Consider the following 72,089-nt stretch of genomic DNA (forward strand, 5'->3'; position numbering starts at 1 on the left):
AAAACTCAAGTAACTGACCAAGTCAGTATAAAAATCAAGTAAAGTCATTGGCCAAGAAACTTTAAAACTCTAAGTCACTAGAGAAGTCACCGCCAAAATGATATTTCTATTTCTATTTTAGTTTGCAGCGTGCCGCTACGTTCTGCTGCCAATGACCAAATCAATATGTAGCCATCCTACTACAAGTCATTGAACAAGTCACTACCAATATGACTAAAAACTAATGTCAATAAACAAGTCAGTGTAAATCTAAAGAAAATGGTTATGTTACTATACATATAACTATTAAAAACCTGTAGACATAAAGAATAATGAATGATTTATAAAAAAAGGAAGCAGATACACTATCTCATAGTCAAAAAAAAAAAAAAAAAAAAAACCCAATGAGTAAGCAGCTTACAAATACCTCTTATCTTTATTGAAAAAAAAATGAAAAAAAAAACAAAATTTCAAACTATATTGGAGTTACTTGCTATGTCATTGTCTATGTCACTTGACATGTCACTGTTAAAGGCATGTGGGTAGATTTTAACCTATATCGGAGCTATACAACTCTTTCTGTTGTGACCATCACATTTTCCGCACCTACAGGATAAATATCTCGTTATTTCTCCACCTTGTACAGCTCATTGACATACGAATAGGGGAAGAACCATGTTGTTGCATCACTACAAGGGTATGGGAACATGGGAAGCCATATAGCTGCCATTCTCCTCACGAACAAAAGTGAGTTTCCAAATTTACCAAGCTATTGTACTTTTGGCAGTGAACTTCATACACATAGGTATCAGACCTGCTCACTCTCCAATGTCTTCCCACTTCTGAATTCTCCTTCAACTTCTTTTCAATTGCCGGACATAACTTAGAGAACCATTCCTACCCATCCTCCTTCTGAGCAGAAATTGATGCCATGGACTTCACTCTAATCCCATCATTAATATCAAGAATAGGAAGACTCTTCAAAGGCAACACCCAATTGTTGAAAGACTCAGCCAAATTATTTGTCATTTCAATAAATCGTTCGCCATCAAAGTAAGCCATACACTAGTTCTTCTTAGGGAGATCCTGTAGAAATTGAACAACTATGTCACCGCCTTCGCTCTTCAAAATTTCCATGTTGAACTCATACATCTACGGTGTGCGAGAATAAGCACAACACATAAACAAGTAAGGAATCCGATCCTTGAGGTAAGAACTAGCTGGAAATTTGTCAAAAATGTTAGACATCAAGTGTCTAAAACAAAACCCATGTGGATTATTAGGAAACACTCTAGGGAAAGCACTAACAAGCCCAACATGACGATCAGAAATGAACATCACCCTCCACATAGGGTGTTTCGCCAACTCTTCAGCCAAAACCTCAAGAAAAAAATCTCCAATTATTCTCATTTTCAGAATCCACAGTAGCATAAGCAACTGGATACAAACCTGAATAGAAAAACAATATGATGTCAGTGTCATGTCATTGTAAATGTCACTAACCATGTGGCTGACATAACTGGACATTACTTGACAGTGACATAGCCAGGGACATATCATTCAAGTCACAAGACATTTAAGTCACTGGACATGTCGCTGTTAATGAACATGTAACTGACCATGTCAGTAGCTATGGAACTGACCATGTCACTTAGATTACAAAAAACAGAACATGGCAGGAAATAGAGAAACAAGAAAAATACAAAACTAGAAATAATGAAGGGGATTCAACCTTGATTGGAGTCATTTGCCGATGTAGCAATAATCTGCCCCTTGTACTTGTTAGTAATGAATGTAGCATCAATGAAAAGAATAGGTCTACAAGATTAAAAACCCTTCATCCATGCACCATAGGTCACAAACATACGCTGAAACCTGTGTGTTTCTCGATGAAACTCAATCACTATTCTAGAGTCAGGGTTTGACTTCATAACACACTCACTGAACCAAAATAGGTAAGCATAAGACTCAGCTTCATCACCATGTAGGGTTGTTTTTGCCAACTCCGTACCATACCAAACTATACGATAAGCAACATCCAAACCATAATCACTCTTGATCTCATCAGCTATATCAATTGCCTTTTTGTTTGGATTGTCACGAATCTTATCAAGCACAATAGACTTGACAATCTTGGATCCCATCATCTTACTCTTCTGCAAACGAATCACACCATGACATGTGTGAACATTAACCAACCTTTTAATGATAAATAAACTATTAGCCCTGCATACATGAGCCTTCACAATCCAATTGCAGCCTTGAGAATGTTAATTAGAACACTGAGCAAGAACACGAACCTTGTCGTTTCTAACAAACTCATTGCGAAAGCCAATTTCTATGGCATACTTACGAAGCTTATCCCTAAACTCAACAGCCCCATCCTAAAACTTTTAGCCTTTAGAATGAATATAATTCTCCCAACCTTTCGTCATATAACTCTTCGGTTCTTCTGCCCTATAACACCCCAAATAATCATTCTCCTAAACATGGTATTAGAATCCTCACACACTGTATTGCTCACCACACTTTCACTACTCAAAAACAAATTAGTCACAAACACTTCAACAAAATCAGAATTGTAACGAACCAAATTCCTAAAAATCATTCACATATCAACTTCACTCTCTAGAAAGCATGAAGTAGAATCCGGAGGAATAATGTACCTCAACATGAACTTGCCTTGAATCAAATCCAGAAAATGAGAGAGTATGGAATTGCATAGGTCAAGAAACGACCAATTATGCAACAATGGAACTGTTGCTACTTCACCAGAAAAAATAAACTTGACAACATAGCTAGTATCCATAATACCTGCACACAAAAAAAAAACAAATCACTAGCCATGTCACTACTAAGGAAATCAACAGAATCAACACAAACAGGTCACTGCCAAAGTAACTGTTAATGCCTGAACAGAAGAACAATATTAAACGTGTTACTATCGAAGTCACTGATAATTCCTGAACAAAAGAACAATATTATAAATGTAACTGACCATGTCACTACTAAGGAATCAACAGAATAACATAAACAGGTCATTGCCGAAGTCATTGTTAATACCTAAACAAAAGAACAATATTAAACATGTTACTAGCAAAATCAATGATAATTCCTGAACAAAAGAGCAATATTAAAAATGTAATAACTGGCCATGTCACTGATAAAAGAATCACAGTATAGAGCACTTCACATATAGTACCGCAATAGCACAAAACATCATCAACATAGAAGTTAACACAAACAACAACACACTGCAAAATCCAAAATGAAAAATTCACATAAAGAAGGCTAACCGATCAAATCAAAGAAAACCAGAGCGAGGGAGCAAGAGAGAGACTGTAACTAAGGATTGAGTTGACGACGAAGAAGAAGAAGTAACGTGATCAAGATAAAGAGTGATGAAGCCAGAGATTGAGAAAAAGATAAGAGAGCTGCGAAAGCTCCAAAACCACTCAAAAGTGAGATTTCAGATCGTCGCAGGGCCACCAAGTGAAATCAGAAGTTGGCGACAGAGAGGGTAACGAAGAGAGAAACTCAGAGAGAGAATCTCCGATTAAATCGAATTTGAAGCTTTCTTATCAAGAGAGAGAGAGAGAGAGAGAGAGAGAGAGAGAGAGAGAGAATTTGAGCTCACAGATTTTGAAATGGAAGGTTATAAACATTTATTACCTTTAGGGGTAGAATCGGAATCAAAAAATAAAAAACTGACATTTTTTAACATCACCTCATTATTCATAGAGAGTTTCTATTGGGACCTCCAAATCTGCTCACTTGACCTCACTCTATTATGAATTATTAAATGACATATATAACCTACTATAAAATGACTATTAAGGACAATAATTATACCAAAAAAATGTTATATTTATTTTCTCTAGACTTTCCAATTCAATAATATTAGATTGCATTCTTTATTATTTTCCCTATCTATTTTCATTTTCCAATTTTACTACATGCTCATTAAAGCATATATATATATATATATATATAATAAGAAATAAAACTATGATTAAGATAAAGGGCCAATGATAAAAGAGGTCATTTTGAAGTGTCTTAGTATAATACAGATAACGCAAATATCTCCATGATAATTAAGGTCACCTCTTTATAACCTACCACTACAGTTAAGCTTAATTACAAAAATTGCCACCGGCATCTCTCTCTCAATCAATTTCATAATATAATCCCTCTCATCTTAACTGACCTCACCGCTATGGCTCGACGATCAGTAGTGATCCTCCGACCTCCACCACCTCCTAACAAATCCCCGATAGGTCACCTGCATGCCTTGACCCAGCGATAGAGCTCCACGTGTAGTATGATCTCTGGTGACGGAATCGAACCGCTTGTCACGAACGCCGTCGCGCCTCTTGAAATCTTGCTCCGACGACGCAAAGGCAATCTTCACTGCTATGATTGTCAGAGGCGAGCTCGGGGAGCATAAATGGCTATAGATCGGGCGAGCTCGGGGCTCCAATACCCTGAGCGGTTCTACGTGGCGGCCTCCTACGCCGGTTTCGACGGATCTCCTCGCTCCTCCTCTAAAGCTGTTCGCGCCAAGTTCAACTCTGAGTCTGCCGCTCTCATCCTCTACGCTCTCTATAAGCAGGTACTGCTCGATCACAATTGCATTAGAAATGTCAATGTGGACTGTAATGTGATCCTAATTCTGTTAATTTTGGCTTCAAAAATTGGTTTTGTGGTGGTTTTGACTTGTGTTGTGGATTACTTGTGAATTTTGATGCTCAATTATGATTTTTTTTTTCGTGCTTGCTCTGTGTAATTGCTTATTGTGTGTGATTTTAGGTAGATCTGGAAAATATTTACATTGTACTTAGGCATTGCACTATCTGAAATGTATATATAAAGTGAAGTTGCTCATTGGTTGCTTTTGGGTCTTTGACAGAGGATTCATGTCTTGAAGTAGTCTAGCAAATGTATTGGGTTTGCCACCACATTCATACTTATCAGAAAACCCAAGTAGCTTCGCAAAATCTGATTATATATTTCTCCGATTCATAATTAAGAGGGCAATAGTGTCCCCTGCAGTTAGTCTTGTTTTTAATCAATTTGTGTCCTTAGACTTCTTATTCATATTTGTAAAAGTATGGATTTTGAATTTGTTTTTGAGATTGTGAACTTTTGGAGCCGAAGTAAAGCTCCTATATTTTAACATCATTGCAGATATTAGATGTTTCAGGAATGGAAAAGTCTACATTTTGAGTCATAATCAAAATAATAATCATGATGTTTTCAGTGAGAGTGTTTTGGCAACCATGGTGAAAAGCAAATTGATGGATCCATTTTACGGCTTGGTAAATGAATATCAATCATAGATATTGTTGATTTAGGGAGGCAATGGGTGCACATTCTGGTACTTTTAAGACCTTTCTATGTAAGCTGGTACGTGATACATATAAATGATAAAATGCACTTCGAGGTTGTCTTGAAATTATTTCTCAGTAGATTGAAAGATTACTGTCGATGTTAATCTTTAGTTTCCTTGGTATTGTGGTTAGGAATAATATTGTCTAAACACTTGGCCCTTTTGGGTCAGGTACTCAGCACCTAGATCTGAATTTCAGTGGAATCAATTACTATGCAGAGGTATATTTAAATGGGCACAAAAAGGTCCTTCCAAGAGGGATGTTTCGAAGGCATTCTCTAGATGTCACTGATACAGTACATGACAGTGAAAATATGCTTGCTGTTGTTGTTTACCCCAGATCATTGTGGTTATGTTTTATTTTGTTTAATGCGCTTATGGGAGGTTCTCCTAATTGAAAAAGTGTTGTGGTTGTACTTGGACTAAAGTCACAATAAAATCTTCTTACTAATGATTGAGCATATATTTTTGTCTTATGCTTGAATTCATTGTCAAAAAAATACGTGGGAAGTTTAAGTGCCTTAAGTTACTAACCATGTCATTGGCCAAATTACTGGCTATGTCACAGTCATAACCATGTCACTGATCATGTAACTTTCAGAGTCACTATCAATCCCATGTCATTTGCTAAGTTTGCTAAGGCAGTGGCCAAGTTACTGGTCACGTAACTTGCAAACTCAATGCTAACCTTCTTATTTTAAAAATGGAACAAGAACATGTCAAGTCATTGGCTAATCATTGTTATATTCATGTCATTGACCATGTTACATTGCAAATCCTTAACCATGTCACTGTTATACAAGTCACTGACATATTTTGGAATTTTCAAGTCATAGTTATATCTAGGTCACTGGCCAGGTAATTGTTAACTTCAAGTCACTGGCCATGCCACATTGTCATTGGCCAGGTCATTGGTCTTGTCACTGACCAAGTCACTGTCAACAACATGTCACTTGTTGAGCAAGAAAAAAAATTGCATGAGAAGTAATTCCTTAAAAGCGAATATGTTTGAGGAGAAATCCTCTTAAGACCAATATGAGTGATGAGTAATCTCCTCTTAGTTAGTGACATGTTCATGATTGTGACGTGGCTATTAACTTGTGATTTGGCTACTGACAGTTACTTGGTTAGTGACATGTGATTAATTAACAGTGACTTGGCTATTAACTTGTGACTTGGCTACCGATAGTTACTTGGTTAGTGACATGGTCAGTTACTTGGTTAGTGACATGTGATTAATAGTGACTTGGCTATTAACTTGTGACTTGGCTACTGACAGTTACTTAGTTAGTGACATGGTCAGTTACTTGGTTAGTGACATGGTCAGTTACTTGGTTAGTGACATAGTCAGTTACTTAATTAGTGACATGGTCAGTTACTTGGTTAGTGACATGTGATTAACAGTGACTTGGCTATTAACTTGTGACTTGGCTACTGATAGTTACTTGGTTAGTGACATGGTCAGTTACTTAGTTAGTGACATGTGATTAACAGTGACTTAGCTATTAACTTGTGACTTGGCTACTGACAGTTACTTGGTTAGTGACATGGTCAGTTACTTGGTTAGTGACATGGTCAGTTAGTTATGTTCGTATCACTGATCATGTCACTGTCAATCACATGTCACTTGCCAAGTCTCTATTATATCCAAGTCACTGGCCAAGTAACATTGCATATCACCGTTATACACGTCATTTGCTAAATCTCTGGCTAAGTGACATTACATGTCCACTAGTCAGTGACATGGTCAGGTCATTATTAACATCAAGTCACTAGCTATGTCACTGGCCAAGTTACTTGTCATGTCACATGCATGAGCAAATCACTGATCATGCAACTGTCAAAGTCACTGATCAAGTCACTCTCAATCACATCAGTTGCCAAGTCACATGCTATGTCACTTGTCAAAAATGTAAAAGTGGTGTGTAGCCAAGAAGCTCTCATTTACATTGTAATCTTTTTCCGGCCACAAATATTAATTAGCATTTATATCAAGTCACTTTTCATAAACATAAAATAAATAAGATTAAGGTTGGTAAAGAAAAAAAAGTATAAATGAAGAATATCATAGAACATAACGTACTTTTGATATCAGTTTAAAAGAGGAATTTAATTCCCAGTATCTTCTACCACAAAGATCATAAATAACTCTATAGATACCATCACATTGCTTTAAGCATCAAGCTGCAAGTCTTTCTCTGTTCCCATCTCTAATGACAGCTTGGAACCTCTTGCCTTGTGAAAGAACATTCCAAGTTTGAAAATCTACCGTTGTTGCAAACAAATTACAAATCAAGGAAGACATCTGGAATGCAATATATTGTCATTTGTTCCCTAATCGCCATGGTGACATATCAACACGAAATTTATGCCAACAATTCTTTCCTAATTCTTCAATCAAAATTATGATCTCACCCTGCACCAAAATAAAAAGAAACAGTACATTTACTAAAAGTAAATATGAGTTGTTTGATTAATTAGAAAACACTTGTGCATGCCTTACCAACTACATGAGCAACATCAAGACAACAAAAAACAAAAGAAAAAAAGTACTTCCTTACTTTGCTAAACACGTTAGTTACTCAACCACTACTAAGTACTAACTTCTCAGACCCAAATCTAGGAACTGACATGGTGTTACTTAGCCTATTAGTTTGTCATGAACTGTATATACAACTTTGTAGCTTGCATGATATTTTTGATTCTTCTAGTAGTCTTTTAATCACTTTGGGTCAAAGAACTTCTACTTAAATGTGACTCATCATATCAGAAGAATGAAAGCACATATACCTACAGTGTGAAGACCAATTTTACTAAGGAAAAATTTCATCCAACCAATATTGTATAAGCATGTTGCAGAGACAAGAAGCGCATTAATTGCTCCTGGTCCAACAAGTATTTATCAAAAACTGTACCTGGCCATCAACAAGAAAAATAATGACAGATGACTCTTTAACAGTTGCCTCTTTGGAGGCAAGTGAAATTCCATCCATTCCAATGGTCGTTGAAATGACCATTTCTTCCATGACATGGGCCTGTGAATTTGAAATTGTAAGAACACCACCAATATCGACCACCATAAATTCAAAGTCCCCCAAAGGATCTACCATACAGACGATCCCTATTAACCAATGGTTCATCAACTACAATTGCCTTGTTCCCCTGCAATACCTGATACCTGAGAAGGCCCTTAGGCTCGTTTCACAACTAGCATAACAAAAATGAAAAACAAAGGATTACAATGCATCTCTCCTCAAATTCAATTCTCCCTACTTTCTACATTCCATTATTGTTTTGATTGTATCTCAGACCAATTCTTTTCCAACCTCCAATAGCAACTAAATCAAAATAATCAAGGAACTATATCTATCGTCTAATTTCAACAGAATTTATATCAATCAAAAGAATAACAACAATTTCTATGAAAGCACATCAATTGAAGAAAAGAAAAACTAACCTGTTTCATAATTCCTAAACTTCTATCAAATTCACCATCAAAATTAAACACAAATCAAAATAGATAAACCTACAATTTATACTTGAGAAATCATGATAGTTCTAGATCGAAATCACGAGTTTGATAATTCTGGTTTTGGATCAAATCCAGAATAAACGAAAATAACTTAAACAATCCTATAATCGTTTCATCCAAAACTCAATTCCAAAATCGAAGTCACTATGAACAATCGCCCAATTTCTAATTCGATAAGCCAAATCTCTACTCTGATACAGCAAATTACCTTCGAAACCCAAACCGCACTGCTTCTGGAATCGAAACTGTGCCGTTTTGAAGCCTCGAAGTCCGCGACATCGACGACGAGGCTCTGAGAGAGGATGTAGAAGAAGAACTTGGAGAGAGCGGCGGTGATCGGCAGCTGTTCGATTTGGAAGGAGACTTGGAGGACATCAGAGGCGTAGGTTTTGGACGACATCTCCGTTGGGGACACTAAAGTTATAAACGTGCATTAGGCTTTAAGGGTAGAATGGGAATTAGAAAAATTAAAAACTAACCTTTTTTAACATCACCTCATTATTCATAAGGACTAAATGGACCTTTTTATCAAGTGGGAAACTAGATGACATTTTTATCATTTCGCTCTCTAATGTGACCTTTTCCATCATTTCCTTTAAGATAAAAATGTATGATATGCATATTGAACGCATAATGGTCAGGGAGAACAAATGAAATTGTATTATGACCTAAATCTAAATCTATCCATTATATTTGCAAAAAGAAAAAAAAACAGTGCTAGCAAATAAAATTAAATAAAAAAATATTTAAATAATTAATCATGAGGTACAGAAAATAGAGAAACATTAAGAAAAAATGATTAATTTTTTTTGTTGCACAGCTAAAAAAGAAAAATTAAATTACAAAAATCACATCATAGTTCATGTTATTTTATTTTTATTAATTTTTAAAACTCAATACCTTGTGTTTGATTTTTTTTTATTGGATAAGAGATTTATATTATCTGATTAAGGAATGGAGATGTAATTAAGATTTATATAGTAATTAAAGGGTCTTTCTATTTGTACCCAGCATATTTCTAAGTAGACCCAGCAATAATATTTTATGTCAAATTGTTCCAACTTTGTCCCTGTACGGTGAAAAAAAATGACTACGCGTGCTGTTCCTCAACTAACCGTCGCCGATGGCTCTTTCCCCTCACCTCCAGCAGCATTTTCTTCCTCCCTCTGTGAACTCTCCAATACCCAATCATAACTGCAAAATTCAACCGTATGGAGAATTTCAAGCGAGAGATCAATTCAACCACTGAACTCTCTAGTACCCAATCAGAACTGCAAAACAAAGTAGTCAAACCAAAACAGGGACGTTACAATTCTAAGGCGCAAACCAGCATTCACCTCTGGTTTTAGTCTAGGCTGTTATACACTGACTTTTGGATAAAGCTGTTATACACTTACACATATATTCCTTTATTCAACTTTCCTTTGTCTTGGCTTTGAACCTTCCATTTTCCCCTGTTCTGTATTCCCATAGTTTCCTAAAGCCACATTAACCCAGAGCTTTGATCACTCTCTATAATTTTTTTTTGAGAAGATTGATCACTCTCTATATATACATACACACTATCAAAACCTCCCTAAGAACCCAGAACCATAAATCAGCAACACTCACTCTTTGATATCACTTTTAAATATGGAACCATCTACACACATCGGTGCAACTCCTCGGCCCACCTCTGCTCCACTATCGGTGGTCCCCGCCGCCTACAACGGCAAGCTGGGCCGACATCTGGCTCTGCGGCTAGTCGAGATCGGCGTTCAGGACGTGTTCTTCGTCCCACTTGGACCACCTGATCGGCGCGTGTCATCACTTTCACGGTGCGTGGGCTCATCGTCTTGAACGCTATCGCCGGTGCTTGCAGTGAGAATTTGCCGGTGATTTGTATTGTCAGTGGGAGAGATCAATTCTTAGTCTTGTCGACGTCTTTCGAATCTGGTTGCTGGGTTTATAACTCAAAGCAAGGGTGGTTGCTGGGTTTGTAACTCAAAGCAAGGGTAAAGTTGGAAAGTACATAACAATATTTTAAGTGCTGGGTGTATTTAGATATTTGCTGGGTACATTTAGAAAGACCCTAATTAAATCATTAAAATGATTAAGTTTTTTTATTATAAAGATCTTAGTTTGTTTGTAAATTATATGAGTGAGGTTATTTAAGGAACTTTAGTGAGGTTTAATGAGTAAATTTAGTATTTGAAAATTTGATAGGAGGTGTAAAAAACATAGAGGTTAAGTGAGTAAATTTGGAAGTTCCAATAGAAAAACTCTTATTCATAAGGACTAAATTAATATTACTAACAATTCACAATGGACCTTTTATCAAGTGAGAAATTAGGTAACATTTTTATCATTTCACTTTCTAAAGTGACATTTTCCATCATCTCCTTTGTTATATATTGCATTTATTAAAAAATAACTATATATCTCAGCCGCTAATACATAATGTAGAAAGACTGGCAAATGAATAAAAAAATGAGGTTTTCCAAAAACTAAAAAAGAAAAAGAAAAAAGAGGGGAAGATCACATTTTTGAAAACTATATTCAAACGTATTAAGGTTTGTTCAAGCTAAAGAAACCTAAAAGCAGAAAATTCTTATACAGAAAAAGAATAGTTCTAGCCACCATCACAACATGAAAGGAGGGAACTTCTCTTCTTTTCGTTTTGTTAAACTTTCTTTTTGTTTGAGTCTCTTGTGGTGAATATGGATGACTTCACTATGAAAAAGATAAGAAGGTTATTGATAAAGTAAATGAATATCAATAAATGTTTATAACTTTTGTCAATATCATAGTTAGTTAATTTGTGAATTATTTGAGTATATGTACAATTTTTTGAAAAAAAAAAAATTCCATACACAACTCAAAGATTCATAATTTTTTACCCACATGGTCCAGTTCAGTTGGCAAGTTGACTGTGCTCCTTAAGCAAGTTGAGGGACTTGAGACAGAGGTCTCAAGTTCGAGCCTTGTGTATGGAAAAGACTATGCGGGGAGGGCAAGCCCACCTATTTGGTGTACTCGATGCCCGGAGGGGGGGGTGTCACTGTGTCTTTGACGCGGCATTGTGCTGGACTTCGGGTAAAAAAGGCCATTGCGTGCCTCCTTGTGGTCCTTCCCAGTACCTCCTTTTAAAAATAAAAAAAGATTCATAATTTTTTTTGTTAGTCAAATTATAAAAAAATAAATGATTAATTTTAGTTTATCGAAGTTTGGGAGTGTCATGATGCCTCTTATTTTAAATTTTTATCCTTTATATTTTTCAATTTTAGTCTTTCGTGTCCAATCTCATTCTCTATCCAATTAGATATATGGATTCACTTTGAGAGTTAAAATTATCATTTCAAGACAAAAAAACCAAAAAAAAAAACCCTAATTCGATGTCGTTTTGGCCTCTGCTCTGCCTATACCCATTATCCATCCTCGTCTCATGGTGGCGAAGGACGAGTAGAAGGTTTTGATGATGGTGGCGAGGGACGAGTGGACGAGGGCGGCGATGACCGAAGGTGTCCTCGTCGTGGAGCTACTGCTGCGACTGAAGGAGTCGCGAGCGGGCAGCATTGGCGATGACTGACAGCGTTCTCGTCCTTGTTCTCTAAAACCCATTTCGATTTCGGCCTCATTTCTCAACTCCGGCAAAGGGGTTTCAGAGCGCTGCTTCGTCGTCTCGGTCGGTCATGCGACACATCTCGTTTCGAACTTCGCCGGCGAGTCCAATTTCTTGCCTGACCTCAAACTCTTCGTCGGAAACCTTCCCTTCATTGTCGACAGAGATCAGCTAGCTGAGCTCTTCGAAGGTGCTGGAAATGTTGAGATGGTTGAGGTATGGTTTTGTTATTCGATCGAAATTTCGCATCTTTTTGTGAATTGAATGGAGATAAATTGTGGGTTCAATGTCTTTTGTTTTGGATTAATGGAGGCTTTTTGATGGATTTTGCTGGGAGAAGTATTGGGATTCGGGTTTGTGACCATGTCGAGTGCTTAGGAAGTAGAAGCAGCTGCTTGACAGTTCAATGGCTATCTAAGTCACCATTTTGTGTCTATGATTTGTGTGTGTCTATGCGAGAATGTGAAACAAATTGTTTGAGATTTGAGAAAGTTGCATTGGTGTTTGAGACTTGTTCAAGATTTGTTAACCACAAAATTTGGTGTTGAAGCTTAGTGAGAGCTTATCTTCAGGTTACTGTGGTAGCTCTGGTATTGACCCACAGTTTGATGTATTTTTGGCATGGTTGTTGTTTGTATGTTATTAGATATTTTGGAGCGAAGATGAGTTGGAGGTGATGGTAATGGTCGTGGGATCAGATTTTGGGTGGTGATTTTTGTCAGGACAACTGGACAAGTGATGGGTTTCGTGGTATCAGCTATGGCATGGATGAACGCCAGTCAAATTTGGCTGGTGATTTTTGTCAGAACAGGTGATGGGTTTGTGCTGTGAAACACTTATGAGGTGGGTTTTGCCTGGGTGGTAATGCGTTTTATATGATTGGGCAAGGTTGATGGAGCTTTGGGGATGGGAGGAAGAAAAAAAAATTTTGGTTTTTTTGTCTTGAAATGACAGTTTTAGCCCTCAAAGTTGGCTCTTTATCTAACTTTGGACGGAGAATGAGACATTGGACACGGAAGACTAAAATTAAAATTAAAAAGTATAGGGGGTAAAAATTTAAAATTGAAAATGGAGGGAGTGACATGATGGCACTTCTAAACTTAGGGGAGTAAACTAGGGCTGAGAGTTTTTTGAACCGGGAACCGGTTGGAACCGGCCAGCACCGCACCGAAATTGCTAGTTCGGCTCAGTTTCTTACGTAGAAAGATGTCAATTTTGGAAGAACCGAACCGTTTTATGTCTGTCGGTTCAGTTTCAATTCTAAATTTGTGTTTGATGCAGGAACCGAAATATAGACCCAGACCTATATAAATAGTTAAATACACACTAGAAGTTTGCTAGAAGTTTACCTAAAAACAATAAAACAATACCCACTATCATGCCTTTTCACCTCGGAGACTCAACCAATTAAAGCAAAGCCACTAGACCACCGACCAGCAATGCCTCTTTATCCCAAAAATAATAAAACAATACCCACTAGCCCATACTTTTTACCCAAAAACAATAAACAAATACCAAGGACGTTGATTTGATTGATTTCTTCTCTCTGTCTATCAAACAAGACTCAGCCCCACTTCAATACTTGTTCTTCCCAAGGTTTCAAATTTCGGTTTCGGTTTCGATTTCGGTACTTCAAATTTAAGGAAATTTCGGAGAAAGTTTCGATTTCGGTGGAAATTTCGGTTAAAAATAAAGAAATCACATTAATTGCATGTATAAAATGATATTTTTGATTGAAACTTTTACATAGACTAACTAACCTATAATAAACCTATTTACAATGTAAACTCTCTAAAATTATACATAAATAATAGAATTGTGATATTTAATATGGACGAGACGACGAGTAATTAACTAAAACTGTAGTAAGTTGCTATACACTATCTATAATTCTATATGTAATTATAAATGTTATGTATATTGATAATGTGAATGTGATTTACTTTTTTTTTGATGGCTGGAACCCAGTGGGAGGCTTGGCCATCACGCCTTTTTCACTAATAAATATTAGAAAAATACAACGGGGGGGGACGTAATACCAAAACCCCGTGAATCAAAATAAACAAGAGTACAACAAAAGCAATATAAAGTATTAGTAATAAGAGCTACTACGATGTGGTTCGATCCATGTGGTTGAACTGCTTCCATTTAGTATCATACAATACTGCTCCCAAGTACATGAATTTTGAAAATGATTTTGGTACTTCATCACATGGGTAATGTATGTGTGTTGATCTCTTCCCACATGCAATCCATATATCGGAAATTGTGGAATTACCCAATATGGTGTTTCATTGTATGAAGCATGCGACATTTGGGACGAAGAATGATCAAAAAGGCCATATGTGCTTCCACCTTGTGAGCTTGATCCAATTCCGTAAGTACTTTCTGAGGGAGAACTCATTTCATGATGAGGATAATGAGAATGGAATGGGTTAGGGTTATCACTATATTGAGTTCCTATGTCCATTGAGCCAAGACTGGAAGAAAGTGATTCAAACTCATTTAGAGACAAATGGCTATCGCGTCTTCCTTGTGTATCCCTAGCTCTAGAATTGTATTCACGATTTGCATCAGGATAAGTAGTATGATGATCACTACTATATTGGTTGTAGTGCCATGATTTGCCACTCCCCCTGTCATTTCCATAATTCGCCTCACGATTAGTGTCGTCATAACTACTATTGTCACACGAGTTATCACGTGTACTACCACCATAGGCATGATATTTGCTACCACCACCAGTATTACCACCATCACCATCATCATCATCATCATCAATTGATTTTTCACTAGTGCCTCTTGATAATTTATAACCACTTCCATCACTTTCATCAGAATGATCTGTTACTTCTTTCTTCATTACCTTATCCACATCAATTCCCATTCCACGAGCATGAGTTGCTATATTTGGATCTGGATTTCCTGTTGCATCATCTAAATGTAAAGGTCGAACCCAATGGTATATTGGATCAGCAGTTTCCTCCGCACCTATATCTGCAACTATATTGAATAGGTCTAAATAACTGGTCTCCGCAACTCTATCTGCAACTGCTTTTGCATCTCGCAATTGTAGCTTCATGTTGTAATAACAATACACAATTTGCTCAAGTTTGTTATGTGCCAGACGATTTCTTTGCTTCGTATGGATAAGAGCAAATGTGCTCCAATTTCGCTCGCAAGCAGAAGATGATGTGGTTTGAGATAGGATCTTCATTGCCAATTTACGAAGTGTAGGTGCATCACCCCCATACATGTTCCACCATTCATATGAAGTCATTGTTTTCCTTGCAGCAATGGCAGCTGGTCTTCCAAATCCGTATGATGAGTCTCTAAAGCTTATAATCTGCATGAGAAAGAATTATGAATGTTCGTAAATGAAAATAACAATTAATCAAATATAGAAAATTTACCTCATTTCCGAATTGTGCGATGCCTATGGAGTTTGGGTCTAACTTTGCAAAAACTGAGTGAAGGGCGTCTAGTAGCTCTGGATCATCACCAATTCCTTCACTATACTGGAACATTGGATTCAAATAATAAGCTGCTGCATGTAATGGATGACACAATTGCTTAAACCATCTATCGTCGATGATTTTTCTGACCCAAACTGTATTCCTGACTTCTTCCAGCTTTGTTCTCACCTTCTTAAATAAATCATACAACATTGGCATTGTCGGTTAACCTCTGTGTCAACTATTCGAAGAACACCGTATAATGGCTCGTAAATAGAAATCACTGCTTGCACATTGTCCCAAAACATGTTTTCAAGAACGAGTTCCTCTATACGTCTTCCCTCCTTGCTTCGACTATATTTGCTAGTAACCCAGTCATCACAAGTAAACAATTGTTTAAGTCCAGCCTTCTTTTGGAAAAGGCTTTGAAGAGAAATGTAATTAGTGGCAAACCGTGTTGGTCCTGGTCAAATCAAATCACCATTACATATTTTTCTCATAAGAGCAAGCACCCATCCGTGATTGTAGATATATACAGTCACGAGTCTAGCAATAGTAATCACATCACTTACCTTTTTCTTTTTACCAATATCTTCAAACATTAAGTCGATGCAGTGTGCAGTACATGGAGTCCAATAGAAGTTATAACGTTCCGATAATGTTTTACCAGCCTTCACAAATGCTGAGCCATTATCGGTACATATTTGAACCACATTCTCCTTCCCCACTTCATCAATGACATCTTTAAATAGCTTGGCAAGGTATTTGTGCTCCCTTATATCACTTGATGCATTGACAGACTTCAAAAACACAGTCTTACCCTTACAGTAAACCATGAAGTTGATAACTTGCATTCTTGTTGGACCGGACCACCCATCAGCCATTATGGTGCAGCCATATGTTTTCCACATTTTTCTTTGGCTATTTATATATTCAGTTATTTCCTGATGTTCCATGGCCAAATATTTGTTCATTATCTGAAACGAACTTGGCGGAGGAACATTTGGACACTCTTGTGCTCCAATTATCATGTTTTTGTACTCATGAGATTCCGCTTTGTACGCAGGGACATTGGTATATATGAAAAACTTCCCACATACTCGACCAAGCTTCTCCTTGAGGCTTCCCATTGACATGGAGTCAATGATACTCTTTTGTTTTGCAGCATTGGATTTATAGAGTGACTGTGGGAATGAAGCTTGAGGTTGGTCTCTATGCTCTTGTCGTACACTTTTTGTTCTATCAAATTTTGGTTGGCTTCGACTTGTCCCTCCAGGCCCTGAAACACCTCTACTTATACCTTGCTCCCTTTCCCATTCTGATTGTCTTGATGCTCTCATAGCAGCTTTATAATCACGGGGATCTACATCATGCTGCCCTACAAAACCTTCATCTTCATCTTCAGAGTTCAATTGTTGTGATAACCCTGATCGCAATTCTTCTCGAGTATCACGGATTATTGAATCCTTTTGATATTTTGCAGTACATTTTCTCCTCATCCATTCTTTTACTAATTTTTGAACTTCTGGTGGCACCTTATCACAAACTCGTGTATTCTTGGCAGGATCTAATCCAGTTAAGTGGAACTTAAATCGAGTGATACCACCACTCTTTATGACCGTATTACAAAACTTGCATACTGTACCTTTAGTTTGGCCTTGATATGGAAAAGCATAATTCCAAGTTGGGTCTTTTTTGCTCCCCACAGGGTCAGAACTTGCCATTATGTAAAAAACTATACAACTACAAAAAACAAACTAAAATTTATGAACAAATTATTTCTACTAAAGTGTTCTCATTATGTTTAAAATTATTATCTTAATTTGTATTCATATTATAGTTACCTATTGAAACTAATTGAAGAACACATCTTGACAATTTATGTATGGAATATAGGTAGGCACTAAATAAGATTAATATATTTGATTGTTTCTAACTTCCTACATCCATTAAATTATCTACTGAGTGCTGACTACAATATTTTACCTACTGAGTGATACTAAATAGTTTCATAAATTACAAAAACATGATTACTAGACATTTTCATAAATAATAAATCTCATAACAAGCGAACAATTTAAAATATAATTAACTAATTGAAGAACACATCTTGACAATTTATGTATGGAATATAGGTAGGCACTAAATAAGATTAATATCTTTGATTGTTTCTAACTTCCTACATCCATTAAATTATCTACTGAGTGCTGACTACAATATTTTACCTACTAAGTGATACTAAATAGTTTCATAAATTACAAAAACATGATTACTAAAATCAACCAATAATAAATCTCATAACAAGGAAACAATTTAAAATATAATTACCTTTTCGTATATATAAATCATGCAACCAACAATATATATAAATTTCAACATACCTTGTAGAGCTTAAAATCAACCAACCTTGTTATTGTATTGAGTCTTCAACTCTTTTTCTCTGCTCCAGCTCGCATCTCTTCCAATTCTTCACAGTCTTTGCTTTCTCTATTTTGTTTATGGCTTGCTTTGTGAATTTAGTGATCAGAAGTTATAGGAGAGATGAGAGAGTGATAGATATAGCTATATAGGTAGATTTAGAATTATTGTGAAGTACTGTGTGAAGTGTGAACAAACATGACTTGATGGGTTTTTGGGTGTATCCAGCCATGATTGCAAATAGAATCATGATATGGTTGGAGACTTGGAGCATGAGTGCTTTGGTAGCAGATAAAAGCAAAGAGGTACTATGGCCTCATTCAAACTTTGTTGTGAGAAAACTGAACTCCAAGCCTACGAAAAAGTTAAAAGACATCATTATGGTCATGGTGGTCAAAAAGCCATAGAAACCAAGATACTTCCTCCATCCTCCCACGCACTAAGAAAATACTAGTAAACAGAACAGTAAAGCCTTCAACATACCTTGTTAATTAATAATTATATGGTGGATGATAGAAAGAGAGCTTTTGTGTTATGAAGGAGGATTGAAAAAAAAAAAAAATCAAAATTTCATATTTTGTCAGCTAAAAGTCGAAAACTGTAAAATACGAATTTAACAGAAATTTCAGAGAAATTTCGGACAAAATTTCGGTTTGAATTTTTAAATATATTTTCTGTGTGTAGATATTTCAGAAATTTAGAATTTCGCGGAAATGTACGGAAAATTTCGGTAAATTTCGGGAAACTTCTGACGGAAATAATATAGCATATGAATTTCGTTTCGGTACTTCAAATTTACGGAAATTTTGACTGAAATTTCGGCAATTTCGGAGAAACTTAAAACCTTGGTTCTTCCTCAATTTCAGACCTTTAATACTTGTTCTTCCCCAGTTTCGAAAACGCAGCTCTAGCCCCCAAGTCAATCGGCCATATTAGTTTCAATTTCTTCCCCAGGTTCTTCCTCAATTTCTTAGAGTCAGCACATTAACTGACTGAAAAGTCACTTTCATAGTTTCATACCGAATCGGAATTTCCAGTCCATCTTCATCACTTCCCCAATTCCTAATTCGAATCCTTCGATTCCCAGCTCTGTATAGGAACCGGTTACAGGCTATAACCAAACCGAAAAATACGGTTCCGGCAAAAAAAAAAAAGCGATCACTCCGAACCGGAAAAAACATTTCGGTTTCGGTTTTGGCAAAAAATGTCAAAAACACAACCGATCCCAGCCCTAGGATAAACTGAAATTAATCCAAAAAAGAAAATATATTTTAATTTTCTATGAAAATTTTAAAGATTAGTGCCCCAACATAGACCGATTATGAATTTCAATACCTCATCTATCAAAACTATCACATAGGTACTTGATGTTACTATGCCAACCCACTACAGATACATGTCATTAATGACATCATTGCTTTCTATACCATCTGGTATACTTTAAAAGGTAAATTAGTCTCATCAAGTTTTCCCGTCCATAAACCATTGTGTTGATCTAGAGAAAACGAAATGAAATGAAATGGAAAAAAAAAAGTACAACTGAAACTGATCTAAAAACTAGGACGAAGAACTAGATCATTCGTAATAACAACTATTATGTAAATATTTTCCTTTATGTTTTGACAATCTGAATAATTCATAACCACCAAGAAGTAAGCAAATACTATATACTTCCTAACAATTTTGTGATTTTAGAGCGTCAAATAGACAATATGTGAGGGTTTTTTTTTTATAAATTGAGCAAAGACTGGGCCAAAATCAACTTAATTATTTGATTAATGGGAGAATTTTGTACATGACTTAGATGATTCCTATAGTAAACAAAATAAAGGCTTGACAGCATGTAGCATGGTGTGGGAGTTAGAAACACATTGCGGTAAAAGAATCAAAGGGATTTTTGGATGAGGTTTATGAGAAATCTAACATTTGGAAGAATTTGGGAATTGGATAAGAATTGGGTTTATGCACGATGGTTTAAGTGTTTATGGGTATTGTTAAATATCGTTTTTATTGTAGGACTTTCTCTTTTATAAGCTCCATTGGAGGGGCTCTTGATGATCCAAAACATATGAAATTTTGAGTAAAACAGGGTAGTCTTCTCAATCTATACATAATCTATGCCCTAAATTTAAGGAAAGATATGCTTTCTTGGGATATGAGGATTCGAGAGAATGCAACGGTTGCTACAACGGTCGACACTCCATGTTGCATAAGCATCTGCAGTGATGGGAAATAAGGAACAAGGTGGATTAGGTGGGCGAGGAGAATTGAAAACTGCACTCATCGTTGAAGGAAGAAAGACACTTCCCTTAAATGGTCACAAGGTTTCTCTTTCAATGACTAGTAAGGGAATCACTCGTACTTGGGGATTTTGCCTAACTCTGTATTAGGTTGTTGGGGGGAGAAATGTGAGACTAGAATGAAGAAGAAGAAGAAAAGGAAAGTTGGACTATCTAATATGGGCTTTGGATATTAAAGAAGAGGTTGGCTCAATTCTCATGTTCACAATTTCATCTTTCATTTAAATTATTGGGCTTGAATTTGGGCCTAAGACCAAAATCGCCAATGACGTTAAATAAAAACAAGCATTATGTACTTATGTTATGTTTCACACCACACCTATTTCTGTAAACCCCATGAGCATAATGTATTTATGTTACCTTTCACACCACACTTATTTCTGTAAACTCTATGAGCGTGATTGTGGCTTGGATTGACGTAAGTGGATAACAATTTGACATTTTAATTTAGTTAATAGTTTGCTTGTGTATTTCCTCATTGTGCTTCGAATGTGTGTCATGCTTTTTTTTGGGTATCAAGTTATCAACACAATCTAAATAGCATTTCATAGAGGTCTGAATCTAAACTTTTCAGCACCCAATACTCCGAGATGTTTTTTACATGCATGCATAACAATAGTCGACTCTCAAATCATTAGCTACATTTGTGGGGAAGATATATACATAACTATTTATAAGTATATAGATAAACATAGCGAAAATACGAGATATTCACAAAGAATGTAAATGTTTAACCCTCTGAATTGCCTGCTTAACCTTCATTGATGGCTCTTCATACAACATGGCAGGGTTGTCAAACGTAGGCGCCAAACTTGGCTCTTTAAGAAAAGCACGAAATGAATCTGCAACGGAATATGAAAGAGAGTCGAGATTATATCCTCCTTCTAAGAAAAACACGCATCGACCACCACAAATATCCTTGGCAAGTTGTTGAATGCTAGATGCTAGCATGTAATATGTTCCAGTTGTAAATTGCAAACTTGCAAGTGGATCCAATGCATGCGCATCATACCTGAAATTTTTAGTTAAATGAATGTATATTAAAGATTGGCTATGTACAAGCTCTGAAATATAAAATTCACATAATCCAAAGAATAGGTTCTCCATAGTTTACGAGAGTGATATAAATAAATTAAATCGTGAAGGTGATCGACTATATTGGTGTTTCATGGAATGAAATACTCACCCAGCAGAGACGAGAATAATATCTGGCTTAAACCTTTGAGCACATGGCACAATTACTTCATCAAACACAGTTCTCATGGCAGTATCACCCGAGCCACCTGGTAGAGGAAGATTTAGTGTCGTTCCTTCGCCATCTCCGCGACCTATCTCATCAAATTTTCCAGTACCAGGGTAACTCCCGTCCTAAATCAAAAATTTGGTGCAGTAATACATCAATATTTTCCAATAAACATCAATAATGTATTCAAATGTATCTATAAACAACGAAAAAAAATGAGATATGTTAGAGATAACTCAATCATTACTTCTGAATTAGTTAATTAGTTACAACTCGGTACTGTTTTTGTTTTCATGTTTGGCCAATTCCCTGATAACCTATATCGATGAAAAACGCATTGTTTTGAGGAGACTATTTGATTCATCTCTTAATGCTACTCTTCCTCCAGAGGGCTCTTACAGTCTTATTAAGCTATGCATTTGTGCTATGAATCCTTGCAGCCAATTGTTAAGCCTGGTGGATTATCAAATCCTACTAGGTAAATGTGGCGGATCTGATATGTGCTTTTCTAAATGTATTAATGATAAACTTGATGAAGGATTTCACAATCCTTGATGACAATTATCAAATCATACTAGACATTTAGGAAAAAGCTTACTGACTTCTGAGTTGAACCCTAGGTACACAAACTTAGGATACAATTGAAGGCATTTAAGCAGCTTAATGAACCAGAAATTTTGCTAATTTGGGAACAGGTGGAGGAAAAGATTGTGAAGAGGCTCATATTCAGACTGATTCACCTGGAACGAGTACTGCTGGCTGAATTATCGAGGTCAACCTGAAAAGATAGAAAGTCCTATGAAGAAGCCCTTGCATGATAAGATGATAAGACAAAGTCATCTGAGACCATCATTTCAAGGAACACCACCCCTAGCTCACTACTACATATCAACTGAGGAAGAATAAAAGCTCCACTTCCAGAGCAATAATTTTAAGCCCCAGTTCAGCACCCTCAGTTCCTTGATCAATAGTGTTAATCCTCCCAGCTTCCTCTTCTATTTTGAATCCTTCTGCTGGTTTTGGCCATTGCCTCCTGAGGAAAGTACTCATTCTTGTCATAATGTGCGGTTAAAGGAGATCTTTAAGCATTGATCAGGTTCCTTCTAAACATACTGAATCTGCTACTTTGCAGCAATCAATTGGTAGTAATGCAAATGAACAAAAACAAAACTTGTCCTCAACTAGGAGGATACGGTTGACGGCTAATCATTAGGACTCTCCTAACCCCTCCTCAATGTTTTATCAATGACTAAAATCGTTTTTTGGAATGTGTGAGAAGCAGGTGGTAAGAAGTTCAGAAATGCGGTTTTTTGATCTAGTTAAAATGCCTTCAATTGTATCCTTACTCTTTGTGTACGTAGGGTTCAACTCAGAAGTCACTAAGCTTTCTTTTAAATTTCAATTCTTCAAATACAAAATTGTTGAGGCTAATGGCTTTTCAGGGGGAATCTACAGGAATTAAAACAAAAAAAAATCAACATTGATATTGTGGTTACAAACAAACTCTCAATAAATCACTGCCAAGGGTTCTCATGGTACTTGGCTTTTCTCTCAATCAGAAGTTCTCTGTAGAATTACTGATGCACAGCGGATGGCGACCCAATTTGAGGAACAGTTAGATCGTGCTAAAGGAGGAAAACGAAAAGTGACTAGTAGACAGGAAATGGCAGTTCGGTGTCTGATTGGGACGCACCTTACCTTTCCGGAAAGGGAATCGCGCCAGAAACAAGAATCATTGCTTAGCCATGAGCTGTAGCATTTTTTGGGCTTTTGGGATCGTTTAGGGCCTCAAAATGGCATTTTTCTATTTTACCCGTTTTTGGTTTTCTTAGTTATTTTTGGGTTGTTTTCGTTTTTATCCATGGGCCTTAGGGTTTCGTTGTTAGTCGCCCTAGGGTACTTTTCTCTTATTTATGCAAAATCTTTGCTTAGGTTTATTGCTGGTAAACCTAGTTATCAATCCGACTGCGTCAATTACCTTGATGGTGCTGATATTCCTTGGATGCTCATTGGTGATTTCAATGACCTGGTTTCAGTCTTGAGAAAAGCAGTGGATATTTGGCAACAAGGCTGAAGGTTTAAGAGATTTGATTGAAAGAGATGCCATGATTAATTGACCTTTGGATACCAAGGCATTACTTTTACATGGACTAATAAGAGGATTAAAGACAGACTTGACAGAGGTTTGTGTAATAGTGAGGGCTTTCATTAGACACCTCCTGGGGATGAAGTATGATCCCTGTACGTCCTCTACTGCTCCAAATGCTTTCTAATATCCTAAAAGTCGTGCTTCTCCATTCATATTTCAAGCATGTGGTTAGGTGATGATCTGTTTTCCAAACTCATAAGTAATACTTGGACTGTTGCTACAGGGATTTTAATGATAAGTCTACCCAGCTTTCCAGAGCTCTTTCTAAGTGGTTTCAAGATGTTTATGGAAAGATTTTCAGTAAAGAAAGAAGATTTCTGGCAAGACTTGGTATTCAGAAAAGGTTTGAAGAATCTTGAAGAAACCTGAACCAAGGAGTATGATCTTCTTTGTAATCAAGAAGCAATTTTGTGGCAACAAAAGTCAAGGGATAAATGGCTTAAGAATGCTGATCAAAACACTATTGTTTCACTTAACTACCATGATGAGGTGGAAAGAAGAACAAGATTGAAGGGATATATGATTGTAATCAAAAGCGGTGCACTAATCTTAATGACATGAAGGAAATTGCTGTTAGATTCTTTGGTCAGCTGTTCTCTGATGAGTGTAATTGACATATGAAATTCCAGATACTCATCCTTTTCCCATCCTCAATCCTTTGGATGTGCAAAATCTGCAAAAGGAGGTAAGCCAACTTGCAGTTATGATGGCTATATCTAACACTGGAGGGCTCAAGTCTCCAGGACTTGATAGCTTTCCTGCCTTTCTTTACCAAAAGCATTGGAATTTGTATGAAACTGAGATCGCTGAGATTGTAAAGTCTGCATTCAAATCAGGGATTTTTCATTCTGGTCTGAACTCTGAACCATACCATCATCACGCTGATTCCCGAAACTCAGAATCCTTATAATGTTACCCAATTTAGACCTATACGTCTTCAAACTACTTTCTAATCAGTCCTAATCAGGTTAGCTATGTTCCTGGTAGGCATGTTTCAGGTAATATAACGGTTGGGAAAGAGCGCGCTTCTCCAAAAATACAGTAATTTTTATGGTGGCTAAAGGTTAGTTTGCCTGAAGATTGATCTTTCCAAAGCCTATGGTAGGCTGTAATGGTTCTTTATTAAGATGGTCATGAAGCCCAATTACCTCTCTCCATTAGAAAGCTTACCATGCACTTATCCCCTCCTCAAGTTCTCACATATGCTTATATGGTGATCTCTCTTAGGTCTTTTAAAGATCAAAGTCGTAATGGACAAGGGACAACCTTTCACCTTACATATTTGTTTTGTGTAAGAAGATTTCTCAAAGTTCACAGCAAGCCTGTTATAGCTTCCCAATCTGGTCCAAAACTTCTCACTTGTTATTTTTTATATTAATGTGTTTATGTGTTCCAAGGTTTATCCAGCCAGGCTGTGAACTTTGATAAATCTCATCTTCTGTTCAACCGCCACCATATGAAGTATACCTGTTAGTATGTGGCTCTCAATTGACTATAATCCTGGTAACTAGCTTGAAATGTCTATCATTCACTCAAGAATCACCAAGCACACTCATTCTGGAATTTAGACAAAGTCCATCATAGGTTGGCCAGTTGGCTTCTCCCTTTTATGCCCTGCAAACTGCTAAATTGCACTGGCATAATAATCTAGATAAATAAATCGAAGTTTCCTTTGGTGTAAAAAGGAAATAGAAAGAAAGTCCACTTGGTCTAATGGGACATTGTCGCCAACCTAAAGAGGCTGGTGGCTTAGGAATCAACAGAACTGGTGGTATCATGGTATGAATCAAGTGATGGTGGCTAAAGCTAGTTGGAGGCTTCAACATAATAATCAGGGATTATGGCGTGCTATCATCAAAGAAAATTATCAACTAACCACAATATAATTTTATTAGTGAATTCAATTATAAAGCCTTTGTTAACGGTTCAAGTACCTTGGCTTAAATCTGGACAACTGGTGATGATGAACTGTCAGATTTTGGGTTGACAATTGGCTCAATATTGGGGCTTTAATTAAGATTGTAATTTATTACTTGAAGGGATATATTCACACTACCATCAGCAATCTTTAACCATGAAGAAAACTTCAAATCTAGACTAGCATAACAAGAACTTATGAATAAACTCGAACAAACAATGTACTGAAAATTGTTACTTACTTGGTGAGTTGAAAGGAAGAATATATCTGGATCCTCATAGAAAGCATCATTTGTCCCATTCCCGTGGTGAACATCAAAATCAATTATAAAGACACGCTTCAAGCCATGTGCACGCTGAGCATAACGAGCTGCAATAGCAATATTTCCAAACACACAAAACCCCATCGGACCCTTTGGAATTGCATGGTGTCCTGGAGGTCTTATTAAAGCAAAACCTGTAGGTGGATCCCTGCTGTTCTTTGACTCTGCTACCTGAGATAAGTAAAAGAAGGTATTGGAAGAGACGAGATTTACACCATACAAAATTTTGATCTTTTTGAAGAAGAGTCTCACAATCAATTTAACTTCAATGCAAACGTATCACCCAAACAGTTCAGGACACATAATTAGCCTAGATTATCAGCTAGACACTGATTGAGAAATCACCACTGAATCAATTAAGGCAATTCCTGCTCCAGCTGCAATCAGTGACTCCTGGAATGTCTACATTATTAACACCGCTGTTAGTAGAAGTGGAACTGAAAACGAACTTTTTGATTTTTATGAAAGAATAGCTATCCAGTTTGCTTATACAATTAAACTTGGAAAAGAAAGCTGAAATGTCTAATATGTGAGACGTACCTCAACAGTTGCATATGTTGGTCCAGAGCCTTCTATAAAAATAAGGCCGTCTTTTGAGGCTTGATCCATAGCCTAGAAATGGAATGAGGGGGCAAATAAGATGACTAAAAACATATAATAAATCTAAAGGAGCAAAGGGTGACTCAAAATTGATGGTTTTAAAAATACATTCCCATACAACATATAAAATCATTACCATAAAAAGAAAAGAAAAACATATATATATATATATATATATATATATCCCTTTATAGTACTACCATTATGAGAAAAAACATATATTTCCAGTACCAATAGATGTCCGCTGACAACGTCAGTAGGAAAAATGAGGAGAAATAAACACCATATGCAAGGAAAGAGTGGAGATGGTACAAAGACTTGAACTAAGTGATGTAGTCCAGCCTATAGCCAATTAAATTCTCAAGCTATACGAAATTTAATATTTCCAGTGTCCCCAGTATTGAAGACAAAAAAAAAAAAAATAGCAGCTGTGAAGAAAAGCTTCTTTGAGCCTTATATCTGCCAGTTCCCCAGCACATCATACAATCCTAATTTGTTGGTTAATTTAGAAGCTACCTTTTCAAGGCCTGATACATATGATTGGGTATGAACACTTGTGATGTCATCCACTGATGCTGGCCTAAAGTTTTGAAGTTCAATAACCTTCGAGCCACGGAACTGGGTTACAAAGAAAAGATGATTAAACAAACTGGAGTATATTTTACTACAAAGATATCTTTACAGAGAAATATAGTACAAAAGAATGAACCAGATGCCCAATTAAACAAATAGGAAGGTCTTACGGCAACAACACCCTTATCTACCACATAGCCGAATACAGAACAATACCCTAATGCTCCTATTTAACAGATGGAACATAGAAATATAAAACCATTTCATTTTCAATCAACATACAGAACTTCAATTGCTGAGGAATGTATTACTACACATACGAATGTGGCCCAAGTGATTGCATGCCGTTGATATCTATCCATAGTGGTAGTCAAGCAACTATATCAAGAGCATAGTTCTAAAGTGTACATGGTCAGTCGGACCATATTGGCCTCAACATGCCTATGTGAGGATTATTGTCAAGGATTTTGAGGTCCTGTACTTGGGAGATCTGTTAACTAAAAGACTAGCAATGAATCTGGTGTGGAAGAAAACAAGGTTAAGTGGGCTAAAGTCCATTGCAATGAGAACAAATAATTGAACTCAACTCAGTACTTGAAACTTTTTTTTTTTTTTTTTCTGAGGAAAAGATGAAACTATCACTGATTAAGATTGGTAACAATCATGATAATCGCATCCTGGAAAAGATCATGAGCTGAAAGAGAAACATTATACCATATATTCCTTGATTTGCCTTGTTAAATTGGAAAGACAAGTAAAAAATGTATTATAGATTGAGATATTTCCATTTCATGAGATATATCTCACAGCGTGAGCGATACCTTTGGTGTGAGTTCCAATTTGTCAAGAGCCTGCACTATAGCAGGAACTCTAAAGTGAGATTCTGGATGAGCCTCCTGTTGGCAATAATAAGTTGAAACTAAAATTAGAGGCATATAGAAATATCACAGTTAACGACACAACCATTAAATGAAGAGAAACAGACTACTAAGTACTAAGCACGATGGCTAGTGACTCAACAGATTGATTGTGGATCATAGAACTTGTCATGAGATAATCTACTTCAAGGATACTTTGACAATTTTTTTAGTACTGTTAAGGCAAAACAACATTATTTGAAGAGTTTCCCACCAACTGACACCATTCTGATGGGAATATGTAGGACTATTTTTGACATGCTTAAATCTCAGATAAAAGTCATAAAACATCCCTTCAAATGCCTCTATCTACAAGGCTTATATATGGATTGACTCTACATGAAGTATGATTAACCGAATAGTACAGCAATGATAATGGATACTACACTGATTTGTTTGTCTGGGTAAGTACTCAAGAGCGAAGGCCTAAGATCTTGAATGGGGAATGTTAAAGCTCTCAGCAATAGAATCAGCCGATAAGCCAGCACAAAAGCGGTTTAAAACAGGCTAAGCAGGAGAACAGACTGGTTGGTACTATTCAAGGCATTGCACAGCAAGTCCAATTCATCATACATGCCTAGCTCATTCTAACCATGGCCCAGAAAGGACTTACATTTGAAAGAATACGTAAACATTTCCAGCAGAGCAAGCCCAAAAGCTAAGGAAAAGGAAAGGTTCCCAACTAAAAAGATGAGTATACCTGGTTATGACCCATGGCAGGAGCTACGGCATAAATTATACGTGCATCACTTGGTTTTGTATTAACGAGTATGTATGGACTTTCTCCAGTACCATTTGAAAAAGAACTAGAAGCTTCTGTTGTTTTGGAGAAACATCCCCTTCCTCTTCGCAAATTCTTATACAAAATTCCATCTGTTGCAAATATTGCATCCAAGTGAAGTCTTTCAGGACTCCTCCAGTTGCAAAAACGCTGCCGTGCCAAAAACAACACATTCCCTAAAACCAGAACAGTTATCTTCAGAATATATCAAACAGACTAGGAACACCAAATGGCATACCATACATCTGAAACAGGACATTATTTGTATAATAATTATGATTAAAAAAAGAAAAGAAAAAAATATCTCAAGCAAGTGAGCAACATACATTAATGAGAAACCAAATTTGAGGAAGAACATCATTGTGACTAATAAATAGACAAAGCCTTGAAACCAATGAATTTCATGCTTGTGATTCAGAGGAGGCATGTTGATTGATATTAAGATCTGTTCATAATTTAGCTTGTTATTAACTAGCTAGCCAGGCACAAACTGAATTCCATGCCAACCGTTTGCAGGCTAAACATGACCAATAACTTGATTACGGGTTCTAAACCTGTGTCAACGTGGCTCAGTTCCTATTTTATTGCAACTTAACTGCAAAACTAGAACTACAGACTATAATTCTAAATTAAACATGCTCACTGATAGGCACTTGAACTAAACCTACTTAGTAAGGAATGCATGAATTTCTTAGCTGTGGCAGTCTCCAAAACATTCTGGCAGCTTTCTTTGAGAAATGACTTTTCAAGACAATTTCAAATGTTAAAGCCATTGTTTTGTATACCAATTGAAGTTCCAAGCCAAATAATTCAAATGTTTGTATTATGTATTTCCCTGTTTAGCTAGATTGGGAAAGATGTTCCATTTACTGGAGTTCCTTTTCCATCAATTACGCCTTTGATGAAGAGATATTTCATCTTGGGACCTTTTGCTAGCCCTAAGAAGATGAAGACTCGTGTTAAGAGGATCAAGATCTTAAGTTAATAATCAAGGGTCAAACATACAGACTTGCAGATGCGTGATCACAATCTAGTGAAATATGGAAGAAGAAAATCTACTAGCTAGTAGCTTGTCTCATGAGTCATGATATGTGGCATTGCAAGCTTGCAAACAGCAAAACTGTTCCCCATCTATAACTTCAATTAGAGACCAATGACCATAACCCATTATATCAAGTTACTATGTAAATACTACTCTACTTGAATGTGGAAGCAAAATGAGAGTAGCCAAACCACGAAGAATCTTGACATCAATTTGCAAAGCCTTGTATACTATTTCCAGACTCTGATGGGAAAAGCTCACAAATTCGATATAATTGATGAAGCATATAGACCAGATGAGCGGAAAAGTTATGATTCAGAGAGAGAGGTTTACCAGCCAAAGATGGGGAAGAAGGAACTGAAAGGAGGTCCATGAACACAGAGTACTGGCCGGAGTGCAACACGTACACCAAGTCAGTAGCAGAGGTGTAGAGGCTACGAGGACGTTAAACGGCAGATGGCGGCAATATGAAACTTATGGCAAAGTCGAATTAAACCATTAGGATAGATATGATAGGCCTCAATTCAGTGGCATCTGTGGCTTTACCATTGTTTGGCATGTTCGATGACTGTGATGGTACAACATTAGAAATCTCACCACGTGTCTATAATAGTTACTACCCAAGAAGAGAAGAGTATGGGCATCGAGTGGAGGAGGTTATCCACGGAGAAAACAAGCGTTTGCATATTTACATTGTTCACCAGCTCGATAATTAAGTCCAGAAATAAAATAGGGCTAAATACAAATTACTACTCTGTGGTTTAGGTCTAAAATTAATTCAGTCTCTGAACTTCTAATTTCATCAAAAACACTCCTGCACTTTCAATTTTGATATAATAGGTCCAATTTGTTAGTTTTCCGACAATTGAGTTATTTAACTTGTTAATGTGGCTCATATATGACCTATGTTTTATGATGTGGTGTCGAGGTGGTATGCATAGTCAATTTAGGAGTGAGTCCTAATATTAAAAATAAATACTTTTTCAACAAATAATCCAACTATAACTTGAACCCATAACAGAATATTAACGAATTTGACCTATTAGATCAAAATTGAAGGTGCTGGGGTATTTTTGATGAAATTAGAAGTCCATGGACAGAATTGATTTTGGACCTAAACTACAGGGTACTAACTAATATTTAGCCCAATAAAATATTTGAAATTTAAAATTAATTCATTTCATTATTGGATCTAGATTTATGGGTAATTGAGCATAATACTCTTGCTCAATTACTGAATAAGTGAACATTATAAAAAATGTTCAATATATGGTGTCACGTGTTTAGTAACTGAGTAGGGAAGTTCTACTCAATCACTCTTTGATTTAGATCTAATAGTGAAAAAATATATTTTTAAGTTTGAGTTGTTTTATTTTCCACCTTTAGATCTTGATCGAATGGTACCATGGTAGTTGAGCATAATTTCCTTATTCAGTATCAAGAAAGTGAACGTTATTGGTAATTAAAGATGATTGTGGGGGTACTCAACAAATTTGACTCGCAATCATGACGAATTAGACCTCGCCATGAATATACGAGTAAATATGACCATGAATACGGTGATAATTACGATTTCTAAATGCTTCAGTGATAACGGCTATTAAGCACGACAATGATGACGGCTATTAAGCGCAGCAATGATGATGATCATAAAGCTCGGAAAAAAGTACAGCTATAAAGGCGGTAATAAATCACGACTTATGACTCAAGTCGCCTCACACCTATAAGTAGGGGGCAAGACAACCATGTATGATATCTCATTCTGGCTTGTTTTACTCCACTCGACTAAGAAATGTACTAACTTAGGCATCGGAGGGTTTTCTGCAGGTATCCCCTTCCTCTTCAACTCGACTGTCAAACTCAAAGTCAACGCTCAAATGAAGCTTCTCGATCGTTCCTGGTCAACTCCCGCTCCAGTCCGCATTCATTGGTGAGTCAAAATCATTTACGAAATTTTTCGTCACCAACAATGATTGCATAATTTTCCCTTCTCATATTTCTCAAGTGCTTTTATTAATTTGATATCTTGTTGTACGTATAAGATCTCACATGGATCTTGTCTGTGTTTAAGAATAATGAAATCAAAGAGAAAATTGGGAGAATAGTTGTGTCTTTCATTGATAATAGGAACCTCTATATAGAGAGCATACAAGTACAAAACCATTTAGTACAAGTAATCCTATTCTAATTAAGACTAGGAATCTAGAACAATCTTCTCTTATTACAACAATAGAAAGTAATCCTAATTTGGTAAAACACACATAAATCGAATATCTTTAAACAGTTGTAATTTAACTGCTTTTTTTTTTAAAAGATAAATAAAACTTCATTAAGAAGAAAAGAATAGTGCAACACAAGAGCCAACTCTAGGGCTTAACACAACAAACACAAATAGTACAGACAACAAGTACTTCAACCAGGCAAGCCCAATCAAAACACCCAAACTATAGATTAGAAGAGAAGAATGTCATAGGAATATTGCAGCCACAAGCTGTTGATACTCGAAAATGTAAACCTATTTTTGTGGAGAGTTCTAAGGACAAAGATTGGGCCTAGACTCGATCTAAGACCCATTGTATCGATATTAGGTCAATGAGTGAAGCCTGGAGTAATAAGCGTAATTATACACCTACCATGCCATATTGTTCATGCCTAGCAAGATAGGCTTGTTGCAAAGTTTTTATTTAGAACCTAAGGGAGGCAAGCCAAGCCATTCCATGCCTAATAATAAGCAAGAGATATCACAAAGGCCAAGCCCCTTGTTAGAACTGGATGGAGAATACATACCACTATGCCAAAAAAGCTATCAGACAACAGAATGGTCATTTTCTGTCGTCTGAGTGTTTTAGACTAAACTCAGACGACACATAAATTAAATGTGTTGTCTGAATATAACGAAAAACCATGCTTGTTTCATTTTGAAGATATGGTCAGATTCAGACGACACTTAAATGTCGTCTGAAAAGATGAAAATTTTCTTAGTAGAAAGTTTAGATTTCCCTCCAACAAAATTAAGTCTTTTCCCTCCCAAATGCCCAAACCCTATCGGTAACTAGTCAATGGAAAACTATTCAGACAACAGAGCCAAGAAATTATGTTGTTTGAATAAAGTGAGTTTGACTTCTTTTTATTTTAAGTCTCTTTTGACATAACTGAAACCTAGCTTCGTGTTTTTCATTCCCACAAACATTACCTCTGTCTAAAACTCTCTTAGCAACCAGAAACTCGAAGCTCACAGCATCTGGAGGAAAACTTAGCCATCTATACCTCTCAAAAATCGGCCATCTCTCAAATATAAGAATCCTTACCCAAAACTAATCTCTCCCAGGGTTCTAAAAATCGGCCTAAGGCGACCGCCTAGGCGCTAGGCGCATCAGTTCCGTTCCGATTTCCCCTTAGTCGAGCAAGCTGGGCGCTGGGGATAAAGTCGGCCTGGGTTTTGGGAGCTTTTTTTTTTTTTTTTCTCTTAACCAAAACGCGAAGAGATGTGAGAGAACCCTATTTTCTGGGTTGAAAATCAAAACGTGAAAGGCTCCGTCGCTCTCTCTTCTGGGTTTTGTCGCTCCGTCGCTCTCTCTCTCTCTTTTCTGCACACTCCGTCGGCCGTCGGTCAGTCGCTCTCTGACGCGCTCGAAATGAGCGCGCAATTTAACCCTGTAAAATGTCATCGTTAGTATATGGTAAATAGGGATCGTTCTATCCGGGGATTGAGGGTACACTTGTAATTGTGAAACAAATAAAGAAAAGTATTATTTACAAAAATAAAATAAAGAATATAAATATATACAATTGTATAAACAAATAAAGAATTAAAATAATGAAGTATTATTTACAAAAATAAAATAAAGAATAGAAATATATACAAGTAACGAAATAAAAAGGGAGGGGGGTTTAAGAATTATAGAATTGAAAATTAAGATAAATAAAATAAAGAAAATGTAAAAACATATATACATGGGTGGAACGCAAGGAACAAAGATCAAAACCACATCCATAAGCAAGAAATCCAATTACAATTCCTATAGTTGATTTTCAATGTCATGAGAAAGAAGTCGATCATGTGAAACATTTGAAGCAAATGATTTCCCATATTTTACTTTCCTTTACTAATTAACCTAAGTGAAAGCACCTAGATCAATCCTATTAAACATGCAATCATAGTCTAGAAAGCTAGCTAATCAAAACATGTTCAATGCAAGAAGCATAGAGAAAGGTTATCAACTTAAGTGCACAACCTAGTTATGAAAAAGTTCACCTATTTGCAATCCTCTTCAATTGAATTCGACCTTTGTCCAAAGCCTTTACTACTTGTGATTTAGGTTCACAAAACTATTAGGTGAATCGTTTACCTAAATCTAGCACCAATTACATGCAAATCCTATAAGTGTCGACCCAAATAAGATAAACATATAAAAGTTTTCTATCAATCAAATTCAATCGAACAATCTCACATAAGCAACATAGAAATCAACACAAAGAAATTACAACTTTATTTCAAAACATATAAACGGGCTTTAAACTTTGCCCTTAACATTATTTGTTAACTAGAATTCATGGTCTTACAAAATCAAACAAAGAAAACAAGAGAAAGGATATAATACACCTTGAAAGATGAATGATAAAGCCTTGAGACGAAGAACTTGAAGATCCTTGAAAGCAAGCAATCTTCTAGGGACGACACAAGGGTGGATGGCGGTTAGGAAATTGATGTATTGCATGGTTTCTCTTTCTCTAGGCTTGAAAATGAAGAACAAGAAAACTAGAGAATGGAAAGAAATATGGAGAGGCAATGGAGAGATAAAGAAGATGGAATGGATGAAGAAATGTGTTTTAGAATGAGAGGAGAAGGTGTTTATATAGGGAAGAAAAAGAAGAGTGAAATGATGAGTGGAAGAAAAATAATGAAAGTGGAGTATGAAAGTGATTTGTAAAATATGGAAAAGAAAGAGAAATGATGAAATGAAAGCAAAGCATGAAGGTGCAGCAACATGTAAGTGATGATGATCTATTAAAGAGATTGTAGAAAAAATATATCCAAGGAAAAAGAGAAAAGCATCTAGCTTTCTTCATGTGGGTGGGAAACATGAATATGTGGTGTTGAGCTGTTTTCAGGTCAGTTTCTTCCCCTTTATTCCTTCAATTATTTCTCCAACAAGACTTCATTATATGCCTTCGACTTCTTCATATGAAATGTTCCACTATGAGTGTAGATCATCCTGACAATTTTCAGAGCTTCAATCCATGTGGTTGGGCTGGAAATGCTGCTGGACCTCTTACAGGTCCAGTTTTCCGGTTTTGCTTCTGTAGAAAATTGGGCTGATTGTTTGAAGGCCTTCCACTCATATTTTTCTCTGGCACTCTGATGCGCCTTTGGGGAGCGCATAATTTAACCCTGAAAATGTCGTTAGTAATATAAGCAAGTAGGGATCGTTCTATCCGGGGATTGAGGGTACATTTGTAATTGTGAAACAAATAAAGAAAATTATTATTTACAAAAATAAAATAAAGAATATAAATATATACAATTGTATTAACAAATAAAGAATTAAAATAATAAAGTATTATTTACAAAATAAAATAAAGAATAAATATATACAAGTAAACACAAATAAGGGGGGATTAGGATTCTTAAAATTAAAATTAAAATAAATAAAATAAAGAAAACGTAAAAACATATATACAAGGGTGGAACGCAAGGAACAAAGATCAAAATCAATTCCATGTAATCAAATTCGATTCAAACCCTATAATTGTTCTTCCAAGTCATGAGAGAGGAGTTGATCATGTGAAACATTCGAAAGCAAATGATTTCCCATATTTTACTTTTCAATGCTAATTAACCTAAGCGAAAGCACCTAGATTAATTCTATCAAACATGCAATCAAGCCCTAGAAAGCTAGTCAATCATGACATGTTCAACGCATTAGACATAGAGAAAGGCTATCAACTCAAGTGTACAACTTAGTTATGGAAAAGTCCACCTAATTGCAATCCTCTTCAATTAAATTCGATTCTTGTCCAGAACCTTTACTACTTTTGATTCAAGTTACACAAAACGAAAAGTCGATTTCATGTTCTTAAACCTAGCACCAATTACATGCAAATCCTATAAGTGTCGACCCAAATAAGATAAACATATAAAAGTTTTCTGTAAAGCAAATTTAATCGAACAAACTCACATAAGTAACTTAGAATCACAATTATAGAAATCACAACTTTATTTCAAAACATATAAACGGGCTTTAAACTTTGCCCTTAACATTATTTGTTAACTAGAATTCATAGTTCTACAAATCTAAACAAAGAAAACCAAAAGAAATTACAAGGAAAAAGATAGAATTACACCATGAAGGGAGTGGATGATGAAGAGCTTGAGACGTTGATCTTGAATCTTTAAAGCAAGACTTCACTATCACGGCACAAGGTGGATGATGACGGCTAGGAGGCTTCATGGCTTCTTCTTCTCTTCTTCTCTTTGCCTAAAAATGCAGAAACTTAAAACTAGAGAATGGAGAGAAAAATGGAAAGGAAATGGAGAGACAAAGAAGATGAGATGGATGAAGGAAGATGTTTTGAGAGTGAGAGGAGAAGTGTATTTATAGCCCAAAAAATGATGAATGGAGGGTGGAGATGAACATAAATGAAGGGCTAGATATGTTAGACAAATTTGTAAAAAATATCTTCCCACATGTTTATCACTTGTTCAACTTGAATTGATTTTCCTCCTCAAGATTTTCCACTTGGTTGCAACTTTGATTTTCCTCCTCAAGATTTTCCACTTGGTTGCAACTTTGATTTTCCTCCTCAAGATTTTCCACTTCCTTGCAACTTTGATTTTCCTCCTCAAGATTTTCCACTTGGTTGCAACTTTGATTTTCCTCCTCAAGATTTTCCACTTGGTTGCAACTTTGATTTTCCTCCTCAAGATTTTCCACTTGCTTGGAGGTCCTAAAAAAATAGAAACTAATAAGAAAAATAGAAACTTTCCTAAAATGAAAAATGGCAACTTACTAAAAATGATAAATAGAAACTACAAAAATATAAACTTTCTACAAATAGGAACTTTCCCAATCAAAGAATGGAAACTTTCCTAAACAGCATTTTAATAAGGAAATAACGTAAGAAATGTAGGGAAATGCAGTTAAAACGTCGCATTAAAATGCTCCTATCAAATTCCCCCACACTTAGCTTTTGCTAGTCCCTTAGCAAAATCACACTAAGACACACACTAACACTCAACGAAAATTAAAGACTCTACAAAAACAATGACTCTATTGCCCTTCAACTTTTTGTCTCAGAAATCTCCTACTTTCACTACATCAAGATTAGCACTCAACCAAGAATCAATATGTAGATATTCAAGAGTTAATTAAAACATATAATCCACACATACACAAGTAGGACTTGGTTGTAATAATGGTGATGGTTTCTGTTAAGCATGCTTCGAACAAGTATGATTCATATCCTCACAAGGTATATCCACTCTTTCTTCTCTCAGAATTCAAGACAATGCTTAAAAGCTTATAATCACTCAATTATATGTGAGAGAAAATATTTTGAGGCAATCAAATAGCTCACATATATAAGAAACGAAAAGCACTTTGTGAATATAATTTTTTTTTTTTTTGAAAAGATCTCATGAAGGATATCAACTACTTGCACGGATGGACCCAAGCCATAGGTTCAACTCTTGTAACTCATCTCCACAAATCAAAGGCTGTCCCATCTTAAGGATCAAGAAGGTCTTATTTAGGGTTGTAATGGGGCCAAGGCTCAAGGTTTTAAGAAATGAAGGGTAAGGATTTATCAAAGTGTCCTAAAAACCTAGCAGAGCACATGTAGATGTAGAGACCTCAAGAAATCCACCAAGGCATTGCAAAAACGTCACTTTCCCTAGAGGTAACATAAAAGGGCCTAATGTCTTCATGTTAGGTCAAATCTTCATTGTAAACTTCCCTAGAACTATAGTGGAATGGACAAAGGCCAAATTTTTCTGTAGTGGGCCTTCAGTTCAAAGTAAACTCCAAAATCACTAAGTATGGGAGACTAAAATCCATAAACATTTTTCTTTCTTTTCTTTTCTAGCCGTACACAATTTTTTTCTTTTCTTTTCATTTTTCACGGCTTTCACAAATTTTTTTTTCTTTTTTTTTCATGGACAAGTCTACCCCCACACTTGAACTTTCACCTCTTCTCAATCTTCGTTCTCAATGCCAAATCCTCAAGTAAAGTCCCAAAATATAGCTCCACTAAGTTTTTAGAACAAAGGGTAGGAGTGTAGCTATACTAAGGTTCAGGGTTAAGGATTTAAGGCTGATGAAAGAAAAGGCTTAATGTAAGCTCAAAGGGGTTTATCTAAGGGAGTCCCATGACGGGCACAAATAGGGACACATGCTTATTTGGCAATGGTGATAATTCCTAGGTTGCCTCTATCCCTTCCAGAATCAGGGCCATGTATTGACAAACGTCTCAACAAGCACAAGAGCGAATTCTAGCATTCTCTAGTCCATCAAACTTAATCTATGGCAAGCAATCAATCAAATGAAAGAGTAATGAGATCATCAAAACATCGCCAAGAAATTAAGAATATGTTTTTCATTTATCACTCCAAGAAAAAGGGACATGGCTCAAATATCTCACATGGGCTTTTATGAATCAAAACTCATCCTAACATGCTCATATTCTGTACCAAGGTTACGAAATCCATATCCACTACACATGCATGCATTTTTCATATATCTCAATTAACCAAAGAATACCATTTTAAAAATCATCTCAATTTTGTGATCCTCTTTTAATCATGATTTCAGAGATATAGAATCATCCTAGACAGTTGAAATGGCATCCTAAGACTCAAAAATAAAAACAAAAGTAATTTTTTTTTTTTTTCAACAATTTGATTTAATTTCAACACTTAGGTACGGGAACAGGGAGTCTCGATGTGCAATGGGACTGAAACAGCTACCCTTTTTCAAGACTATGTTTAATCCAATATACCTTAGTGTATCACAACATCAATTAAAAACACAATCTAACATCAACTATTTTTTTTTTCCTTTATATACTAACTACTAAAAACACAATAAAGCAATAACCCTTCCCCCATACTTAATTCATGCATTGTCCTCAATGTATAAACAAATATAAATCATGCAAAGCATAAATCAAGCATATAAGAGAAAATGAACACAACGAAACCTAAAACAACTTAAAATTTAAGAAAATAAAATAGAAAGAAGAGTTCAAGAAAGCAAATCTGCGTTTGATGGCTCCTCCACAGCTACAGTTGAAATGGGTTGCCTCCCATGCAGCGCTTAATGTTTAAAGTCTTTCAGCCTAGACTTGTACCTCCATTTACTCCTTTGGAGGAGCGGTATGCGGGCGAGTGGCAGCCCTCTTGCTGGTTTCAGCCTTCGGAGGCGGGTCCTCATGTTGTGATGCAGTAGCGTCCTTGCGAGGAAACCCAGGAGGATAACTCTGCAAGTTATTGACTTCCTGAGCAAGCTTGTTTATTGCAGTGTGACAGCAGATCAAAGAGCAGTTCATCTCAGAGATGTAATCGATCATGCAATTGACTCTCCAATCTGTCACCATAATACCATCGCGGAGAGAGGAACGCAAATCATCAATCGAATCCGACAAGCTTTCCAGGGTGGCCATAGGGCGAGGAGCACGAGCAGCTGGTGAGGAAGAAGACTCTCCAGGATGCAGTCTGGGAGAGCGACGAGGCAGAGGAGGGGGACTGCGGGTACGCTCACGGATAGGACGATGGTCCCATGGACGAGTAAGTCCAGCTCTAGTGGCCGCTTGACGACCTTCTTCCTCCAAAGAGAGAACACGGCGTTGATTGACGCCCCTGCGAGGGGTAACCCTGGTTCGAGCCATGAGGAAGTAGAAGGAATTTGAAAATGCACGCTTAGACAAACCTTAGTAAAATTTGGAGGAGACAAAAAAGGATGTATATGTAAAGCACAAAATAGGGTAGAAATCTCAACAGGCACACGGTTTTAACAAAGCTTCTCCGGGAAGGAGAAGAGTTATGATAGTTCACGGCCCAAGAAACTCCCCCACGTGTAAATATTCCTTTCTTTTCCTGGATTTATGGCATGCTTTCGGCTATAGCTTGTCTGTCACGGATCCTCGAGATTCGTTTGATTCCCCCACGCGTCCTTTCTTTTCCTTAATTTACGGCAATCATACCTGCTTTCGGCTGTAGCTTATCTGTCACAGCTCCTCGAGATCAGTTTGGTTCCCCCACGTGTCCTTCACGCGCCAACAGCTTTTCCGTGTTTTCAGGTGACTTTAATCCAACGCGTAGATTTAATCTTAGAGATCGTCGATCCAACGGTGGAGATCTGCTCACTCGTTCTATAAATAGGTGCATTCTGAGGGAGCGACTATTCACTCCAAAAGAAAATTCTTCCGAGTTCCAGCCTTTCTCTCTCAACCCTTCAACCTTTCTTTCGAAACTCAAATCCTTTCTTCATCAACATGGAACCACGAACTCTGCAACTAATGGAGCAACAGACCCAGCAACAAATCGAGGATGGAGGAAACAACCAAGCAGCTGGGACTAATAACCGGTGGGCTCCCACACCGCCTCAACTAAGAATCCTCAAGGGCCTTTACTATGATAAGGGTTTTAAGTACCCAACTCCAGAGCAGATTCAAGAGATCTGCCTCCATCTGAAACAGTATGGGCAGATTGAGGACAAAAACGTCTTCTTTTGGTTCCAGAACCTCAAGGCTCGTGAGAGGCAGAAGTTGAAGGAATTTCGGAACGTTCCGGTTGGTGGATCTCTCGATCTCAATTTTGGATCCACTAGTTCTACTGATGATGGTAGATCCATTGATCTAAACTTTGGGTCACGTGTCGGCTATGGTGTTGACCCATATTCGTCCTCACCCTTCAACACTAATACCAGTACTACCTCCTTTGGCACAACAGGAGGACAATCTTTCATGGAACAACGAGGAGGAGATCACCAGGAGATTGAAACCCTTCCACTATTCCCCATGCATGGTGAGGACATCTTTGGCAACATGAAGACTACTTCCGAGGGAGGTAGCGGCTATGGCGGTGACTCTCGCATTTCCCTTGAGCTCAGCCTCAACTCCTACAAAGATGCAGACATGGCTTAGTTTAGAGTATTATTATTATTATTATTATTATTATTATTATTATTTTTGTTTTTTTTTTTTGTTTTTTTTTGTAAATAGCTGAATTTAATAAGACTGAATGAATGTAGTTTTTTTTTTTTTTTTAATATTTTTTTTTTTAAATATAGGACTCAAAAATAAAAGACAATATATATATATAGGACTCAAAATGAAAGACAAAAATATTTATAGGACTCAAAAATAAAAGACAAATATATATATAGGACTCAAAATGAAAGACAAAAATATAAATCTCTTCCCCCACACTTAAATATTGCATTATCTTCAATGTAATCAATTAAAAGCATGCAATGAAATAAGTAAGCATAGATAGAAGACATTTACGAAAACAAATCCTAAAATAAAAACAATAGAGAAAAAAAATGAAAAATAAAAAGAAATAGAGAAAGAGAAAGCAAATCTGATTATATTCTGAATTGGGTTGCCTCCCAAGTAGCGCTTGTATTTTACGTCTTGCAGCCAGACGGTACCTACATTAAATAAAGTTAGTAACTATAATTAAAAAAGAAATACAAAATAAAAACAAGTATAACTATTAATTACAAACTACAAGTATAATTAACAATTATATTGTACATAAGACACAAGTTAAGTATACAAGTGAGTATAAAACGTGAAAAGTATTTTTACAAGTTTAAAGTGTGAAACAACAAAATAATTTACACGTATAGAGTATTCACAAGTATTTCTTTTATTATAAACATTATTGATATCGAATCAAATTCCAAGCGGTAAATCAAGTGAACGTGCGGCCCAAGTATAGTCGCCTAGACACAAACTCCCTTTCAAATCGTTTGGGCAACCTTACTGAAATGGCCAGGTGGGGGAGGGCGAACACGAGAGGAAAAATCCATTTTGGCATGAGCTACTCCCACATAGTGGTTTACGCCCATTTGCAAGCACTTCTGGATTCAAAAACCCGTCATGAACGTTGTCCCCTTCCTAGACACCATTCCACATAGGCTATACTTACTAAGATGAAAAAGTTCATAAGTGTGAAGACAGTTCAACAAGTGTTAATAAAGGCCGCCCTCAACCTTAAGGGACCTGAGCTAGGTACCAATAAGGGGTTTAGGCCAATATTAACAAAAGAGACTTCACCTATTCCTCTCAATTTACAACCTACAATTAAAATTCGTGTTCAATAATATAAATAATATTTAAACTAAGTTTTAAACAATTTATATACAACAAATATATACAATAAATGACACAATTTAGCAAGTGATTTTTCAATCCCCTGCAACGGCGCCAAAAATTGATGTCGCTTAAAAGCAAGCGCGTAATTTAACCCTGAAAATGTCGTTAGTAATATAAGCAAGTAGGGATCGTTCTATCCGGGGATTGAGGGTACATTTGTAATTGTGAAACAAATAAAGAAAATTATTATTTACAAAAATAAAATAAAGAATATAAATATATACAATTGTATTAACAAATAAAGAATTAAAATAATAAAGTATTATTTACAAAAATAAAATAAAGAATAAATATATACAAGTAAACACAAATAAGGGGGGATTAGGATTCTTAAAATTAAAATTAAAATAAATAAAATAAAGAAAACGTAAAAACATATATACAAGGGTGGAACGCAAGGAACAAAGATCAAAATCAATTCCATGTAATCAAATTCGATTCAAACCCTATAATTGTTCTTCCAAGTCATGAGAGAGGAGTTGATCATGTGAAACATTCGAAAGCAAATGATTTCCCATATTTTACTTTTCAATGCTAATTAACCTAAGCGAAAGCACCTAGATTAATTCTATCAAACATGCAATCAAGCCCTAGAAAGCTAGTCAATCATGACATGTTCAACGCATTAGACATAGAGAAAGGCTATCAACTCAAGTGTACAACTTAGTTATGGAAAAGTCCACCTAATTGCAATCCTCTTCAATTAAATTCGATTCTTGTCCAGAACCTTTACTACTTTTGATTCAAGTTACACAAAACGAAAAGTCGATTTCATGTTCTTAAACCTAGCACCAATTACATGCAAATCCTATAAGTGTCGACCCAAATAAGATAAACATATAAAAGTTTTCTGTAAAGCAAATTTAATCGAACAAACTCACATAAGCAACTTAGAATCACAATTATAGAAATCACAACTTTATTTCAAAACATATAAACGGGCTTTAAACTTTGCCCTTAACATTATTTGTTAACTAGAATTCATAGTTCTACAAATCTAAACAAAGAAAACCAAAAGAAATTACAAGGAAAAAGATAGAATTACACCATGAAGGGAGTGGATGATGAAGAGCTTGAGACGTTGATCTTGAATCTTTAAAGCAAGACTTCACTATCACGGCACAAGGTGGATGATGACGGCTAGGAGGCTTCATGGCTTCTTCTTCTCTTCTTCTCTTTGCCTAAAAATGCAGAAACTTAAAACTAGAGAATGGAGAGAAAAATGGAAAGGAAATGGAGAGACAAAGAAGATGAGATGGATGAAGGAAGATGTTTTGAGAGTGAGAGGAGAAGTGTATTTATAGCCCAAAAAATGATGAATGGAGGGTGGAGATGAACATAAATGAAGGGCTAGATATGTTAGACAAATTTGTAAAAAATATCTTCCCACATGTTTATCACTTGTTCAACTTGAATTGATTTTCCTCCTCAAGATTTTCCACTTGGTTGCAACTTTGATTTTCCTCCTCAAGATTTTCCACTTGGTTGCAACTTTGATTTTCCTCCTCAAGATTTTCCACTTGGTTGCAACTTTGATTTTCCTCCTCAAGATTTTCCACTTCCTTGCAACTTTGATTTTCCTCCTCAAGATTTTCCACTTGGTTGCAACTTTGATTTTCCTCCTCAAGATTTTCCACTTGGTTGCAACTTTGATTTTCCTCCTCAAGATTTTCCACTTGGTTGCAACTTTGATTTTCCTCCTCAAGATTTTCCACTTGCTTGGAGGTCCTAAAAAAATAGAAACTAATAAGAAAAATAGAAACTTTCCTAAAATGAAAAATGGCAACTTACTAAAAATGATAAATAGAAACTACAAAAATATAAACTTTCTACAAATAGGAACTTTCCCAATCAAAGAATGGAAACTTTCCTAAACAGCATTTTAATAAGGAAATAACGTAAGAAATGTAGGGAAATGCAGTTAAAACGTCGCATTAAAATGCTCCTATCACACTCTCCATAAGAAATGATCCTTTGGGTGTCTAGAATGGATATGGAAGGTTTCAGCTCATTTGAAGTTCATTTGGTCAGGCGGCCGCTCCTTCTTCTTTGCTTGGCTTGGTTTCTCCTAGCTGGAGTAGGAATATGTGTAAAATTGATCTTTTAGTACATTTCCATTTTTCTCCATCATTTCCAAGTAATTATGGACCTAACGCTCATTTCACCTTCATTTACTCCAATGTACCTAAAAATAGAAATTGAATTAAAAATCGATTCAGTTAAGGAATTAACTAAGCAAAATGTGAGGAATTAACTATTAAAATATCACATTAAAATGCTCCTATCAAATTCCCCCACACTTAGCTTTTGCTAGTCCCTTAGCAAAACAAAACAAAAAAATCCAAAACAGAACAGAGACTTGACAAAAAGCAAGTAAATGACTCTATTGCTCCTAACTGTTGTCTCAGAGATTCCAAACTCATGGCTTTCACATTAAACACTTAATCAAAATCACAAAGATAATTCCATGGTTAATAAACCTGTGACATTCATATGACTAAGCAAGATATGGAGAACTTAAGTTATACAGTGAATGATAGCATGTTTCGAACAAGTCCAATCCAAACTCACAGGGCATACTCTCGATTTTTCTCTCAGAAATGGCTATGCTTAAAAGCTTCACACTCAAGTATATGCAAGAGAACAAATTGTAAGGCAACAAACAGCTTGCATATTTCATCAATAAACACATTTTGTGAAGAATTTTTAAAGACCTCATGAAATGACTGAGTGCACAAATGGACCTAAACCATAAGCTCGACTGCGTAACTGACTCCACTAACCAAAGACTGCCCATCTCAAGGATCAAGTCAGCACTTAAAACAGGTTGTAATGGGGCTAAGCTAGGGTTTTCGAAATGAAGATTAAGGATACAAAAAAAATCCTAAGGACCTAGCAGAGCATATAAGGACCACCTTATGTCATTATTTTTGTAGACCAAATATCATTGTTTTGGGCCAAACCTTCACTCTAACCAACATGGGAATGGACAAAGGCATAATTTTCAACTTTGAGCCTTCTACAAATTTGCAAGTCCAAAACCACACTTCAACATTTTCCCAAGAGTTTTCTTTTCAATTTTTCTTCTCTTTTGCCGCTTTTATTTCTTTTTTTTTTTTTTTCAAGGCAAATTTTTTTTTTTCTTGGATTTTCCCCACCCCACACTTGTCTTTCATCGTCACCCCTACATACTATGTCATGCTCTACTAAGTCCTTAAGACAAGGGTAGAGATATCCTGTACTAAGCTCATGGTAGGGTAGTGAGGGTGATGAAACAAAGGTTTTCAACGTAGGCTCAAAGGGGTTCATTCTAAGGAGTCCCACGACGGGCACAATTGGGGACACATGCTTGTTTGGCTTTGGTGGTTACCCTAATGCCTTCTATCCTATCCAGGATCAGTGCATATTATGGCATACAAGTTTTGACAGTCACAACAGCCGAGTTCTAGTACTCTCTAGTCCATTAAAATCTATGGCACATGATCATTAGATTTTCAAAGAAAGATGAGGTTTTGCAAATACAGCCATGAAATTCTGAAATTATCAATAAGCACTCAAAAAGAAAGTATTTTAGCTCAACAACTCACTTGGGTCAAATGAATCAGACTTAATCCTAGCATGCTTAATGAACCAAGTTACAATCCTATCTCAAATCTTCATACAAGCATCACAATGTCGATTAACCACAGAATTCAATTAAGTCCTATTTTGATTGTGAAAACCTTCAGCCATGAATTCGGAGACATGTTCATCCTAGACGTTAGGAGCATCCTAAGACTCAAACACACAAAAACACTCTAAAACCAACATTTTTTTTTTTACAATTTAATTTAATTTCAACACTTAGGTACGGGAACAGGGAGTCTCTATGTGCAATGGGACTGAAACAGCTACCCTTTTTCAAGACTATGTTTAATCCAATATACCTTAGTGTATCACAACATTTTCTTTTGTTATAAACATTTTTTTTTTTTACTAACTACTAAAAACACAATAAAGCAATAATCCGTCCCCCATACTTAATTCATGCATTGTCCTCAATGTATAACAAATATAAAGCATGCAAAGCATAAATCAAGCATAGAAGAGAAAGTTAACACAACGAAACCTAAAACAACTTAAAATTCATGAAAATAAAATAGAAGGAAGAGTTCAAGAAAGCAAATCTGCGTTTGATGGCTCCTCCACAGATACGGTTGAAATGGGTTGTCTCCCATGCAGCGCTTAATGTTTAAAGTCTTTTAGCCTAGACTTGTACCTCCATTTACTCCTTTGGAGGAGCGGTATGCGGGCGAGTGGCAGCCCTCTTGCTGGTTTCAGCCTTCGGAGGCGGGTCCTCATGTTGTGATGCAGTAGCGTCCTTGCGAGGAAACCCAGGAGGACAATTCTGCAAGTTATTGACTTCCTGAGCAAGCTTGTTTATTGCAGTGTGACAGCGGATCAAAGAGCAGTTCATCTCAGAGATGTAATCGATCATGCAATTGACTCTCCAATCTGTCACCATAATACCATCGCGGAGAGAGGAACGCAAATCATCAATCGAATCCGACAAGCTTTCCAGGGTGGCCATAGGCCGAGGAGCACGAGCAGCTGGTGAGGAAGAAGACTCTCCGGGATGCAGTCTGGGAGAGCGACGAGGCAGAGGAGGGGGACTGCGGGTACGCTCACGGATAGGACGATGGTCCCATGGACGAGTAAGCCCAGCTCTAGTGGCCGCTTGACGACCTTCTTCTTCCAAAGAGAGAACACGGCGTTGATTGACGCCCCTGCGAGGGGTAACCCTGGTTCGAGCCATGAGGAAGTAGAAGGAATTTGAAACTGCACGCTTAGACAAACCTTAGTAAAATCTGGAGGAGACAAAAAAGGATGTATATGTAAAGCACAAAATAGGGTAGAAATCTCAACAGGCACACGGTTTTAACAAAGCTTCTCCGGGAAGGAGAAGTGTTATGATAGTTCACGGCCCAAGAAACTCCCCCACGTGTAAATATTCTTTTCTTTTCCTGGATTTATGGCATGCTTTCGGCTATAGCTTGTCTGTCACGGATCCTCGAGATTCGTCTGATTCCCCCACGCGTCCTTTCTTTTCCTTGATTCACGGCAATTAAACCTGCTTTCGGCTGTAGCTTGTCTGTCACAGCTCCTCGAGATTCGTTTGGTTCCCCCACGTGTCCTCCACGCGCCAACAGCTTTTCCGTGTTTTCGGGTGACTTTAATCCAACGCGTAGATTTAATCTTAGAGATCGTCGATCCAACGGTGGAGATCTGCTCACTCGTTCTATAAATAGGTGCATTCTGAGGGAGTGACTGTTCACTTCAAAAGAAAATTCTTCCGAGTTCCAGCCTTTCTGTCTGAACCCTTCAGCCTTTCTTTCAAAACTCAAATCCTTTCTTCATCAACATGGAACCACGAACTCTGCAACTAATGGAGTTACAAACCCAGCAACAAATGGAATTACAAGCCCAGCAACCAACCGAGGAGGGAGGAAGCATCCAAGCAGCCGGGAGTAGTAACCGGTGGGCTCCCACACCGCCTCAACTAAGAATCCTCAAGGGCCTTTACTATGATAAGGGTTTTAAGTACCCAACTCCAGAGCAGATTCAAGAGATCTGCCTTCATCTGAAACAGTATGGGCAGATCGAGGACAAGAACGTCTTCTTTTGGTTCCAGAACCTCAAGGCTCGTGAGAGGCAGAAGTTGAAGGAATTTCGGAACGTTCCGGTTGGTGGATCTCTCTATCTCAATTTTGGATCCACTAGTTCTACTGATGATGGTAGATCCATTGATCTAAACTTTGGCTCACGTGTCGGCTATGGTGTTGATGGATCGATCATGGAACAACGAGGAGAATATCACCAGGAGATTGAAACCCTTCCACTATTCCCCATGCATGGTGAGGACATCTTTGGCAACATGAAGACTACTTCCGAGGGAGGTAGCGGCTATGGCGGTGACTCTCGCATTTCCCTTGAGCTCAGCCTCAACTCCTACGGAAATGCAGACATAGCTTAGTATAGAGTATTTTTATTATTATTATATATTTTTTTAAATTTTTTTTTTTTTGTAAATAGCTGAATTTAATAAGACTGAATAAATGAAGTTTTTTTTTTTTTTTTTATATAAAGGACTCAAAAATAAAAGACAAATATAAATATATATAGGACTCAAAATGAAAGACAAAAATATTTATAGGACTCAAAATTGAAAGACAATTATATTTATAGGACTCAAAATGAAAGACAATTATATAAATCTCTTCCCCCACACTTAAATATTGCATTATCTTCAATGTAATCAATTAAAAGCATGCAATGAAATAAGTAAGCATAGATAGAAGACATTTACGAAAACAAATCCTAAAATAAAAACTAAAGAGAAAAATTGAAAAATAAAAAGAAATAGGGAAAGAGAAAGCAAATCTGAATATATTCTGAATTGGGTTGCCTCCCAAGTAGCGCTTGTATTTTACGTCTTGCAGCCAGACGGTACCTACATTAAATAAAGTTAGTAACTATAATTAACAAAGAAATACAAAATAAAACAAGTATAACTATTAATTACAAACTACAAGTAAAATTAACAAGTATATTGTACATAAGACACAAGTTAAGTACACAAGTGAGTATAAAACGTGAAAAGTATTTTTACAAGTTTAAAGTGTGAAACAAGTAAATAATTTACACGTATAGAGTATTCACAAGTATTTCTTTTGTTATAAACATTATTGATATCGAATCAAATTCCAAGCGGTAAATCAAGTGAACGTGCGGCCCAAGTATAGTCGCCTAGACACAAACTCCCTTTCAAATCGTTTGGGCAACCTTACTGAAATGGCCAGGTGGGGGAGGGCGAACACGAGAGGAAAAATCCATTTTGGCATGAGCTACTCCCACATAGTGGTTTACGCCCATTTGCAAGCACTTCTGGATTCAAAAACCCGTCATGAACGTTGTCCCCTTCCTAGACACCATTCCACATAGGCTATACTTACTAAGATGAAAAAGTTCATAAGTGTGAAGACAGTTCAACAAGTGTTAATAAAGGCCGCCCTCAACCTTAAGGGACCTGAGCTAGGTACCAATAAGGGGTTTAGGCCAATATTAACAAAAGAGACTTCACCTATTCCTCTCAATTTACAACCTACAATTAAAATTCGTGTTCAATAATATAAATAATATTTAAACTAAGTTTTAAACAATTTATATACAACAAATATATACAATAAATGACACAATTTAGCAAGTGATTTTTCAATCCCCGGCAACGGCGCCAAAAATTGACGCGCTCGAAATGAGCGCGCAATTTAACCCTGTAAAATGTCATCGTTAGTATATGGTAAATAGGGATCGTTCTATCCGGGGATTGAGGGTACACTTGTAATTGTGAAACAAATAAAGAAAAGTATTATTTACAAAAATAAAATAAAGAATATAAATATATACAATTGTATAAACAAATAAAGAATTAAAATAATGAAGTATTATTTACAAAAATAAAATAAAGAATAGAAATATATACAAGTAACGAAATAAAAAGGGAGGGGGGTTTAAGAATTATAGAATTGAAAATTAAGATAAATAAAATAAAGAAAATGTAAAAACATATATACATGGGTGGAACGCAAGGAACAAAGATCAAAACCACATCCATAAGCAAGAAATCCAATTACAATTCCTATAGTTGATTTTCAATGTCATGAGAAAGAAGTCGATCATGTGAAACATTTGAAGCAAATGATTTCCCATATTTTACTTTCCTTTACTAATTAACCTAAGTGAAAGCACCTAGATCAATCCTATTAAACATGCAATCATAGTCTAGAAAGCTAGCTAATCAAAACATGTTCAATGCAAGAAGCATAGAGAAAGGTTATCAACTTAAGTGCACAACCTAGTTATGAAAAAGTTCACCTATTTGCAATCATCTTCAATTGAATTCGACCTTTGTCCAAAGCCTTTACTACTTGTGATTTAGGTTCACAAAACTATTAGGTGAATCGTTTACCTAAATCTAGCACCAATTACATGCAAATCCTATAAGTGTTGACCCAAATAAGATAAACATATAAAAGTTTTCTATCAATCAAATTCAATCGAACAATCTCACATAAGCAACATAGAAATCAACACAAAGAAATTACAACTTTATTTCAAAACATATAAACGGGCTTTAAACTTTGCCCTTAACATTATTTGTTAACTAAATTCATGGTCTTACAAAATCAAACAAAGAAAACAAGAGAAAGGATATAATACACCTTGAAAGATGAATGATAAAGCCTTGAGACACAATTATGGAATTCGAAAACTTTATTTAAACATAGAAGTTGGGCTTAAACTTTGCCCTAAACATTATTGTTAACTAGAAACAAGTTCATACGAAATCAAACAAGGAAAACAAAAGATCATTACAAGGAAAAAGAATGAATTACACCGTGAGGGGAGATGGAGATGGAGAGCTAGATGGTTGGATCTTGAATCTTGGAAGCAAGCCTTCAAGGTGGATGATGGAGGATATGATCTTCACGGCTCCTTCTTCTTCTTCCTCTCCTTGCTTGAAAACGCAGAACTTTGCAACTAGAGAATGGAGAAGGAAAATGGAAAGGAAATGGAGAGACAAAGAAGATGAGATGGATGAAGGAATTTGTTTTAGAATGAGAGGAGAAGGTGTTTATATAGGGAAGAAAAAGAAGAGTGAAATGATGAGTGGAAGAAAAATAATGAAAGTGGAGTATGAAAGTGATTTGTAAAATATGGAAAAGAAAGAGAAATGATGAAATGAAAGCAAAGCATGAAGGTGCAGCAACATGGAAGTGATGATGATCTATTAAAGAGATTGTAGAAAAAATATATCCAAGGAAAAAGAGAAAAGCATCTAGCTTTCTTCATGTGGGTGGGAAACATGAATATGTGGTGTTGAGCTGTTTTCAGGTCAGTTTCTTCCCCTTTATTCCTTCAATTATTTCTCCAACAAGACTTCATTATATGCCTTCGACTTCTTCATATGAAATGTTCCACTATGAGTGTAGATCATCCTGACAATTTTCAGAGCTTCAATCCATGTGGTTGGGCTGGAAATGCTGCTGGACCTCTTACAGGTCCAGTTTTCCGGTTTTGCTTCTGTAGAAAATTGGGCTGATTGTTTGAAGGCCTTCCACTCATATTTTTCTCTGGCACTCTTCATAAGAAATGATCCTTTGGGTGTCTAGAATGGATATGGAAGGTTTCAGCTCATTTGAAGTTCATTTGGTCAGGCGGCCGCTCCTTCTTCTTTGCTTGGCTTGGTTTCTCCTAGCTGGAGTAGGAATATGTGTAAAATTGATCTTTTAGTACATTTCCATTTTTCTCCATCATTTCCAAGTAATTATGGACCTAACGCTCATTTCACCTTCATTTACTCCAATGTACCTAAAAATAGAAATTGAATTAAAAATCGATTCAGTTAAGGAATTAACTAAGCAAAATGTGAGGAATTAACTATTAAAATATCACATTAAAATGCTCCTATCACTCTCTCTCTATCCGACAGGCTCTTTCTCGATCAGTCGATTGACTAGATTCTCAGTCCCTCTCCGGCCAGCTCTTTAGCTCTCCAGCTCGCAGGTAAACTCGATTCTCAGTCTTTCTGGGTTTTACTCTTAATCGAATTTCTAGGTTTTAGTCTCACAATCTCACAATTTCTGGGTTCACACTTTTCAGGGCTTTTTGGGTTGGATTTCTGGGTTCAAGGCTTCAAGCTCGGTGATTCTTCAACCTCGAAGCTTGGTGATTCTTCATTCTTCAAGCTCGATTTCTGGGTTCAAGTGGTGATTCTTCAAGCTCGATTTCTGGGTTTTGGATTCGGTGTTTCTGCAAGCTCGGTGAGTCTTGTTAAGTTGCTGGGCATTGAGTGATTTCACTGATTTGAGTCATAATTGAAGTGATTCTAGCATTCTGCAAGCTCGGTGAATGTTATAAACTTAATTGAATTGTAGTTGTGTGTATCTCATAGTCAAGTTTTGGATTTTGGACTATGGTGTTTCTGATTCATGATTGTTGGAGCTGTTTTGGACTTTGCTTACTGCATTGTTTTGAGATGATGATATTTGGCCTCTGTATCTATTTTGGATGGGAATTGAATTAGTTGATTAATTGAATTGCATCTGTTTTGGGCTCTGTGAATGGGAATTGAATCAATTGATTCATCTATGTAGTTGGTTTTGAACTTTTGATGGGCTTTGAATTGAATCAATCGATTACTCTTGTTGGTTTTCCAATCCATATATCCACTTAGTCATTAATTCTTCTTCCTTGCTTCTACGTTGTGAGTCCTGAAATAGTTTTCGCGTTGTAATTGCAGGAAACAAAGGAAATACAGTTTTGGAGAAGGAAAACCTAGAAGCGAGGGATTTAGCCGCAAGGGAGGTAAGGGTGATGTGCTTCATTATCTTTCCTATACTTGTACTTTAGAAATCCTTAATTTAGCAATGTAATTGAGGAAGAGGTCAGTCACCACCCAACACTCATTGCTTGCCACTGTGAAGGTAGAGGGTCGAAGTTCTGGGCTGATAGCAATCTCCGGTCAAAATTTTGGGGGCGATCAATTCAGCTTGACCCTGTTGGAGTTCTAAGCGTGGAGTTTGATGATGGTTAAATTTTCTAGTGGAGCAAGGTGGGATTATTGTGTGATTCTGTTTCCCTTTATACTGACTCCTCATTCGAATTTTTGGTTTATCTTTTTTATTTGTTTATTTATTTTCTTTATATATGTTCCAGTCATGCTAAATATTTTCATGCCATTTGATAGGTCACAACAAATATATATAATCTCATTCTCAGTAAACTTTATTGTGACCACCATGGTACAATGCACATACGGGGTAATCGTGAGTATTCATGCAAACTGAAGTTCAAAGAGCAATCCATTCTTGACCGAAATCCTCACCAGGTTAGTGGTTAATTTTTATTTATGAACCTGTTCTGACATCTGTAGTTTCTATGCCAAGGCATAGAAAATGTTGACACATGCTCACTGCTTTATTCGTCTGATGACTCTGAGAAACTCACACATCTGTTGGTCTATATTGTGCGCCATTATTCATGATAATTATTGGATTAATTGCACGTATATATTATCCACATAGGTCCATGGATTTGTTGAAGATCTCTAATTGTTTCTTATAGCTTTGTCTGATCCTGGGTATTTGATCACGGATTAAGGAGAAGCTCCCACCCACGGATTCCAGACTCAGGCCAGACCAGCGGCACCTGGAGAATGGAGAATATGAAAAGGCGAATGCAGAGAAGAAGCGGTTGGAAAGAAGGCAAAGAATGGTACGTATGGTATCTTTGATATCTCTGGGATACACACACACACACACACCAACCTAAATGCGAGCTTCATAGGCTGATTCTTCATTTGTTTATTTATTTTATTTGGCGTGGGAGGTACAATGTGTTTTTTTTTTCCATCAGCAAATTAATCAATGCATCCATTGATTTTGGATAGAAAAATGTTTAATAAGTACTTTTAGTGTATCATATCGTGCATAAAATACCAGTATTAAGGAGATGGCTTATAATCAGTTAACATATATCATAAGTTTCTGCTTGAGAAGTGAGTGACTCTACATCTGAAATTTAGTTGATACACCAGGATTGTGTGCTTAGTGCATATGGTTTTGACAATGAATGATTTAAGATTGATAAGATATATAGCCCTGTAAAAGGATGTTTAATATCAAAGTTGAAAGCTGAAAAATATTCTTTCTTTATTTAATAAGGTTTCTGGCAACTACTTGAAATAATCTGGAGCTGTATTTCTTTTTCTGGTTTCAATTGATGAATTGAAGGTAATGGAATTCTTTTATTTTCACTAAACGCAGGGATGTATTTCAGTGCTCAGTGCTGATAAGCTTCTGGCGGGTTCGTCATGCATGGCATAAAAACTTGGTAAACAAATGTTTGGACGATGAGATGCGAGCTACAATATCAAGAAGGCTTCATCAGGCAGTAGATGACATATGTCAACGACGAGGAACAGATGGTTTGTTTGTGGATTTCATGGAAGATTTTGTTGATGCATCAGATTTTGTGGATTACTTTAAGGCAACCTGAAATTATATGGAACTCAAATCAATCTTACTTGCTGTTTAACTCTCTCTACAACATTAAAATCTGATCTTAATTAACTTGGTGTTTTTAGTTATGCTTATTCTATATATATTTTTTATTTTTTCAGGTACTGCAGATTTAGAATTTGGGAGGTTTTGGTGTGAAACTAGGAACTTTACGAGAAGATGGTTCATGGTTGTTCTTTATATTTGAGAAGTGCAAAAGTTTTTCCATGTAAATGTTGTTCATTCCTTTTTTATGCCTGTTTTGGTCCTTATTTATAGTTTACACATTTTTGTTAAATTGTACTTGGTTTGCTCTGTGGTGTGTTTTCAGGTTTGGTGTTTGATGTTCTTCATTTAATTTTTTTCCATTGTTTCTTGCTTTCAAGTCAAACTAATTTTCTTTGTTCTAGGTGATTAAAGCTTTGTTATTTTCATTTATTTTGTGCTGCTATATCTTTGTGTTCTCTGTGTTTAATTGTCTGGCTTTCTTTGTTTGGTTTTTCTTGTTCTGGGGAGCAGTGAGGTGTGTAGGGAGTAAAGCTATAGAATGGTGTGAGTTTCGATTTGGGTGCTAGAAGAAGAAGAAGAAAGAGATGAATGAAGGAGAATGGGAGTAAGGGTAAGTAATTGCTCTGTAAAGTTTGTTATGTTTCCTTCTGACACTTTAGTGTTAGAAATTGGGTGTTTTTGGTTCTACGATGCCTATCAAATGTATTGTATTAATCCTCTATTTTCTTTTGTACTTGGAACTGATGTGAACTGTTTTGGGATTAGTTTTGGATATTATACTTGTTAGAAGTGTTCTTCAATTTATTTTAGCCTTTGAAATTAGGTTGGTGTGACAGTTCTTGAGTTCGGTAATTAAGTGATTAAGGGAATGTTTGTTTCTTTTCCCTCAATTCTTACGGGGTTTAGATTTTATTGCAAAAAGCTTAGTGTTGTGATTATATTTGTAAGGTCAGAGGACTTTTGAGTCTTATGTTGGCTCTTTATTGATTTGATGTTGGTGGCAAAGTTGAATTCCAATTGGTTGTGACTTCAAGTTAGAACTGATGGTGTGTAGTTGTTGTTACTTTGATTTATTAGCCATGTAAATCTTGTAAAACTATTTTGGGTTTTCTAGTTAACTTCTACTCTATAGTTATGATACTGCACTTTTACTGCAGTTGATAGAGCTGAGTAGTGTGTTTGAGTCATGACTTCCCTGTGGATGATTGCAAGGATATGGATTTAGTTGCTAGTCTATTAAAAAAAATGCCATGTTGCTAGTCTAACTCACAGTTTTTGTGATATCCCTCATCCAATTTAAATATCTCTTCTTTTGTGTTTGGGTTTACATTTTCATAAGCCTTGTTAAAGGTTTATTTATTTTACTTATTTAGTTAGGTGCTATTGTTTTACTTGGTTAGTTGGTTTTGTCTTTCAGTTTGTCAATTACTTAGATTATTAGATATTAAGTTTATTTCTCTTTTTTAGTTTGTTTTGGGATGTGGGCTTTTATTTGAAAATGAGAAGTTCAGTTTTTGGTGGCTGAGAAGAAGAAAGAAAAAGAAAAAAAAAAAGAAAAAAAAGAAATGAAAGATGGGTCGGCAAAGTGGTGAGAAAGAAGGAAATAGAGGGAGGTGGAGAAAGAAAGAGTAACAAGGGAAAGAAAGAAAGAGGAAAGTCAGAAAGAAAGAGAGGAGCAGATGGCAAAGTCGATACAGAGAGAAAAGGAGAAAGAAAGAATAGGAAGAGGGAAGAAGAATACTTTTTTTCTGGAGGGGATTAAAAACTAGAGAGAAGGAGAGAGGAGAGTTTGTTTGAAGTTAAAAGGCAAGAACTTGGTCTTGGGTTCAGTTTCTTTTTGGTGAGTGGCTTCTATTGTCTGGATTGTGTTTCTTTTCTTGATACTTGTTTACTTGGTGAGTTGATGTGGCTGTTATGTTCCTTAACTTTTGTGTGTTTTCAACCATTTATTGATACATACTGCTAGCTATTGATCTGTTTCTTTCAGGCTCCCCGGTCTAACAACACAGCCAAAGCTAAAGAAATAACAGTAAGGATGAAGGCACTGCAAATGAAAAGAGGTAAAAAAAAAAATCAATGTCGAAACCAGCTGTTGAAGTGACTGATGCACCACCTAAATCTGCCTTCACCAAACATGATTAATAGTATGAGATATCAGTGTTTTTTGGGTTTCATTTGTTGATCATGCCAACTATGGTGGGTTATTGAACTGATGTTTATTAAGTTTAGCTCCATTATGGATGTATGTATAGCTGCAGGATTAATTAAATATTTGTATTTTTGTAAATTGATTCCATATTTGATGAATGCATTGGGTAGTTTCCAGATTTACATAATTGTGGTGCAACTAGAATACAAATATGTCATCTGGAATTAGAAGGCAACAACAAAATGAAATCCAAATATGTTGTTGGACATATCTAAGAACAACATAAACAAGAAAAAATATGTTGTTACGTATGCACTCAAACAACAGAAAATTGTTATCTGAAATAGAAAAACCACGACAAAGTGAAATTCAAATATGTTGTTGGACATATCTAAGAACAACAGAAACAAGAAACCATATGTTGTTACTTGTGCACTCAAACAACAGAAAATTGTCATCTGAAATAAAAAGCAACGACAAAATGAAATCCAAATATGTTGTTGGAAATATCTAAGAACAACAGATACAAAAAAAAATATGTTGTTACTTGTGCACTAAAACAACAGATAAATGTTCTTGTAGGCTACTAAAGACCATAGATAAATGTATTCTGAACTGAATTCTAATGACAGTTAACTGTTATTGGAATTTGAATAAAACAACACTAAACTATTATTATAAGTCCATTCAGACAACAGATAGGATTTCATATCTTCTACTTCAGTGCATTCAAACCACAGAAATGACATTTTTCTGTCTTTGGAATAAGCATTAGATCATACAAATTATAAGGAACTGTTATTTGTTTCTAGATCACACAACATTTATCTGTCATTTGAATTCACTAGCCTCATGTCTCGATTTCATCAGACAACAGAAGACCTAACAAATTTCTGTCGTCTGATAAATAAGACGACAAAGAAAATCTGTCGTCTGATGCCCCAAGAGACGGCACTGTACTAGACAACAGAAATTTTTTTAATCAGACGACAGATCTTCTTTGTCGTCTGATTGCTTTTCTAGCATAGTGTACACTCAATATTATGGAAGGGAGAATATTTCATTACAATGCACACAAATGATTACATGCAACTCATGCAATATATAGGACACTAACAATAATTATAGACTCTATAACGTTCATAACCGACGTCTAACTTATTGACTCATAACTCTATATCATAATCACCCATTACACCTGAATGACCACTAACTTACATAACGGAAATACCCATTATTTCACACATTACACCCACTAACTCATGCATGTAACTCACACATTAACCTTCTAATTAAACACCAAATAACAACTAATTAAAGGCATGTTTACCAACATCCCCCCCTTAAACATGACTTTTAGGTTTTAGACCGACTCTCAGTAAAGCTCTCAATTTGCTAAATGTCTCTATCTTTAAGGTTTTGTGAAGATGTCAGCAATCTGGTTGGCTGACTTGACAAACTTGAGCTGAATCTCCTTCTTGCTCACAAATTCTCTGATTTTGTGATAGCTTGTGTCAATGTGCTTGTTCTTTTCATGAAACATTGGATTCTTCACCAAAGCTATTGCAAACTTGTTGTCAATGCAGACTTTAGTAGCTTTCTTTTGTGCCAAGTTAAGCTCTTTCAACAAATTTCTAAGCCAAATAACATGACAAACACATGATGTTGCAGCAACATATTCTGCCTCACAAGTAGAAAGTGTTACAAGGGGTTGCTTCTTTGAAGTCCATGTGAAAGCTCCATCTCCCATATAAAAAACAAATCCAGTTATACTCTTTCTATCATCAATATCTCCAGCCCAGTCACTATCACTATAACCCACAAGCTTCAAATCATTTGCTGGTGAATAAAGTAAACCAAAGCCAAGTGTACCTTTGAGCTAAAGAAGAATTCTTGTGGCTGTCTTCATGTGCGTGCTAGTTGGCTCCTCCATGTAACAGCTAAGAAGACTAACTCCATAAAGAATATCAGGTCTAGTACATGTTAGATATCTCAAACTCCCAATCAAACTCTTGAAAGTAATTGGATTCACCTTCTCAGCAACATCATGCTTGGATAACTTCACTCCATACTCCATAAGTGTGATTGCAGGATTGCACTTATCCATCTTGAATTTTTTGAGGATTTCTCTTGTATAGCCTTCTTGTGAAATGAAGATGCCTTCTTCCATTTGCTTCACTTCAATGTCAAGATAGTATGACATGAGCCTAATATCAGTCATCTCGAATTCTCTAATCATTGCTTTCATGAAATCTTCAAACATTCTTGGATTATTGCCTGTAAAAATTAAATCATCCACGTACAAGCAAACCAACAACATATCAACATCATTGTTCACCTTCACATAAAGAGCATGTTCAGGTGGACACTTCTTGAAACCATTATCTTGAAAATATTTGTCAATTCTGCTATTCCTTGCTCTTGGTGAAGCACTTTATCTTGATGCCCCTTCACCACAGAACCCATGGGTTGATCAATATATATACACTTCGTCTTCTAACATTCCATTCAAGAAAGTAAACTTCACATCCAATTGATAAATCTTCCATTTATTTTGCGTAGCCAAAGAAATAATCAATCTTATTGTTTCCAATCTAGCAACAGAAGCAAATACCTCATCATAGTCGATGTTGGGTCTTTGGTTGTAACCCTTGGCAACAAGCCTTGCTTTGTACCTCTCCACTTCTCCAATTGCATTCTTCTTAGCCTTGTAGACCCATTTTACTCCAATGGTCTTTTGGCCTTCTGGCAAGGCAGCAAGCTCCCATGTATTATTCTTCTTTATTGCTTCAATCTCCTCATCCATTGCTTTCCTCCACTTCTTTTCTTGAACAACCGGTTCAAATCTTATTGGCTCACATTAAGCAAATAAGCAAAATAAACTAACATCATTAACCGGTAAAGCTACCTCATAGATTTCATTTAAGCTCTTCTTTCCTTGAGGTCATGTAGTTGGTGGTGAATCATCTTGAATTGGTGATGGAGGAGTGCGTGGTTGTGATGAAGGAGGAGTTTGTTGTTCCTTTTCATGTCTATGTGCAACTTCTTCTTCCCAACAAGGAAAGAAATTGTAATCCTTTTCTTGATTTTTCCAATTCCAGCTGCCTTCTTCATCAAACTCCACATCTCTGCTAACAACAACCTTGCTTTTGCTGGGGTTGCACAATTTGTAGCCTTTGGAGGAAGCATCATAGCCAATAAAAATAAACTTCTCACTTTTGTCATTCAATTTGGAACGCATTTTGTCTAGTACATGAGTATGTGCAATACTCCCAAATATTCTTAAATGGCACACACCGGGTTTTCTTCCACTCCATGCTTCTTGGGGTGCTTGATTCCACAAGCTTCTAGGAGGACACCAATTGGAAAGACAAACTGCACACTTCACAGTTTCAACCCAACATTATTTTGTCATGCCCTTGCTCTTCATCATGCTTCGAGCCATATTGAGAATTGATATATTTTTTCTCTCCACTATGCCGTTTTGTTGAGGAGAGTATGGCACCGTTAAAAAACGTTGAATTCCATTGTCTTCACAAAATTTTTGGAATTCATTTGAAGTAAATTCTCCTCCTCTGTCAGATCTCAACGCGTTAATCTTGCAGCTACTCATATTTTCAACAATTGTCTTGAATTTTTGGAATGCAACAAACACCTCCAATTTCTCTAAAAAATACACCCAAGTTTTTATGTTGAAATCATCAATAAATAGCAGAAAATAATTATTCTTACCAAAAGAACTTGGTTTGATTGGGCTGCAGACATCAGCATGAACAATCAGTGGCTCTTTTGCTTCTGTAGTTGCCTCCGTAGGAAAAAAAATTCTTGAATGCTTTCCAAGAGGACACCCTTCACATAAGTGATTTGGAGAATGAATTGTTAGCAAGCCTTTCACCATTTTTTCTTCTTCCGTAACATAGACAAATCTTCAAAATTCACGTGCCCAAATCTCAAGTGCCAAAGCCAAGAAGAGTCTTTGACAGCAGCCTTTAGACACCTTGCCAATTCAGTTTGCAATTTTAGCAAGAACATTCTATTCTTTGTCATTGGAACTTTGGCAATTAGCTTATTCCTCCGATCTCTAATTGAAAGACAAAAGTCTTTCAATAGAATGGTATATCTTTTCTCCAAAAGTTGACCCATACTCAATATATTGTTTTTCAATGAGGCACATAATAGACATTTGAAATAAATTCTTGGATGCCATCCTTCAAATAAATTAGGATTTTACCTCTCCCTTTAACAACAACATGGGATTCATCTCCAAATGTGATCTTGCCATTGAATGATTTATCAAAATCCACGAACATGGCTCTGTCACCGGACATGTGATTGCTTGCTCCAGTGTCCAAATATCGTAGCTTGTCATTCTGCTTTGTTTTTTTTGTTTTTTGTTTTTTCACATTGAAGGCTAATAGCAAGGTTCCTTCCTCATCTACTTCTGCATAATTGCTTCTCTCTTTATAGTATCCAGCTCCTTTTTTTTTTTGGTTACATAACCAGTACCATTTTCACACTCCATAGATTTGTGCTCAACATTTCCACATCTATAACATTGAATTTGGGACTTACCAAACCTGAAATTTCCTTATTGGTGTGAATTGCTCCATCTTCCATTTCCTCTTGAAGAGTTTGGATGTTACGTCCCGAACCTAAATTTATCGGTTTACTAGTCATTTGAATGGTAAACGACAATTATTTTAACTTTTCACTCTGTTTCAATACTTTTAGTGGCCCTAAAAGTTGACTTTTTGTTCTGGTCAAAATTTGAGAAAGTTTTCTTCATGGAAGTCGTAGAGGACGCTAAACCGAGTCCGTACATATGTGGTACGTAAAAATCGGAGAAGAAGTTGCATGAGAGAGGCTGTCATTTGCTTTACTGTGATATATATATATATATATATATATATATATATATATATATGTGCTTGAACGTCTTGAAGAAGGGTACGAAGAACGTCTAGATGATCGAGGAACTACATTATGAGGTTTCTAGAGAGATCGAAGAAGGGTTCACGGGCTTAAACTATGCACCTATGTATAGTCAACAAATGTTAATGAATCCCTTCCTATTGCTCTAGTGGGCCAGTGGGGATCACTATCAATCAACTAGTTGGTTCCCAAAGCTTTCCTGGATCCCTCACCACACAATTGAGTTCACGGGTGTTACATAGCCATTGCTTTCCACAAAAGCTAACTCAAATCCAAACGACGAAATCTCCAACACATTGTTGCTTAAAATATTAATGCTCTAGATTAGATGAGAACCACAAAAAATAGAGGAAGAGATTTCTCACTCTCTCTCTCACCCACATAAAAGATTCATTCCTAGTCATCATTTTGTTTTATAATTAATTCGATCTGTGACTGATGTCTCTGTTCGTAGTGTGGTCACTTGCAGCCACATAATATAGGTCGTAGTTTCTTTGGCTGGATTGAAAATTTATATATGGTGCTCGAAATATCTTGAAGGCAATGGATTATGTGAAAATGAATCGTAAATTTGGTTAGGTTTTAACCAGTACGTACGGTTCAATATGGTTTCATTTCAGCCACATATTAATTTGAAGGCCCCACCGGCCAAAGGGGATCAATAGCTTGCGTTTGCTGACTTGCTCCACCTTCCTGGCCGGGTCCGCATCTACTACTACGTATGATTCCTACGTGATCTTGCCATCTTGGTGTTTCTAGGGTTTCTGTATTGTCTTACACAAGCACGTTTTGAAGAGAACATGAATGTGGCAGATATAGAAATTGCTGGTGTCGTCCAACTTATTTAGGAAGGTCGACCGGCCTCCCCTTAGTGATCATTATTAGTTAATTTCTTTGTAATTTGCAATGTTTACTCTCGTCCTTATAGTTAAAAAAAGAAAAACTGATCAATATAAAGTTGATTGTTAAAAGTTAGTGTACAATACGAAATCGCTGTGATATTATAATGAGATTATGAGAATAACCGTATTATTTTATCGTAGTTTGGTTAACTGTATTGGTAAATGAAACCTTCCCCATGCATGTTGACAAGAGGAATTTCATGAAGGCATCTTATAGTTGTTCATACAAGAGTCCAAGCTCGCAAAACTTATTATACCAGTAGTAATCATCAGAATCTTATTAGTCAGAGTAATTAGTGGTACTAAAGTACCCAAATGTCCTCAACTCTATCAGCCAAAACGATCCAGATATAAAAGCCTTTAATTGATTATTGGGTTACCACCCACAGCCTGTAAAGTGGTAAGACACCACTATGCCAGTATATATACACAAATTCTTATCATATATGCATATCAAAATTCAAATAAGCTCTTCTGTCATATCCACAATCCATATATTGACCTGAAACTAAAATTTAAATAAATCACATGCAGAAATGCTTAAGAACAAAATTTACAATGAGGTACGGTACACCAAGCCACGTGAATCTCAGGACAAAAATCAAAACAGAAGATAGCAACAACAAGTGCACGTGAACTATCTAATTAGCTCAATTGCTTAGGCGCAAAAAAAAAAAAAAAAGGTTCTAGTTAAATATACAAATAATAGGAATATAACTACGTACTTAATGGTCATTATATAATATAAGCACAAGAAGTTAGATGGAAAAAGAATTAAACAGTAGTACTAGTCCTTATTTAGTGGACAGAAATGAGCTTCAGATGGAGAAAAGCTTAGCTAGTAAAAGAAACCATCTTTACAGAAAGACTGAAAACACACAGTGAGATCGGCCTAGAGCTTTGTTCAATGAAGAAACAAGGCAGTGAGATTGAGGCAGTAGGCATTAGCTACAACATTAAAATTCATCAAAGCAGAGATCTTGACTGCCCCTTAAAGATCTTCAGCACCAAAAACCATCCAGAACCAGATCAAAAGGTTCCAAAACTCGAAGAAGAAGAACCGAGCACTCCCGGAGTCCGGCGAGTGCTAAAGAACGTCAACTGCCGCGCAAAACCATGGGAAATCCTAGCCATTGTCGGTCCGAGTGGAGCCGGAAAGTCATCCCTACTTGAAATCCTGGCCGGAAAGGTGAGGCCACAAAATGGTTCAGTTTTCGTCAACCGCAAGCCGGTGGATAAAGCCAGCTTCAAGAAAGTTTCCGGGTACGTAACTCAAAAGGACACTCTCTTTCCTTTACTTACAGTTGAAGAAACCCTAATGTTCAGCGCCAAGTTGAGGCTGAGGATTCCTCAGTGTCAGCTGCGCTCCCGGGTTGAGGCACTGATCGGGGAGCTTGGCCTCACTCACGTAGCCGGAGCCAGAGTCGGCGACGACAGAGTACGTGGGATATCCGGAGGAGAAAGACGCCGTGTTTCGATCGGAGTGGACGTGATTCATGACCCGGAAGTACTGATCCTTGATGAACCTACTTCCGGGCTGGACAGCACTTCGGCTCTTCAGATCATTGACATGCTCAAAACCATGGCGGAAATCCGAGGCAGAACCATCATCCTCAGCATTCATCAACCCGGTTTTAGAATCGTGAAGCTCTTTAATTCTATTCTGTTACTGGCTAACGGCTCTGTCCTCCACCATGGAACAGTAGATCACCTTGCTCTTAACCTGAAGCTCATGGGACTAGAGCTTCCTCTCCATGTAAACATCGTCGAGTTCGCAATCGATTCCATCGAAGCCATTCATCAGCAAGAGAGTTTGCAGCACGAGCTCATTGATAATGGCAGTGGCGACTGTACCAAGAGCAGTAAGTGCACTCTTCAACAGCTGTTTCAACAGTCCAAGGTCATCGATCACGAAGAAACCGTCACCAAATCGCTCCATTCCCCACTCAATTTCGCCAATTCAAGACTTCGAGAGACGATCATCCTCACGCACAGGTTCTCGAAAAACATTTTCCGGACCAAGGAGCTGTTTGCTTGCCGGACAATTCAAATGCTGGTCTCGGGATTAGTCCTTGGTTCGATCTTCTATGATCTGAAGGATGATTTGACCGGCGCAGAGGAAAGGGTAGGTCTGTTTGCATTCATTTTAACTTTTTTACTCTCCTGCACTACAGAAGCTTTACCAATATTTCTTCAAGAAAGAGAGATTCTGATGAAGGAAACTTCTTGTGGAAGTTACCGAGTCTCATCCTACGCCATTGCCAATGGTATAGTCTACTTGCCCTTTCTTCTAATCCTAGCCATTCTCTTCACAACGCCACTGTACTGGCTCGTCGGACTCAACCCGACTTTCATGGCCTTTTGCCACTTCCTGCTTCTAATCTGGTTAATTCTCTACACCGCAAATTCCGTGGTGGTGTGTATCAGTGCTCTGGTGCCTAATTTCATAGTTGGAAACTCGGTCATCGCTGGGGTTATGGGATCGTTCTTTTTGTTTTCGGGCTACTTCATTTCGAAGCACGGTATTCCAAGTTACTGGATCTTCATGCATTACATTTCGCTGTTCAAATATCCGTTCGAGGGGTTTCTGATAAACGAGTTTTCGAATTCGGACAATTGCTTGGAGTACTTCTTTGGGAAGTGCATGGTGACCGGTGAAGACGTTCTGAGAGACGAAGGGTATGGAGAAGAGAGCCGGTGGAGGAATGTGGCGGTGATGGTGTGCTTTGTGCTTGTTTACAGGTTCATTTCTTATGTCATTCTTAGGTGTAGATGCTCCCAAAGGGGGTTCAGTTTCATAGCTGCTCGATCTTCTTTGGTTTAATCCATATTTTGCATTCATTTCAAACCAAACAATGTATGTATTATATGATGAATCTTCTTCTGTTCTCTCGCTTTCTCTCACTCACGAGATGTGTGATGTGTTATCAAGATGGTTCACATGTCTTGGAATTTACTGAAGAAGATGTAGCTAGCTAGCTAGCATCGCAAGAAGTATCAGATTCATAAAGAAACAAATTGTATATAAAATAATATTATTTCTGTTCTGCCAACAAATTGTACCAAACACACTATGTTTGTTTGTTTCTCCAGCTATGTTCTTACCGAAGTTCTTTCGATGCCCGAACCTAAGTTAGCTAATTGCGAAGGCATTTTATTTTAGGTTTAAGATTTCTTGGCTCCTAACCGGTTGATAGCAACCTATGTTTCAGGTTGTGGAGAAAATTAAATTTTGGAATGAGAATGAAGAGTGGTTCCGGAGGTGGTTTTTCTCAATTCCCTATCAAAGAATATTTGGAAATAATGTGATTTTCTTATTCATATCTCCATCAGATTTTTGAAGTATCACGTACACCAAAGAATAAATATAGGGGGTGAAATTTGCACAACCAAAATTGCAAACTATACTCCCTTCTACTTTTTTAATAATATTTTATCTCACATCTATTTTCACTTTTTAAAATACCCTCGTGTCAGGTTCCTCTTTTTTTTTTGTCTTTTTTTTTTCTCTTTCTTTCTCCTCCAAACCACGACAGAACCCTTCTTTTTATTTTTCTCCCTTTCTCCTCTAAACAACGACAGACACTCTCTTCTCCATTGAAACTTTCTGGTTCTCCAACCTTTCGTCTGTCCAAACCAGGTCATAATCCCAACTCTTCTCTTACTATCTCACTATATCTACTTAATTTCATTTTTATTTTTCTTTTCTCTTCTGTAATTCAATCGTTGTTACTGTTCCTTATCTTTTGGCTCATATCAAATTGCACAAGTTTCTTTCTTTATGATTTGCATGTGGGTAATATGTTTTCTGATAAATTGAGAAATTTGGAGTCTTTATGCTTTTCAAAATCTTTATGAAAAAAAATTTCATCTTTATGCCCCAAATCAGCTGCTCAGAAGGTCAATACAATGGAAGAAGAGCCCCTAGACGCTGGGTTGATGCATTCTGTTTTTTTTTTATTGTTTTTTTTATGCATTCTGAGGAATTCTAAATTGGTTCAGGTTGCACTGTGCTAGTGAAACACATGCTGCCTTTGTTGTTTATGTTCTTAACTTTCTTTTGGGGTCAGTTTGATTACAATGTTTCTTAGCAGTGAAGTCTGAGAATCTCAGGCTCTTTTTATTCTATATTTCAAGGCCTTTAATAGGTTGCAGACTTGTATTGTTATTTTCAAAATCGAGTCTAATATTGTTGAGATTTAGTTTTCTTTAGTGAGATTGAAACGTGGGAAGGAGGAGTGTAACGTCATGAGTGTAATGTTCTCTATTTCCATTGTGGGGTGGTACGTACCCAGGAATTTGTGGGCTTCATTTATAATTGATTCTTATTATTGACAAAGAAGAAACTATGTGCTTAATCTTGATCATCTTGTGATGTGATAATTGGTGGTATGTATTGATTGAATTGTTGTCTCAATTAAGCTTTCTTATTGAAATCCAGTTGCAACTTACTGTATGTGTTTCAATTTAAATGAATAATGTAAGCTAACTCTTTGTCTGTATTTTTCTTCTTTGTGCAGAGAGCAAGAAATTTATGGAAATGTGGCTTCTTCTTTAAGGAACAGCTGATCTGCTAGGTAAAAGGGAAAAAGATGAAATAGAAATTAGCTCAGTGTACATGGTCTGGAAGCTTTTTGTTAGAACAATTAGTTTAGGATTTGAGCTATGTATCTTTTTGAAGCCAATGGATGTTGCTTAAGCAATGCAACTTTTCGTACATTTTTGGATTTGATTGAAGAGTTGTATTGAGATTATGAATTTGATTTTATTTCATTGGCATTCACCATAACCATTATCCATTGGCATACATCAGAACCTCAAAACTGGGACTACACCAAGACCATTATTCATAAAAGAAGAGAGTATGTCGTTGTTTGGAGGAGAGAGAAAAATAAGGAATTTTGTCGTGATTTGGAGGAGAAAGACAGAGAAAAGAAAAAGAACCCAAAAAAAAAAAAAAATCTGACTCGAGGGTATTTTAGGAAGTGCAAAAAGATATGAGATAAAATATTATTAAAAAAATAGAAGAGAGTGTGGTTTACAATTTTGGGTGTGCAACTTTCATCCCCCTAAATATAAATTAGTATAGTGAACATAGACTAATAACAGCTTAGTCAACACGCCCCCTCAAGGTAGTGCGTAAATATCTTGAATGCCCAACTTATCAAGTGAGCTATGAAATATCTTACTAGAAAAAGCTTCTGTAAGAATATCTCCAATTAAGTTGATTTCCAATCTTCATATGAGACACATCAATGATCTAGACTCCAACTTTTTTTTTTTTTTTTTATGAAGTGTCTATCCACTTAAAAGTGTTTTGTTCAGTCATGTTGAACATAACTATGTGCTATGTCTATGGCTGCCTTATTGTCACAAATAGGTTCACATAGCCTGTTTGGGCTTAAACCCTGAGTCCTTGATGTTGGGATCATGGGTAGAAATGTGTCATGGCTATGGAGTATTATGGTCTCCATTCTACTACAAAGCCCATTATGTTGATGAATTTGGCACTTTGCAATTTTTTTTTTCTGCCTCATTTTTGTTTAGTGGGTGGTTCTTAGACCTCTAAATTTGATATTTGAACCTCCCCTTCAAAATATCCACAATAAACTACCATTTTTACCCCTTTTTAAAATTTTGTTTAGATCGATCGGCTCATGTACATGAACATGCTATCTGTTAGTTTGAATTCAATTAATTCGATTCTATCTAGATGGTGGCCCAAACTAACAAGCTGGATATTGGCATAAGATAAAACAAACTAAGAATAAAGCTTGTGCTCATGCATGTATGATTGTTCTTTACTTGAAAGATTAAAAGGCAAAGTAATAGAGTTCTAATTTCAGTATTTTGGACAATATATTAGTTGATGATATCATTATACTCATTCTACTAGATTAATGAGACATTATTTGGTTTTTGAATTTAAACTCAAAAACTAGTGACTATTTGAATTAGTATCTTACAAAACATTATGATCCAAATTTAACAAATCATCTTATTCGATCATCTTGCAAATTGGATTGGTCACCAACAACGCAAAGAAAGATGTGTGTGTAGAGAGAGAGAGAGAGAGAGAGAGAGAGAGAGAGAGAGAGAGAGAGAGAGAGAGAGATTTGCCATAGGGGTTTACATTCTTAAGCGACCTTGGGTGCAATTATTTTTTTATTTTTTATTTTTCAGTAATCTATATGACTTGCACAAAACTTAGTGCTAAATTTAAAACCCTATCAATATAGTAAGAACTAATGTATATAATATTTATCCAGAGTGAGGCCTCACTCTAAAATTAAAGTGCAAGTTTAGATTTTAGGGTCACTTTTCAGTCTCATATCTACATCTCGACCATTTAGTTTTTAGGTACTAATATATAGATCATCTCTGCAAAATTTCAGCAAAATTGATGATCTTTAAGGTTCTAACTCGCTTAAACCAATGGATGAACAAAATATGTCTAACTTGAACCGTACTACCTTTAAGGCATTTATCAATGCCTTAACGACCATCAATTTGGCTGAAATTTTGCAGAGATGATCTATACATTAGTACCTAAAAACTGAACGGTCGAGATGTGAATATGCAATCGAAAAGTGACCCTAAACTCTAAAAGCGCACTTTAATTTTAGAGCGAGGCCTCACTCTGGATAGGATCTGTGTACACACACACACACATGAGGGCCGTTCCACTAAAGGATTCCATGTAGGACCCACTTTTTGATTACATTTCGGCATCTCAACCGTTCAGTTTTTAGATCCCACTATGTAGAGACTTCTACAAATTTTTAACCAAATTAATGTTCATTAAGATATTAATAATCGTGAATACGTTTCTAAACATGAACGAGTTAGGTTGGACAAATTCGGTTCCTCCATTGATTTGATCTAGTTTGAAACACTAACGATCATCAATTTGGCTGAAAATTTGCATGAGTGATCTACTTATAGGGACTTAAAAACTGAATAGTCAAGATACTGATATTTGATCAAAAAGTGAGTCCTACAAGTGATCTCTTAAAATGTCCACAAAAAAAAAAATGGATCCCTCACTAGAAGGGTCCTATGTGTAATATACAAACATATATACTTTTTAAAAAGAATGACGTCAAGCTATTAATAACCAAAGGTAGGTAATTACAAGTCATGACTTGCCTGCAAGGGCCACGTCAATATCAGGCCATGTTGTGCTACCATATGACAACCTAAATGAAATTACCTTAGGAGTAAGTGCTAGTAACCAAAGTAACCAAGACAATGTTAGGGGTATAGAAGAAGCCCATCCTAACATATATTCAGAAAGTAACCAAGACAACCCTGCTTAGTGGCGGCCACTGGCAGATTTAGGTAGAGAGTGGGGCGAGCTCAAGCCATTCCGAGATACTTGGACTAAAAAAAAAATTAGATGTATTCTTTTTTTCTTTTCTTTTTTTTAATTGGGTATAGTCCATATTGAAGCCTAGTAGCCCACCCGAAGTCCTCCCAAGTCCCAACTCCCGAACACGACTACAACCTATTTGAATTGGAGAATCATCTCTCCTCATCCTCCTCTCGCCTTTTGCGGCTCTGCCTTTCTCCACTTCTCTCAGAGATCAAGTCGTATCTACTTCTCTTACAGAGCCCTCTTCAATTTGGGGCAAAGAATTCAATGTAAGTTCAATTTTGTTTAATTGAATCAATCCAATTTAGGCCAATTTATAGGGTTAAGGATTGATGTGAAATTCAATTTCGTATGTTGTAGTGGATTGAAGAATGAAGGTTCAAATTCTATTGTTGTGGTTGCGGTCAAGCTGCTACTGTGCAATCCATAACCATGGTAACTCTCTTGCTCTCTCTCTCCCTCTATTTAGACTTAAAGTTCTTCGAGTTTTCACTAAATCTGTGGCAGTAAAGGGCTAAAGGCTTAAGCTTCTCTTGAGATAGAGTTAGAATTTGATTCAATTAGTGAATACAGAGTTGTCTTCAAGAATTTAGTTCAAATTGATTTGGCAATCTGGAAAAGAAGCGTGTTTCTAAGAAATGGTGAATACTGAATACACAACCTTAGTTGAAGAGAAAGATTCGCATTGCAGTTTTTGGTATCTATCTAATGCTGAACTTATTGCACAATTCAATGAAAGTGTTGACTGTAGGATATTGTACTACTATTATGCTTCCAGAAATCATTTTTACAACAATAAGGCTGATATGCTTGTCCTTTGTTTTTTTTTTTTAATAGATATATGACTTTAACCAGGATTACTGGGGACAGGGGCAGATTCACATAGAGCCCAAATTAGGCACTTGCCTAGACTGGGTTTTTTATTTTACACTGATTTGGTATAGGCAAGGTATGTGAAAATGGCAGAAATTGGGCAAAAACATGGCAAAATCAGGGCAAAATCTTCATAATTGCCTCCATAATCTATAGCTTCCCTCTAATTTTCCTATCTTCCCATCCTGCCATTGTCTTACCTTACCTGAAAAAAATTTCTGGCTCTGCCCCTGACTGGGGATATTGGTCTTTCTTAGTTTGCTACAAACTTCTGTGAGAGACTACCTCCCAATGCCAAGTCACATAAGCTTTTATCAGTACGAAATCCTCCGACTAATGGGGAAATCGGGAATTTATGTACATTTTCTGTCATGTTGTATACTATATGATTATATTCCATCGTAAATAACCATGCCTTTATCACAGTTACACGTCTGGAGTTCTGGAGATTATTTTTCTTGCTTTTTCTTTTGCATAGTTATTGAACCACTATATATTACCAGGGTTCGAAAAATCGTTGAACCACTATATAATAACTATTGAACCATAGTTATTGAACCACTATATATTACCATGTCTTTATCACAGTTACAATACCTCTCATGAAAAAAGGAGAAGTTTCCCCAAAATCAGGACATAAATTGCTGTAAATTTTTTAATTAAAAATAATTAAAAATAATAAAGCCAATTGACATATGCGGAGCACATCTTAAGGGGCTAGTTCACTATTATTTAACTACATTAAGGCTACTATTTAATTTGATTAGTATATATTAACATATTTGTATTTTATGATTGACCATATTAATTACTTGTGTTAGTTATTGAGAAATCCATAAGGAATTATCATTGTTCCCTTCAAATAGATGCTTAGAAATAGGTTTTGTATTATTTAAGTTCTCATTCACCAAGTATTTTAATCTCAACAGAGACCTCTCTCAACTCGAGAAACCCTAAGGCCCTAAACCGTTTCCACTCTTTCTCGTCCGGCAGCGCCGGGCTGTCTGTACAGGCCTCCGACCTCGCCTGTCCTCATGGGGTTGCTGCCGAATGGGAGATCTACATGCCCATAGGGATTGGTCGGAGGAATTTGCATGGTTTTGGTTAGAAGGTTCGGCTGGGTGGGCGGCGAAGGTAGTGTTTGTGTTGTA

At 36.5% G+C, this 72,089-nt stretch overlaps 5 protein-coding genes across 6 annotated transcripts; 2 read left to right on the forward strand and 3 right to left on the reverse strand.

The window, feature by feature from the left end:
- Nucleotides 1-14,471: 14,471 nt before the first annotated feature.
- Nucleotides 14,472-18,838, reverse strand: LOC121051506. Its single transcript, XM_040513973.1, has 3 exons — nt 18,363-18,838; nt 15,915-17,699; nt 14,472-15,847 (listed from the first exon to the last, which is right to left on the reverse strand). Exons 2-3 carry the CDS (start codon nt 16,173-16,175, stop codon nt 14,594-14,596), a joined length of 1,515 nt encoding a protein of 504 aa, XP_040369907.1. The 5' UTR covers nt 16,176-17,699; nt 18,363-18,838; the 3' UTR covers nt 14,472-14,593.
- On the reverse strand, nt 16,424-17,680 carry LOC112184192. The gene has a single exon (XM_024322462.1). It carries the CDS (start codon nt 17,678-17,680, stop codon nt 16,424-16,426), a length of 1,257 nt encoding a protein of 418 aa, XP_024178230.1.
- Nucleotides 18,839-21,234: 2,396 nt separating the features above from the next.
- LOC112184026 (histone deacetylase 14) lies at nt 21,235-30,726 on the reverse strand. 2 transcript variants are annotated; one of them, XM_024322323.2, is made up of 9 exons: nt 30,553-30,724; nt 29,097-29,353; nt 28,301-28,375; nt 27,423-27,524; nt 26,847-26,918; nt 26,652-26,708; nt 26,226-26,477; nt 21,861-22,042; nt 21,235-21,686 (listed from the first exon to the last, which is right to left on the reverse strand). In XM_024322323.2, exons 1-9 carry the CDS (start codon nt 30,590-30,592, stop codon nt 21,386-21,388), a joined length of 1,338 nt encoding a protein of 445 aa, XP_024178091.1. In that variant the 5' UTR covers nt 30,593-30,724; the 3' UTR covers nt 21,235-21,385. The 2 variants fall into 2 exon arrangements, with proteins under 2 accessions (XP_024178091.1, XP_024178092.1); XM_024322324.2 differs by lacking the exon at nt 26,652-26,708 and having other exon boundaries at nt 30,553-30,726.
- Nucleotides 30,727-52,760: 22,034 nt separating this feature from the next.
- Nucleotides 52,761-54,696, forward strand: LOC112184193 (oxysterol-binding protein-related protein 2A). The gene is given in 5 exon segments (XM_040513377.1): nt 52,761-52,789; nt 53,065-53,251; nt 53,387-53,527; nt 53,800-53,913; nt 54,478-54,696. Coding segments are annotated over 5 exon segments (690 nt in total).
- An 8,749-nt stretch (nt 54,697-63,445) lies between these two features.
- Nucleotides 63,446-65,759, forward strand: LOC112190255 (ABC transporter G family member 5). Its single transcript, XM_024329676.2, has one exon. The coding sequence runs from the start codon at nt 63,598-63,600 to the stop codon at nt 65,512-65,514; it is 1,917 nt and encodes a 638-aa protein (XP_024185444.1). The 5' UTR covers nt 63,446-63,597; the 3' UTR covers nt 65,515-65,759.
- The last annotated feature ends 6,330 nt before the right edge of the window (nt 65,760-72,089 follow it).

Source organism: Rosa chinensis, chromosome 2 (assembly GCF_002994745.2).
Source record: "Rosa chinensis cultivar Old Blush chromosome 2, RchiOBHm-V2, whole genome shotgun sequence".
Taxonomy (NCBI): domain Eukaryota; kingdom Viridiplantae; phylum Streptophyta; class Magnoliopsida; order Rosales; family Rosaceae; genus Rosa; species Rosa chinensis.

Excerpts from the sequence above, each read along its gene's own strand:
- LOC121051506 (XM_040513973.1), bottom strand. The coding sequence starts at position 16,175 with ATGCCAATGTTGTATGATTTATTTAAGAAGGTGAGAACAAAGCTGGAA. Across the intron at positions 15,848-15,914 it reads TCGCACAATTCGGAAATGAG|ATTATAAGCTTTAGAGACTC; the intron begins GTAAATTTTCTA and ends TTTCTCATGCAG.
- LOC112184192 (XM_024322462.1), bottom strand. The coding sequence starts at position 17,680 with ATGGCAAGTTCTGACCCTGTGGGGAGCAAAAAAGACCCAACTTGGAAT.
- LOC112184026 (XM_024322323.2), bottom strand. The coding sequence starts at position 30,592 with ATGGACCTCCTTTCAGTTCCTTCTTCCCCATCTTTGGCTG. Across the intron at positions 28,376-29,096 it reads CTGCCATGGGTCATAACCAG|GAGGCTCATCCAGAATCTCA; the intron begins GTATACTCATCT and ends TATTGCCAACAG. Across the intron at positions 22,043-26,225 it reads TCTTCCTTTCAACTCACCAA|GACGGGAGTTACCCTGGTAC; the intron begins GTAAGTAACAAT and ends TTTTTGATTTAG.
- LOC112190255 (XM_024329676.2), top strand. The coding sequence starts at position 63,598 with ATGAAGAAACAAGGCAGTGAGATTGAGGCAGTAGGCATTAGCTACAAC.